This window comes from Podarcis pityusensis (assembly GCF_964106645.2).
Source record: "Podarcis pityusensis genome assembly, chromosome: 1".
Taxonomy (NCBI): domain Eukaryota; kingdom Metazoa; phylum Chordata; class Lepidosauria; order Squamata; family Lacertidae; genus Podarcis; species Podarcis pityusensis.
The window spans coordinates 112841981-112914069 of record NC_138028.1 but is presented as its reverse complement, the minus strand read 5'-3'; the positions used below and the strand labels follow the sequence as shown (position 1 = coordinate 112914069).

The window sequence follows — 72089 nt, the reverse complement described above, 5'->3', positions numbered from 1 at the left end:
CAACAACTTCATCACCACAGAAGTCTGAAAACTTTTTTGTTGATGTTTGTTAACAGCTGACTTGCTATCAGCTACAAGGCAAGGGGAAGGAAACTGAGGTGCCCAAATCTTTATGAGAAATTAACACACACACACAATTACAGCTTCTGTAATGCACACTTGCAGCTGGCCGTATACCTGGTGAAAATATAGTCACCACATCTATTAAATAGGAAGGCATTTGGACACCTATTCTCCCTTGCCAGGAACAACTAGGACTGGTTGCAAGAAAGACTCAACCAGACCTGTCCCTTCCTAATTTATCAGGTTGTCCAAGCACATGCCAGTTTCTTTCAATTTTCCTCCCCATTAGTCTTAGCAGCCTGTCTACTATTGCATTACTTTTAATTAAATGTCTGACTAGAGTCCCAGTTCTGTCACAGCCACATTCAGTAGAGCACCACCTATGCAACCATCCATTTTATTAATTTTAGAATTCAGCATTTCCTTTTTCAAGTTAAGGCTGTGCGTGCCCAAGAGCCCATCAGCCTCAGAAATGAAGGGTTGTATTAATTTCTGAAGCAGGTTTTCATATTTTAAAGGGGACTGATAAGGAACCCTCTTATTCCCCAAAAGGAATATTAGTGGTATTTAGGTTACCTATAACATATACTTGAAATCACTGGTGGATTTTATTAACTGACTCCCTATCAGCCCCCAAAACAGCAACTCTGTCTAATGGCACCGGCTGTATCTTCTGTGTACCTCCCTGTTGTGACTGATTCCTTTACATCAGGGGTAGCTAACATTTTGTGGGGCTGGGGGAGCCAACCCTTTGGGGCCCACATGTCAAACTGGCTTTGGCCAAAATGTCAAAGAGGGTGTGGCACATTTTTTCTTTAAAAAAAAGGACCAATGTTGGGAGAACTTGAAGGATCATAAAAAGCTTTTGGTATCACAAAACCCCACAGCAGGGGATCTGCAGTAGTGGTAAGTAGAAAAAGCATAAATTATAAATTTAATGTTTAGTAATTGATATATATCTACTTCATTCAATCTCAACAACAAAAAATCATACGAATTGTTTGGGGATGTTTCTAAAATCCCAGTGCAATTCTCAGTGTATGTTAAGAGAATATTTTGGACCCCAGAAATATTTTTGCATCTGTGGTGTCCAGTGAGATGTGTTTGACAAAACTAAAACACCCAGAGCCAGAAAACACTTATTGTTCCATGCAGTAAACAACTGCCCCCTGCATATTAAGTGAAAGCCCCAGTTTCTACTCCTTAAGATACCTGCAAGACCAAGATACCCTTGGTCCTCAAACAAAATTGGTGTGGTTTTCACCAATCTATTGACACCCCCCACAATCTATTGACACCCCCCACAGTTCCCTGACCTTTCCCTGATTATTTTTCAATATTCCTGCATTGCAGGGGTTTGAAGTAGATGATCCTTGTGGTCTCTTCCAAATCTACAATTTTATTATTTTATGAAACACCCACCAATGGCAAAATTCAGTGCTTTTCTGGGGTAGCTCATGCCTAGGTGTTTTGTTTTGTTTTGTTTCCAGAAGGAAAATGGTAAATGGCAAAAGGCTGAAATTTTGGGATGTTGTACAGGTGGCAATTTGTGACAATGTCCTTAAAGGACTACCGTGTAGGGCTACTTAGGTGTAAATTGCACAGCGAAAAGTGCAGCTAGGGTACGTTTCTTCACCCCAGGAAACTGGATGGTTAAAAATGTGAAAGTTGAGATATCAGCAACGACTGTAAGAATACTTCCTCAGGAAAATATTTAGAAGAAGAAAAAGATCAATGTGTTATCTGGATTAGGCCTGCGTAACCAGTGCTATTTTTCTAGAAAAAGAGGCGCCAGAATTCACCATGAACACCTCCCTTGTTCTCTTTATATTGACAATGGTGCTTACCTGAGAGGTGTTCAGCCTGAAAAAAAGCCCTGTGCATAACCCAGCCCAGCCCAACTATGAAGCCAAGAAATCATTGACTTGTCTTGTCTTTGGCATCACCTTTTTCTTTTCTTTTTTTGCAGTCCCAAGCAAGCAGTACAAGCAGGAGTTTTATTAAGCCCATTCTAAGAATTTGCCTTGCTGGGTCACAAGTTATGCAGTCTTGATACAGTATTTAGTTCTCGTATGAAACGTCTTAAATACTTACTCTGAGCAGCTTTCCTAAATTCAGTAGTACCTTGGTTTTCGAACGTCTCCGTTGACGAACATTTCGGTTTTCGAATGCCGTAAACCCAGAAGTAAATGCTTCGGTTTTCAAACACGCCTCAGAAGTCAAACATGCCACGTGACTTCCGCTGAGTGCAAGATCCTGAGGCCTAGCTGGCAGCTATTGAGTTTTTGGTTTTTGAACGTTTCAGAACTGAGTTTTCCGGAACGGATTACATTTGAAAACCAAGGTACCACTGTATGATGCTCTCTAGATGTTTTGGACTACAACTCCCATCAGCCCCAGCCAGCATGGTCAATGATAAGAGATGAAATACACAGCAGTCCAAAACATCTGGAGGACACCAGGTTGGGGAAGGCTGGCTTAGAGAACAGTGAGTAACACTTTAGCTTTGGGGGTAAGTGCGCTAGCTATTTTTCTGCTTATTCAAAGACAGCACAAGCTGCTATCTATGTTCCCTTTAGAGGGGTAAGTGTGTGTGTGTGTGTGTGTGTGTGTGTGTGTGTGTACGCGTGTGTGCGCATATGTGTTTAAATTGTCACTGCACTGTGCGTAAAGGAACAAATTACAAACTTTTTGTGTTTTGTTTTGTTTTAATAGCAATTTCAAGGACATGCTCTGAGGCAGAACGAATTACCTATTTTATATAGTGGTATCTTGCATACCTCAGATAGTTGTTCCTTGCATGAGCCTTGCCTCGCCCTTCCAGGATTAATAAATGCAACTATTGTATTTGATAATTATTTTTTAAAGAATCATCCTTGTGACCTTATGAGCTATTCTTCAAACACTGCATTTCTGAGCCGATTTGTCGGTAAAAGCCCCCCAATTATGGAAGATCAAACATATGATTCTTGCAACCTCTAAAACCTTTCTGCTATTCAACCTATTCCACTGTAAGGTGTATCTGATCTAAGCGGATTCTATAATAGTTTAGCTTTTTTCTTTCGTTTTTGGAAAATATCTCAAAGAGGTAGGAAGAATTCAGAGATGGTTAGATAAAGGCACTGACCAATCCTACTCCATGTTTCCTCAGAAATTACAGCAAGTCACTAGAACTCATCCCCCAAATAAATATGCAAAGGGTTGCAGTCTTCAGTATCTTCAGTTCCAGTGACACTTAAGCTCATCTACCTTTCTTTAGTTGGAAATACAAGCTGTCAATATTCTTGACTGCTTGACAAATATGATGGGTACATCCACACCACTAACTGAAAGAACTTGCCAAGCCACTTCCATTGTTTTGACTTTCACTGAAGAACCTTGAAAATTTTAGGTTCATTGATAACAGTTTCAATTTTTCTATTTACCACCTCTGCAGGACTACAGTCTTCACAGTTTAAGTTTGTGGCATGACCAGTTCGTTGTTGCCCTTTTAAGAAACTAAAATACATGTCTTTGGGGCATTGTGCTCATCCAAGCATCACTGGAAAATGCAAGATACAATCAATCAACGATCACAAGATGTTTCAAGCCAGATTTGGGTACTTCAGTTCCTCATGTGATAAAGGAGTGCTGCTGGGGACTGGGAAGAGGAAGAATGGTGGAGACCACCTCCCCATCCTGACCCTTCCAGGGAGGAGGAAGACAGTATAGATTACAACAGTGGTTTGAGGGAGGTTGCAGCTCAGAGGCAGATGAGGGGAAAAGCTGGGAAATCATGGGAGAGCCAGAGCAACACCTGGCTGACGTTGTCATTTGAAAGCATTCCAGACTCTCCATCTGCTGGAACCCGGTAAGCCTTAAAAGTAGGAGAGTAAAGAGCTCAAAGACAGGGCATGTAGCAGCACCTGAAAAGGAGGTGATGGGAATGACGAATGACGAAGTGGGAGAGATGGGGGTGGAGATTCCTCCGGACAATGCCATTATCCAAGAGGTTGGGTTCTATAGCCTTTCTGTGTGAAGATTGAAATAAAAAAGAACTGTAAGAAATTTTCCCTTGTCTTTATAATTTCCTGGACAACCAGCTGGGAGCCACTGACAGGGAATAAACATGCAATTCACTGACCATCCCATTGGCTACATACCATAGAGCAGGGGTCAGCAACCCGCGGCTCCGGAACCGCATGTGGCTCTTTTATACCTTTGCCGCGGCTCCGGGGCAGATACTAGCGAGGGGAGGAGGCGCATTGCGTGCCCCGACACTCCCCACTGTGGCGGGCGCTGTACTGGCTGTGATGTCGCATGGGGGCGGTGCGTGCATTAGTCATGCACCGTCCTGACGTTACCCTCCCACCCGCCCGCCCACTACATTGTAAGGGGCATGTACGCTGGTCACTGCATTGAAAGGGGGCATGTACGCTGGTCACTGTTTTGAAGGAGAGTGAAGAACACACACACACAAAAAGGTAACTTGTTAATTTAACGTTTATTTCTATGAGGAGGAGTAATTCTGAGGGGTCAAACAAAGAAATAATAAAAAAGTGACAAAAAAGTTATTTTTATAATGAGTTTTGTGGCTCCCAGTTTTTTTTTCTTCAGAAATGGGTCCAAGTGGCTCTTTTTGTCTTAAAGGTTGCAGACCCCTGCCATAGAGGAATAATGTCTTAAAGGAGGGACTTTTTTAACTGGTGTAGCTGAACATACAGGTTTCTAAACCATGCATTGACCCTGCACAAGTGGTACCAATTCTCCCACTACAGATATTTGATTCCAATTTGTGGGGAACACCAATGATAGTAATGAGTGCAGATCTGGTACAGTTGTCTCTAAGCTTCTGCACACAATTCTTTGCTGTTGCTTACAGGGGTGGGGAGGGGAGAGATGTGGTGGGGAGATTGGCATGGTACAAACACACTGGTGAAACCAATTTGGCACTCCTACTAGTGCATTTGCACCACACCTCCCTCATTTCCTGCCTCTCTTTGTTTACCTTCTATTCCAAGACAGATATTTATTGTTGATCTCCTATCTATCTTTACTGGTAAATGAATGTATATCTCCTATGAAATACATTTGTTACTGAGGCTGCAGACTCTGTGATCCGTGCTTCCATCCAATTATTTGCTTTTCTTTCCAATTAGAATTATCCCCCCTACCCCAAACAATATTTAACACAATCCTCCTGAGCAGCCCACGTTGCTTTTAAAATTGGCCTAATGATGGCATGAATTCTATGAACACTCACTCACAAACCTATTCATTAGCTCTTTTGCAAATAGTAAACTGTTGGAAAAAGAGAGAATATCTGAGTTATAAGTTAAACTTAGAAAGTGTAATTATATCACCCTGGTAACTAAAGATGCTTCTCCCCCTTAGCAACTCCTATATGAGATTGAGAACTAACCGTGTATTTCTTCTGTTTTGCAGTTGAGGAGAAATGGAGCAGTAACTTGGTCTATCATTAACAGGGCCAGCTCTACCATTGGGCAGCGTGAGGGGGCTGCCTCAGGCGGCAAGTCCTGGGGTGCAGAAAAGAGCAGCAGCAAGACGATGTCAGAAGAAAGCCACCTGCCCTAAGTCAGTCTATGGTTCACAGATGCAGTTGAAGACACTGTCCCATCATCAATGTTGAAGTAAGATTCAGTTGTCAGACTGCTCAGCTTTTGCACATGGCCTGGGAGTAGGTGGCACAATGTCTTGGGTCAGCCCTGATTGTGCGGAAGGGATTGCCTCTCAAAATCAGTCAAGGGTCTACATTCCCTCTAAGAAATCAGGGAGTGGCTTGGCTGTGTTCATGTATGGTACTTGAGACATAGAAATGGCTCACCAGGCAGCACAAAATGTCACTATGCTAGCTTCCTAGCATGTGGGTCACTGTTTCTTGCCCGGGCAAAGAGAGATAAAGATGAAGTGGTGAGGAGGTTGGTACAGTGCAAAGGCATGAGTGTGATGCTCCAGACAGTGCTGTACCACACTGACCTCCTCTCCTTCTTTTGCTCCTTGTAAACAGTAGCGATCCCTATTTGAGAAACCTGGCATAGCTGCTTCACCCCACCTGCCTGACTACTTCTGCTCAGACTTTAATCTCTCCTGCCTGTGTTCACCTTTTGAAAGCCTCAAGTTTAATGCCTATTGTTGGCTTCCCAATGCATAAGGAGACTGTGCCGTAGATATCAACAAAAGAAAGAAAAAACATTGAATGTACGTGCAACCCCATTTAAGGGGCTTTCTTTATATGATACATGCTTCCCTCCTCACTTCTAATCCAAGCATGTGAGATTAGGCAGAGGATTTTAATTAAACGATTTTATTCTGTGCACAGCCTCAGGAAATAGTTTTAGAAATTAATTTAACAAGAGAGGGAGGCGGGAAGACTTCAGGAAAATCTGGGGTGGTTTAGAATGAAGTGATGGGAGAATCCAGACTCCTGAGTGGCAAACACGGTGCCAAATTTAACTAGGGCAGGATAAAACATGAGATGTTAAGGACAATGACTTGCTAACAGATTGCTGATTACAATCAGAGGAGAGCTTGATACTTACATGGAGAACCTCTGGGGCAAATTCACTTGCCATGATAGAAATGAATCTTGCATCCCGCTCCTTGCTCAGAAAAAAAATAAATTGGTCAGATGATGTGGGGAGCAGCTAAAACCAACAATTAGCTCGCCACATGAAGCTATCCATGTGGTCCTGTCTGAAGAAGTCATCCACAAACAACACTATATATGAGGAATTCGGTCTTTGCAAATTGTCAGCACACCCAAGGAGAAGACTCAAGACACAGGAATGGTGAAATGGTTATATGCATGGAACATAACAATGTGGGGAGGTGGGCCTGAATTAACATCTAGAAGGGAAGTGTTCTTCCAATCCCTTGAGCAAATTGAAAGCTACATTCTGTGGCTCCCAAGCCTTTCTGCCGAAGTGAGCTGTAATTGAGCCCAACATGTACACCCAAGCCCCACTGTCTAGCATTCACCAAGGTACATGGGCAAGGCCTAAAGGGCACCCCCAAAGACACACTCACCCTGAGCCTATGGAAGGTGCCCTTCACCCAATAATGTCTCAGGGTATCTGGATAGGAAGTTCTTACATTCATTCTTGAGGATCAGAAGGTAACTAGCCATCAGATTTCTCACTGCTCTGCAGTAAGTTATCTGCAGTTTAAACATATACACATTTAATGATTGCTTAAATAAACATTGAAATGCCTACCTCAAGGGGGAAATTCACATTTTATTATGCTTTAGAACAACATTTAAATATACATTTTGATTTTTTTTAAAAAAAACCTTAGATCAATGCAGAAGTAGTATAGAACTATGGGTAATAATATGTGAAAGTCACACAGACCAGAAATAGTCAGATTCATCCACTCCTAATTATGAGATAATAAGGCACATCTCCTAGTCATTCTGTACTTCATAAGATGGATCTAGCTAGTATGACTCACTCTTTCTTTTTTGCTTTCCTTGAGACTGATGATTCACTCATGCAAGAACTTGCAAATGGAGAAAAGAAAGAAAGAGGGAGAGAGAGAGAGAGAGAGAAAGAAAGAAAGAAAGAAAGAAAGAAAGAAAGAAAGTGCTTTAGGTAAGACTCAATAGGAGAAGAATGTGAAAATGATGCACTAAGGACTCAGAACTACATTTTAAATGTGTAGTAAAGTGCAATATACAAATGTGACACTAGATGGCAACAGTGAGCTATGCCAAATTCAATGTATTTTTCAAAACTTGTTTTTAAAACATTTTCACAGCGTTTTTTTATATATATGTAGATTCCTCCTTGGTGTATCTAAGGTCTTTTGCTGGTTTGCCTTGAAATCCCCCAGATGTTTCACTTCAATCTTCACTTTAGACAAAATTCAGCGGCAACTCCAGATAGGATGAATGGAAAAGCATGGAATGGAAAAGCAGTGGCAACTCCAGCATGGATGAATGGAAGATGAGGTGCTTCAGGAATCTTTGTGATAGTCGTTTGCAGAACACCAGCAGCAACCCTTTAGCCCTCTTCAAGAAATCTGTGAGTGTGTATAGTAAACATCCGAGGGTGGGGACAAGAAGAATAAATGCGTTCCCTTTGCTCCTCTTCATTGTTGTTCTTGCTGCCCCCTATGAGATGGGAGGTTTGTGTACTTGTGGTGCACAAGTACATGAATTTTAGACCTCATTTCATACAGATGCCCTCCAGCTGAAGGAGGAGAAGCAGAACAACAAGGGGGGTGGCCTCAGCCAGCATGCTCATTTATGATGCCTCCTCTTTCAGTAGCAGCCTGTAGGGTGGGATGCAGCCATCCTCTTGTCACAAACTTCCCAGTGCCTTACTTGGACAGGGCTGGGGCATTGCAGGGTGGTGGCAAGCTCAGAATTCCACTGGCACTCTGATGGAGCCATTCCCAATGGTGTATTTGCACAGCCCTGACCTCACTACCACCCTGCTCCACCCAGATAAGCCGCAGCAATGCCAGTGTTTGGAAGGTGTTTCAGGAAGAGCTACTCTTACAGGCAAATTCAGAATAACAGGAACGAGTGGTTCAAAGCCAGGTGCGATGTACTGTTACATGGAAAGTCTACAAAATTTTGGATTCATTTCTGTAATGTTTCAAATGTATATGTAGAGGCCAAAATGTTGTGTCCTGCCATATATAATATATCTCAACATATTCTTTTTTTCCACTTAAACATAATGAATTTATGGTTGTGTTCCCGCACCAATTTCTAATCTGTGAAAGAGCAAGATCGCCATCTGTAAAACTGATCCTGTGGTTTTATTTCAATGTAGTGGATCATTATATGACTTAATTAAAGTCAGCACCTTCCAATAACCTCATCTTTCTAAGACATATATTCTAATGCTCACAGAGCAGTCTAATTGGCTTTCAAAACTGCCTCAAAGCAGCCATTCAACAAATGATTCATATATAACCTCTTAAAATATTTAAGCTGTATCGAGCCTTTGAAATATAATCACTTCTGTAAACAGAATAAATCTCAAGATACTTCCCAAATATATTATGTTTCATTATACAAAAAAGTAACTTTTGCTCTGTAAAATATACGCTGTAAAATATATGCAGATTTATATCTATGCTTGCTATTTAAATGAAATTTAAGGGTTGTTTCCCCCCCTCTCTTTTGACTTAGACCCACAAGACTTTAGTTTCTACACAATAACTCTACTAGGCTGTTGATTGTTGCAAATAGGCTCTCCCCCCCAAAAAAAGAAAATATAAAAATGCAAAAATATACACAAAACAAAAAGCAATTAGAATATGTAAATGATGTAAATCTGTTTACACTTGCAAGACAGCCCTTTTTGCTCTTTCTCTCCATGCAATCATTCTTAACCATGTCTGGCTACCACTTCATGTGGAGAAATGCAATGTGTATAAAGGCATATATTGAATCATAAATCACCTGTTGTTTAAATTACAGAGAACCAGTTTAAATTGTTTGCGGTGCAATCCTATACATTGTCTACTCAGAAGTAAGACCAGTTTAGTTCAATGGGGCTTTCTTTCTGGAAAGTGGGTATAATAGCATTGCATTTGGAAATTCAATTGTATGGGCATAGTTGCCTCTGTTGTAAGAACTGTCAGTTTCTTCTGGCCCTCTGTTTCCAGTTCTTCTACCTGATTACAGGAGCAGTCTTCTTATTACACGACGAATAGGCTCAGCAATGAACATTTGAGAAGAGGCTCAGTCAAAGGTGTTTTGGAAGTCCAAGTATATCATAGAATCATAGAGTTGGAGGGGACCCTGAGGATCATCAAGTCCAACCCACTGCAATGCAGGAATATGCAGCTGTCCCATACGGGAATCGAACTTGCAACCTTGGCATTATCAGCACCACGCTCATCATACAGGGATGGGAAACCTGTAGCCTTCCAGGAGTCATTGGACTCCACCTCCCAACAGCCCCAGTCAGCATGTCCCATGGCCAGGGATGATGGGAACTGTAGTTCTACCAACATTCTAGAGAGCCACAATTTCTCTATCCCTGGTATAATAGCTAGTGGATTAAATCCACATGCCAGTTACACTCTAAAAGACAATAAGGCCAGTAAAGCAAGACTGCTCACTGCACAATCTACATGGATTTGCCCTCAGTATGGCTTGTTCTTGTGTATTTAAACACTCCAGCTTAAATCAATCTTTCTACCAATTTACCATGGACAGAAGTTAGGCTGACTCGTCAGCATTTTGTCACACACCCTCTGTGCCTCAGATCCTTTCTTTCAGGAAAAAAAATGGTGTAGCACTGGCATCCTTCCAGTCCTCTGGCAAGGAGGCTGAATTTAATTACGCTGAATATTTTTGCTAAAACAGTCAGCAATTTCCCATTTGAACTCCTTAAGCACTCTTGGGTAGATGCCATCCAGGCCCAGTGACTTGTTCATTTTGAATTTTGAGCTCTAAAACTCCATCCTTGGTCACCCCTTTCCAGCTCCCCAGTCAATAGATTCAGGTGTGACTATCCAACGAGGGCTTAGCTGAAATTCAGTTTTTCCTCTTCTTTGAGCTCTTACTAAACTTTTGGAGAATTTCAGTTCTCCCCTGAAGGAAGCAATGGGCTTTCTCCCCTTTTCTTCCAGTTTATCTCTATCAATTCATGTCTTCCTCCATATACCAACATGAATTAACTATAAAGTTTCAATCAATCATGAGCGAGTTAACATATCACAGAATATCATTTTTAAGGGGGGAAACCAATGTTGAATCCAATGGACAAAGCAACCCCTGTTATGTCAGGTTCTGCATGTATGGATTGGGCAGAGACAACTCCGTTGGCGAAGTAAGCCTCCAACTGGCTGCCAACCATATAATTATGTAAGCATTACTCTGCCATTCTACAGCTTCTGTTTCCACCCGCTGAAAGTCAAACAGAAGTGTCACTGGCAAGATCCCTATCAGTGGAAGGCCCTGGAATGGGGGGGGGGTCTGGAGGCAGGGAGGAGTGGAGGCAGCCCAGAATTCCTTGGATCCCAAGCCCTACTGCCATCATGGGATAGCACTGGGCCCAATAACTATGCCAGATCCAAACTGGTACACTGATAATCTTGTATTCTGGCCACATCGGGGCCAAGGATGTAGCAGTGGTCTCACTGGTCTGTAAAGCCCCATTGGATATGACTAAGTCCACTGAGTTCAGTGGGTGTACTTACTTGGAGACAACCTTTGGAGATCCTTATATCCCCACACCACAGCGGCGCCAACCATAAGGGGCTCTGGGTGTCCGAGCACCCAAAAAAAATTGTTGTGGATGCTCAGCACCCACACTGCAGGGCCCCTGACGCAACTTTTGGTGCTTCATGAAGACACATCTGAGGCCTCACGAGACCTCGGAATCCAGATTCCGAGCCTGGGATGCACGTATGACATCATGATGACACATTGCAACATGACATCATGATGTCACACACACTGAGCACCCATAAACTGGGGTCCAGGTTGGCTCCTCTGCCACACCATGAATATTCAACAAAACGATCCCATCCCCAATTTGCTCTTCACTAATAAGAGAGCAATTCTACAATTTTTCATTCTTCTACAATGAAGATCAATGAAAAAGAAGAAGAATTCCGCTTCTCAGCAGTCTCCCTGACATCCTTCCTCACTCCTTTCATAGTACATGGCTGCAATCTTTTGCTTAGTAACCTGGTAGGAAACGCCCCTGATCTGCTTGCTGAGACTTATTTATGAGTAAACACATATACATAGAAGTGTTCTGTAGAAGTCCTACAATCGCCTTGGTTGTTCTTGTCCCCTAACCCCTGCTCTTTGTATTTTTAAAGAAATGTTTGCTTTCATGCTTCTTGTATAGTGGTTTTAAATCACCTCCAAGTTCAATCCTCCTGACTCTTCCCTACAACTTCTTCATAACTTACGTTTTTATTTCCGAAGCAGTCCCTCTCCTGAAATTAAATGTGACTGCACCGGACTTTCTAGACAGTTTCTCATTCACATAAACATTGGATTTCATAGTGTTGTGGGCACTCTGCCCAAGCCGTTTGGCAACTCTCTGCATATATAAGAACATAAAAAAGTCCTGCCGGATCAGACCGAAGATCTACTGAGTCACACTGGTCAACCAGATGCCTATGGGAAGCCAGAGAGCAGGATCTGAGCATGGTGCATAGGTTTGTACTGTTTGTCATGAGTCATCATGACAACTCTTTCCACTAATTAAGTTGTCTTTGTCAGCTAAGGCACCATCTGCACTGTACATTTAAAGCAATATCCCTTTAAATTGTCATGGTCCTTCCCTCCCCGCAGTATTATGTGAGCTGTAGTAGCTGAGGCTGGGGCAGTTCCAATCTTCATTTAATTGTTGAGCTCTGATTTTTAAAAGTCCAACAGCAAGCTGTTTGGGCACTAGGTAACATCACCAGAGACTGTTCTGAATGCCTTGATTATGTCCTCAACTGTGGATGTTGAAAGTTGTTAGGGGACTCCTACTCCCCGCAGAGATCCAGAGATCTAGAATTCCCAGAGTTCCTTGGGAAGAGGGACTGATTGATGCTGAGGATTATAGCTCATTGTCATAATCATTTTCAGTTTGATGTGCAGGTATGCACTAGCGGAGTAAGCTACAGTTTAGGGCCTCAGAATATGTGGCTCATCTAAACGCACATTTGCACTGAAACACACAAACATATCTTCCCTGAATTTCAAATTTAACATAATTGGATAAAAAGAAGAAAGAAAACAGGGAAAACAGACTCTATAATAGACATTATCGTTCTGAAAAGACAAAAATATACTTAATGGCTACAATTATCTGTCATATTAAATTCATAAATCTGTGCAGAAAAACTACAATATCGTTTTCGTGTATGCTAAATAAGAAACTGTGAGGTATTTTCATTTAAAGGTATTTCTTATGCAAATAGGCTAATTGCAAAAGATATGTTTTAGCTAGATGGTTAGGTTTTAGTTGCATCTTCACTGGTGCGCTGGCATGCATGCAAATCTAGAAGTTTATTATTTCTCTTTTCTTTGACCTTTCTGTAAGAATAATTAACTTTCCTTCTTTTTTTGGTACAACTATGGGCCCTCTTAAACTTGACATAGCCTAGGACCTCAGCATCTCTTAATCTGGCCCTGAGTGCAATCCTGTGTATATTTGCAAACAAGGATGTCCCACTGTGTTCTGTGAGGTTTAATGCCCCCTAGTGAGTGGAGGGGTGTTTCCAGCCCAACTAGGCACAATGATTTGTTTCATTGTATCTAAAAAGTTCATTTATTTGTGTGAATGTACATTTACACAGACAATAGGAGAGGACATGCTCTTTCTTGTAGCTTATTGCAACACTGCCATCTAGAGTAATCCTTTGATGGAAGAAGCACATGGCCACAGTGGATATTGGGGCTTTGGCCCCAAGACCAGCTCTGCTGCATCAAGGAATTACCTCATCAGCTTGCTTGTGTAGTTATTTATCAAGTTATTGCCAGAGAGGCATGGGAAGGATGAACAGGAGAGAGGCTTGGATTCTGCTGGGGGAATGTATGTACAGTGTTCATCCCTGCAAAGAAAGATGTGAGCACAACTATATTCATGGTGGCTTGGACATTAAGGGAAAACAGGCACAGTAAGCTGATGTTTCTCATGTTCTAAATGGTCAGGTTTTTATTTTACTTCTACACACTGCCAGCTTCATGGTTTTGATATGCTGATTTAAGACTTTTGGACTTTGGGAGTTAAAAACGTTAAAGACACTGAAAACCATTTAAAAACTAGCCACGTACCCTCAAGGAAGATGGTGTGGAAGCTAGTGCGCAATGCCAGGGTCTGAGTGAGTTTTGCTCTTTATTGGGCACAAGTCAAGCCAATGCAAAAGGATCTTCACTGGCTGTACCATATACATCTAAAGTCCTAAACAGCTCTGGAGCAGGTTGTCTGAAAGACAGTCTTCCCCCTCCAGAGTCTGGTAAGGGTGTTAAAATCATCAAATGGAAACCAGTCAGTTTTGCCTAAAGATTATGAACCTGCAAAGGTGGAATTTTTTACTAGTAGCACCAGGAATATGGGACACTTTCCCTGCTGAAATACAAGACATTCCACCTTCTCTTGTACAGATAGGCATTCCTCTAATCTCCTGACCCAAACTTCCTGATCTAATTGTTTTAATTGTTGCTTTAACTTTTATAATGCTATAATGGGCTTGTATTATTTTACATTTTAATTATGGATGTTTTTAAACTGCCAGTGATTTTTATTGTGCATTTTAATTATGTGTTGCTTGAAAACCACTTTAAAGACATTTTGGCAAGTCACTGGGATATAAATAAATAAATATAATAACAAAAAGATAAGGGGGAATCTTGGCCATCTCATCTAAATTAAGGTAAATCATCTCTCTCTCTCTCTCTCTCTCTCTCATACACACACACACACAATTATGAAAATGTTGCCTGCCTCCTATATAGTTGTCGTTGTTACATAAGTATATCCCACCTCTCTTTCAAGGAGCTCAAGGTAATGTTCAAGGTTCTCTCCCTCCTCATTTTATCCTCACAGAAACCCTGTGAAGTATATTAGTCTGTGAGATAGTGACAGGAGAAGGTGACAGGTGAAAGATAACAGGAAACCACACTGAGCAAGCTGGAACTAACTCTTCATTAGCAAAAACAGTATCTGCATAGGAGTGTCAGGCCTAATGAGCACAGCAACTCTTCTCTGGCAGGTCTGGCCCCCATGAAGCAGTTATGGGGACTGATGGTCCCTGCCTCCCCACAGATGCCTAAGTCCCCTCCTCTCCAGGGTTTCCCCCAGGCAATCTGAGATCATGCCTGCGTGAAGCTAACTTCTCCTCCACCCTTTTCACACCTCTCCTGGTTCTGGGAGACTAGGGAGGAGGGCAGCTCATTGCAGCAAGAGGGGGAGACACCCGTGCCTTTTCACTAGCTGGACTCATCTCTGCCCCTTGGCCTCCTTCCCTTCCTGCTTCAGCTTTTGCCTCGGAGTCTGGACTGCTTTTTGCCACAGACCCACCCACTGGCACACTAAGCCCTGTTAGCTCTTCAGCATCCGACACCCCCCCCCGTCTTCTCCCTCTGACCCCTCGTCATCATTCCACCACCAACCCCCCAATTCTGAGCCTTCTTCCCTTGTGGGTTCCCCAGGTGGTTCCTCCCACATTCCTCTGCATCCAACCAGCCCATGAAACAAGATCACCCGGTGAGCTTCGTAACTGAGTGGAGGATTGAACTCTAGTTTCCCTGGAGTTAATCCAACACTCCAGCCACTGGACCCCACTGGCTCTCTTTTCCATTTTCTGACTGGTAAATAGTCATGTGGGGACACGGGTGGGGCTGTGGGTTAAACCACAGAGTCTAGGACTTGCTGATCAGAAGATCAGCGGTTCAAATCCCCACAACGGGGTGAACTCCCATTGTTCAGTCCCTGCTCCTGCCAACCTAGCAGTTCGAAAGCACAAAGTGCAAGTAGATAAATAGGTACCGCTCTGGCGGGAAGGTAAACGGCGTTTCTGTGCGCTGCTCTGGTTCGCCAGACGTGGCTTAGTCATGCTGGCCACATGACCCGGAAACTGTACCTCGGCCAATAAAGTGAGATGAACGCCGCAACCCCAGAGTCGACCACGACTGGACCTAATGGTCAGGGGTCCCTTTACCTTTACCTTTAAATAGTCATGTGAGCGATTGGGAGCTAGTTGTCCCAGCATTAATGCTGGTCGCCTGGATTTCAAATGTGGATAGTAAATGTGCCTGAAAATCAAACACCCATATTTGGTGTGCATCCCTCCACTTCCAGATCATTACTCAAGAAATTTACTTGGAAGTAAGCACAACTCACTGGGACTTAAAGCCACTAAGTATGGCAGACTCCATTAAAATGCAACAACAGCATACCACACTTTGGACTATTATAGGCTTTTACACCCTTGCTCAATGAAGTGGGAGTGTAGATGAATGGTTTAGGCATTAAGGAACCAAATATAACAGTTATATTAAAACAAAACCACAGTTTTATTCAGCTGCCTATCACTTCATTTTACAACTAAAACGGAAATATGAAGCTGCCATCCCACTAATTAATTAGCAATTCATTTATTATAGTCTGAAATAAATTTTCTCCACTTTGCTTACTCTGTGGGTTTCGAAATGTGTTCTACATTATCCTGCAATCAAGTATGCTACAATGAAAGAAAGGCGGCGGTGGTGGGGAATCTTCACCTTAGCACAAAAGCAAGCTGTACTGGGAAGGGACCCGCCACCTCCAATGCTCCTGGAGGAATGTGACCATCTGTGCCACTAATGAGCTTGGGATGCCTGCAGTTCACAGGTCAGAGAGAGCTGCCAACTTGTTGAAAGCAAATGAGCCAGGCGGGGATTCTAAAGGTCCTGAGGAGAACCCTGGAGGGCTGCCTCCAAGCTGTCAGTTGACTTCAGAAGAGGTCCAGCAGGAACTACACAGAGTGATGGAATCAGGGCTGACTGGAACAATGTAGCGAATCTGTGTCGTGGATGACAGCTCCCATCAGTCTCAGTGAATGGGCCGTTTCAGCTGCGCACACTTTTTGGTCCAAAAATTATGAATGGAAAAGAGAGAGCAGCACCCTTGATACACAGCAATGCTGCTCCAGAGTCCTGTGGGGCATCAGTGCATATGTGGAAGCCCTGAATGAAGTAATGGTCCTTCACTTCCACGCTGAATAATGCTCCCCCTTTTTCCCTCGATCCCATATACTGCGGAGTATTCCCTGAGAATAAAGTGAATGGGCAACCATTGTTCACACATAACTTGTTGCTGGCAGACAATGAAAGTCAGGAACTTGTTCGCTGAAGCTCCTGTATAGGGGCTATTTTGCATAGCAATCTGTGTACATTGTTCTTCAAATGACAGAAAAGCACAAGGTTTGCTTGGGGTGTGATGCTTTATTGTTGGTTTTTGTTTTGCTCTTTAGAGTGTAAGAGATTGTGCTTTCTCTTTACATACACCCCACCCACTCTTTTGCCCTTTTCCAAGCATGGCAGAAGGTGATAAAAAAATGGCTCCCCAAAATGTGCTACTGTATTTAGGTGGAGGGGGCTGTTCACCAGCTCTACAGACAGGGGCAGAATTCAAGAGGGGTTTTGGGGGGGGGGTGAGGAGACAGTGGGCAGAAAATTCTCAGATTATTTCTTGAGAAATTCTCTTCAGATAAATTTGGACTCCATTAATAGTGAATGGAGGTCTTATTTCTTATCAGTAGATGAAGTCAGCAATGGACTAAGAGAGGAGGACGTCAAATGATTGCTTGCCTGCATTATGAGGCCACCCCAGATTCAGCACCATGGACAGAACTTTCAGAGCTCTTCCTGTATCCCTCTGTGTCATTTCAAACACAGTGTTATTTTCCCCTTTAATTGAGGCAGTTCACACATTCAATCACCAGCCATCAGGAAAAGACAGTTCAGCCAATTGCCTTGAGGGGCAATGGACCAACCCCTATCTCTGGAGGTCTTCTCAAGCTCCATGGCTTTCTCTGGCTAAAAGGCCTTCTCCAAATCTAAGAAATCAGTGTGATTATATGAAATAACCCATGGACTAACAGAGCAACATCCACCCACACAGCTTTGAAACCAAATGCTGAATTGTGGAAGTCAAATCCTCTTCTCCCTAAATCCAAGTTTGTTCCTACAATGTGGGTCCCCCCAAAAAAACATTAAGTAATCAACAGGAAGTTAGAGATGGTAGGTTTTTGTTTTCCCTCCAGCTGAGCAATAGCTAGAGTGAGTGAAAAGCAAGCTCATCTTGAAAGTTTTCAAATATAAAACTTTAACTCAGCAAAATTTCAGGCAAATAGCTAGCAAAATTCAGAACTATCACACATTCTACTACTGCCTCTCAGTAGGCCATTATTACTTCGGTACTAATGCTCATCCAATCTATGCTTGACATTTGATAGTGAAATGATTGCTCAACTCTGAGAGGGGAAACAAAAGCAATCAAAAGGCAAACAGGAATTTCCAAAAGCAGAGAAACACAGCGTTTAGATGATACATTGATGGATGAGTTCTAAATACACGGACAAATAGATAAATCATGGCAACATTCGAAAATGGAAGCTTTTATGAGTACTTTGGGAGACTTTAACAAGCAACCTACATATACATTCACAAGGTCTAATCACAGCAAACATCATTCACTTTTTTATATGTAAATAGCCCTAATTCTCATTCCATTTCCAACTGTTTTGTAACTCATAAAATCACAATAGCTCAACCTTAATTATCCAGATTTTCTCATTATCCAAAATAAGCATATATCCCCCAGAGGGGTCCACATCAATGAGAGCAGAACCTTTGATATCCAGCAATGCATTTATTTGAATATACAAGATGTCAAGAAACCATCCACTACTAAAAGACAATATGTTTTGCCATTTAGTATTTGCCATCCTGCAAAGGTATTCCGAGTGGATACGTAATTGACTTGCTACTCAAAAAACATGACCTACACCTGGCACATTCAAAAGCCAGGAGCTGCATTTTAAGTAAACCAAAGCAGTCAGAGCTGTGAAGGTTATCAGAAGCAAAACTTAAATCAGGAATTTGATCATGTTGGTGCCCCATTAGCTTCCTCATCTGGACTCTCCTACACTCAGGTTTTCCAAAGTATGACAGAAACCTTACTAAGCAGAAACAGGTGATTGGCAGGAGATGCACAAACCTCTCCTTAAGCCCTCTTCCTCTTCTGAAAATTCATGTAAAATTGATTAGGACTGTCACTAAATTAAAGAAATTTTAGCTGGCCAGGCATATGAGTTTTAGGCAATTTAACAAGAGTAGTATTCCATTCACCCATTCTGTTAGTGCAAGGAATTACATTTGTCCAAACAAATTATGCCCTCCTTCCCTGTGCACACCCCATGCCCTCCCCAAATGTGCTGTGGGGGTTTGAGGAAATACTTAGAACAGATTTATGGGGTGCATGGGGGAAATGGCAGAAGTATGTTCCATTTTGCAAGCAGAAATCCTTGTGCTGATGAAAGCACAAGCACTACTTTGGAGACAAGCCAAGTGTTTGCATAAATCTGCATATGCATAAAATCAATACTTCAGGAAAAAAGTGATTCACACAAACACTGGTCATTATTTTATAAAGGGTGTGTGTCAGTAGTCATTTTATTTATTCTCAATGGTTAGACTCCTCCATGCAATCAGGGATCCTGCTTGATCAGGATCTCTGATTGCCTGGAGAGTGACATTCAAGCAAACACAAATTGAAGCCCCTGAAGACCTTCCCTCCACAACACAGGAAAGGTGTTTGAGAAGGGTGAGACATGCACTTGGTCACTGCAGGCAGGGTGTCCATGTTTCTCCTCTTCCTTTTAACCATTGCGTGCTCAGGCAAAAGGCTAAATAAGTTCCCTTCACCATCACTATTAATCACTCCCTCATTATCACTGTGCTGCTCATCATGAAAGAATGCTTCTCTACATGGGGAGGCATTAAGGATGCATTCATTTTCTCTGACAGAGTAATTACAAAACTGAATTTTTGTGATTATAGAATATAGAAAGAATATAGAAAGTTGCCTTATCCAGAACTATTTATCCAAGTGGTCCAGTACTCTGAATAGCAGCAGATCTGAAGATTCTCAGGTGAATGGCTTTCGTAACTTCTGGTACCCAATATCTTTTTCACTGGAAATGCATTGGACCTGGGACTTTCATAAAGGAGGTTCCACCCACTGAGCTATAGAAAACACCTTCTCTGGGTAGCTAAGACTGAACTGGTGCAGTCACCACACCCCGAACATGCATGCCTTTAGTGGAGACTGGTCCATTAGGGACCGCCTCTCTCCATATGAACCTACCCAGACCCTGAGATCATCTTCTGAGGCCCTCCTGAGGTCTGGAGGGTGGCAACATGAAAATGGGCCTTTTCTGCAGTGGCTTCCCATTTTTGGAACGCTTTCCCCAGGGAGGTTTGGCTGGTGCCTTCATTGTATGCCTTTAGGTGCCAGGCAAATATGTTACTCTTTAACCCAGCCTTTGGTTGATTGACATCCAATGCCCTTTTAAAATATGTTGGGGGGATTATTGGGTTGTTCTTGTTCTTGTTTTTATTATGTATTTTGAGTTTTTATATTGTTATTTTAATCTTGTGAACCACCCTGTGAACCAGACCCGTATACGAATTTGTATAATAATAATAACAACAACAACCTCCATCGTTCTGCCCGGACACTGATGTTCAGCGCCGAGGGCCTTCCAGCAGTTCCCTCACTACGAGAAGACAAGTTACAGGGAACCAGGCAGAGGGCCTTCTCAGTAGTGGCACCCACCCTGTGGAACGCCCTCCCACCAGATGTCAAAGAAAACAGCAACTACCAGACTTTTAGAAGACATCTGAAGGCAACCCTGTTTAGGGAAGCTTTTAATGTTTAATAGGTATTTTAGTGTTCTGTTGGAAGCCACCCAGAATGGCTGGGGAAACCCAGCCAGATGGGCAGGGTATAAATTAAAAATTATTATTATTATTATTATTATTATTATTATTATTATTATTGCCTTTAGCCTTAGCCTTTATCTAGCCTCCCATGTACCTGCTATCTTACTTGCAACTAGTCAAGGGAGCAGCACTGCCTGTCGGCTTCCTCTTCTTTAGTTTCGGTGTTGCCCTTGAAGAACTTAGCAGGGAGGAGGATAAGGACAAAATAGCATTAGTTGGCTCTGCCTGCCATTGGCTCTGGCCCCACCTACTCTTGACCTCTCTGCCTTCTGCCCCATCAGTTTCAATAGGCACCAACCATAAATGCCAACTCCCTGGGGCCCTGGGTGCCTGAGCACTCACCAAATTCCCCATGAAGAGTCCGGGCACCCACAAATTTGGATGCCAGGGCCATGCATGCTGCATAGCACCCACAGTCCCAGGCACTTACAGTCGTGGGGCCATGTTGGCACTCCTGGCACCAACTGGTACTGTATGCCTTCCTATCTCAAAGTACAGGGGTCAGACGTGCTATTTTTCTAGAAAAAGAGGTAATGGCACTCACCATGAACACCTCCTTCTCTTATACAGTGGTACCTCAGGTTACATACGCTTCAGGTTACACACTCCACTAACCCAGAAATAGTGCTTCAGGTTAAGAACTTTGCTTCAGGATGAGAACAGAAATCGGGCTCCGGTGGCGCGGCAGCAGCAGGAGGCCCCATTAGCTAAAGTGATGCTTCAGGTTAAGAACAGTTTCAGGTTAAGTACGGACCTCCGGAATGAATTAAGTACTTAACCCGAGGTACCACTGTAATAGCAATGGTGCCCACCTGAGAGGTGCTGCAACTGAGTTCCAGTGAGTTCTGGCTGGAAAAAACAACAACCTGAAGAGGTAATGGAATCCCCCCCCCCCCAATGAAACTCCATTAACTTTCCCCAGGTAGTGCTGCCCTGCATGCAAATCTCCAAATTTGACTCAAATGTTATTTGAGGCAACAAGTGGTGGCAAATATGCCCAAAGGACCTGTTGGCCACTCCAGACATGTGCAACTTTGTAAGCAGCAAGGGGAAAACTATGGACCCTGATGCTTGGCAGTGCTTTTGAGGTGTTTGGGTGATTTTTGTTCTTACAGCTTAAAAAAAAAAAAAAGCCACAAGAACCACCTAAATATTCATGCCTATTATACAGAAATGCTCAGAGCACACTTTTAACAAGCAGCAGTGGAAAGAAGGGGAATACGGTATGCTTCTGAATGACGTTCGTGCAGGGGGATGATACACCTTCCTCATTAGGCTAATTGAGGACTAGACGAGGTAGCAATTGTGCAGATGTCACTAGGAATTCTGTACAGACATGCACAGCTGTCAGCATCAACTACAATGTCATTGTGCTTAATGCCTACATTATCTGCATATGACAGCCTCAATAATGAGATGTTAGTCTGAGATGGAGAAGAAATAATTTCTCTGCTTGTTCCCAATAAGCTAGATGGATTCTTATAGCCTCAGAAGATGCGGTCAGAAATCCGTCTTGAGTTTAACAGGGCTGCAGAATGGGGGATTTGCAGCAGAGGGGAACCTACAATCAGAAAAGAGGTGAGGCAAAATTATCAGGAAGTGGTAATCACAGCAATCAGAGACAGAAATGTGACCAAATTTTGTCTCCAGAGGGAAAAGGAAGCCAGAATATTTTAGCAAGTGCAAGGGGTAGGCATTTAGTGAGTCCGAGATAACAAGCTCCCCAAATCTCAATCTTATTTGACAGTGAAACTCCAAAAGTTCTGCTCTCGCACAACAATCATGATGAAAGAGGTTCCCAGGAGCACATGATGAGCTTAAAAGAGCTTGGAAGAGTGAAGCATTCTGAAGTTCTTATGAAGTTCAGCAATAATAATAATAAATGATAAATTACTATTGTGCTTTAATAAACTCCTGGCAAAAATATATCAGTTAATTCTTATGGACGGATAGGAAAGCTCAAATATAATTTAAAACAATATCTCAACAAAGAAGAAAAGAAGGCAAGGTTTGCTAAATTTAATCACATGTTACAAATGCAATGAAATTAGCAGTGGCTAGGGCATGGTTTAGAGACTTTAAAATGTTAACCTTTCAACATGTAGCTATTAAAACAAATTTGCATACTGCATAACGGCTTCAGGTGATAAACAGATTTTTAGAAATCCAAGAAACTCAACTATTGATGATGTTATATGAAGCTAGATGTTGTACGGATCAAATCTGAATGCCAACTTTCATTGTTAACGTCAATGTTGTGTAGCTAGGAAATAGCAGATCTGGGAGATATACACATACGGAAAGTACATCACCAATAGTGAAAACATAACATTTATTATCCTATTTCATCTATATTTTTAAAGAATATTTTTTAGACTGTCTGATTTTGAAATGTGGACAAGAAGGGACCAGATCAAATTTTGAGAAAGTTATGTAACAACCATATGTAAAAAGTGTTATCGTTACATAAAGTTTTATGGAACTGGATTCCATGGCAATTAATGAAAATAAAGAAATAGGAGGCATTTACAGTGGTCCCATCTAGATACGAACTTAATTCGTTCCAGAGGTCCATTCTTAACCTGAAACCGTTCTTAACCTGAGGTACCACTTTAGTTAATGGGGCCTCCTGGTGCTGCCGCACCACCAGCGCATGATTTCTGTTCTCATCCTGAGGTAAAGTTCTTAACCTGAGGTACTACTTCCGGGTTAGCAGAGTCTGTAACCTGAAGTGTTTGTAACCCGAGGTGTTTGTAATCCAAGGTATCACTGTATACACTAAATCCATTTATTTAGAAAGATGCATAAACTGCTAAATCAAAAACTCTCTAAGTGACATGCATGATAAGCTTATAGATAATCAGATAAAAACAGCCCAGCATTTAAAAAGCAAGGATACATGAAGTATCAATAAAATCAGTAAAACTTTTAAAAAGCAAATATGGATCACTAGACTACATGCACCTTAATGTAAATTATAACATATGTTAGTGAAATCCTATACATATCTACTCAGAAATAATTAAGGCTTACTCCAGGGTAGATAGGTATAGTCTTGCAACCTAACAGTGCAATCTATCTATGTTTACACAGTAGTAAGTCCTATTAGTTCAAGGTGTACAGAACTGCACACTAACTCAATCAAGCTAAATGAGAGTAAGATCTAAACCAAGAATGTCTGAATTGTGGTCTTTCAGATGTTGCTGAACTTCAACTCCCATCAAATCTAACAGGCCTGACAAATGGCCTGAGATCATTATAGTTGCAGTTCAGCAAGCATCTTGAAAGCTACAGGTTGGACATTATTGGCTGTCATTGCCTAAAATGAAAAACAGAACCAGCAGACTTCATACACATTTAGTCATCTCGTGGATAGCTCTAACCATATTGAGATGGGAATGCATAATTGGGCTCATTAGAGAAATGTAAATTACTGAAGGTCCCAATGATTTTATTTTTGAAATTCTTGAAGGATAAAATCAAAACATAAGATATTAAGTTTGTTACACATCTTTTAGACACTGCAAGATTTTTATTTTATTTTTTTGCAGCAAAATGTAAGGTTAAGGAGGCACCTACTAGAGATAAATGTTTAAATGAAAATTTGGCAGATAGCAGAAATGTTAAGACTGACTAATTATGTCAGAATAATAACATGGACAACAAGATTAATTAATCAAAAATGAGAAATGTTTCTTCAATATTGAAGCAACATGCATAATGATTTAGAGCAAATCTTTTCGGGGGCTTTTTGTACTGATTTTGTAATAATTACAGTAATCATCATTTTGCTTCTTAAACATAAAAAACACTAGCTTGGCCATTTAAACAAAAAAGAAACCTAGGCAGATAATTCCTAGTAGCGTGCTAAATTGGCTGGAAAATATGTCCACATATCATTAATGTGAAAACAATGAGGGACTGGGGAGCAGGAAGGAAAGAATAGTGAATGAATGTGGGTGATTATTATAATTTGTAACCCATACAAAAATACAGAGAGAAAGGGAAGGGCCATAGCTTAGTGACAGAACAACTGCTTTGTACTCAAGTTCAATCTCCAGATAGGAATAGGAAAGACTTCTGCATGATGCCTTGGGCGTTTGGTGCCAGTCAATATAGGCAATGCTAAACTAGATAGAAAAATGGACTGACTTCTAATAAAGCAGCTTTCTATATTCCTGTGAGTTTTAGTATGTGAACAGATGAACCACCTCCAATGTTTTATCAATTAATTTCAAGGAAGGCTACTGATCTGCTAAACCACATCCCGTTTTGTTGTGGCAGCAAGATAGCATGCAGCTTCCTTCTCCAGAGAGGTTTATCAAAGTTTTATTCCTTTAGGATAGCAGAGGTAGAAAGGACCCTAAATAAGACTCAGGGCAGGATACCTCCCTCCACATCAGTCTGCCTCTATGTAAAGATCATACACTCTCCAAAGTGTCCTTGTTGTCAGGAGAGATATTGCCTTCTTAGCTTTACCTGGCACCAGCAACAGTACTTCATAACACTCGCTGCACTGCAAGGATCTTGAACCAGAGCATTCCTGACAGACAGTTATCCAACCTCTGCTTTGAAACCTTCTGAGGGAGCCCGTTCCACTATCAAACAGCTCTTACCACCAGAAAGTTCATCCTGATGTTTAGTCGGAATCTCTTTAGTGATTTGAGGACCCGCCACCCACTTCAGGATAAGAAAAGACACATGGACGCAGAATATTAGGTTAATGGGCTAAAAAAGGCCACAACTTTATTGATTACAGCGTGTGAGAGGTTTTGGCTTAGGCATTGGATAAAACAATGGAGCGTGACTCCACCCCCTCAGGAAGGGGTGAGTCTAACAAGGGTTAACCACTAGTAGGAGGAGCCTGTTGATGCAAATACAACTGAAAGCTCCCCCTGATGTCACCGGGGGTCGTGCCATGGCCCTAGCCACCAGCAAGGGCGTCAGACAGGATCCACGACCGCCGGATTCCTTTAACGGAATACCCATAAAGCAATGAGATGAAAGCGTTGCTGCAGCCTCATTTTGAGCGGCTAAACCCCGCCCCCAAGCCTCCCTCCAATTGGATGTCTGCCAGGGGCCGCAGCGCGGCAACAGGAACAGCAAAGCAGGGGATGGCACGCCCCCTGCTAAAGGTGGGAAATGGCTCCCGCTCACAACTCCTCCCCTCTGGGAGGAGGAGAGGCTTTCTTATAACTTGAAGCCACTGGTTCAAGCCCTACTCTCCAGAGCAGGAGAAAACTAAGCTTGCTCCATCCTCCATGTGACAACCTTTTAGATATTTAGCCATGAAGATGGCTATCCTACCTCCTCTCACATACCCAACTCCCTCAACCGGTCTACATAAAGATTGGTTTCCAGACCCTTAGTCACCTTGGCTGCCCTCCTATGTACATGTTCCAGCTTGTCAATATCATTCTCAAATTGTGGCACTCAGAACAGGACACAGTATTCCAGGTGTGGTCTGACCAAGGCAGAATAGAGTGGTAATATTGTTTCCCTTAATCTGGACTCTATACTTCTGTTGATGCAGCCTAGAATAGCATTAACTTTGGAAGAGCGGCCCTACTGTTGGTCCACCTTACCAGTCCCAGTGAGCATTTTGTACTGTCTGTTGCATAAAGTATAACGTAATCACAAAGCAGTGTGTAGTTCCCTTTTCTTGGAGAGAGAAAGCAATATCTAAATCTCAGGGGCTCATGAAATTTCTCTGTAGAATCTGGGATAGCCAACGTTTTCATTTGCCTTGAACTCCTGTGCCTAAAAGAACAGCCTAGCTGTTCAACTTCCTTAATTTCCACATGGGCATACTAATAAGGCTAAAAAGATAATGGTCATATCATGGTGCTTCATACAGAAAGGAACTTTACAGTAAGAATTAAATGGTTACATCTAGATCTGGTTGTATGTGTTAATGCAAATGGCCAGCAGACTGAGCCTAAGCATATTTACACAGAAGTAAACCCTACAGATTTCAATAGGATTTTCTCCTTAGTAACCATACATAGGACTGCAGTCTCAGACAAGCTTTTAAAATGACTGCAGCGAATAAGCCCAGCAACTTCTTCACTTTTTAGCAAAGTTTTAGTAATAAGTATGCAGGCTCATTCCTTGCCCAGACAATAATATAGGCCTCAGTTTAGCAAACAGTTAGGCGAATGCTTGCAAGCCATACTAAACAGAGATGGACTTAAATGCATGCTTGAGTGCTTTTGCTGAGTGTGGGAGCTGCAAAATACAAGCTGGTTAAATGATCCTTACAATGGTGTGATTATACTTACTACTGTTATGAGTGTTTTACATGGGCAGCTCTAATGAAGCCTCCTGACCGTAGTGTGAACTAAAAGCCACAAGAGCATTCAATGAAACTAAGAGGATGCAGTAGCCAGTCTCTTTCAAATTAAAAAGGTTCTCTGTAATGAACTAGCTTTAAACTACTGCAGTAAGGAGGAGGAGGAAAAAAGTTTGCTTGTATTTTGTTCTCCAGTCCTTCAAAGTAGGGATCTTAAGAACACTGGAGGAGCGTTCTAGACCACACCAATGACTCATCTGGTCCAGCATCCTGTTCTCATAGTGGCCAACCAGTGGCCAGTGGAAAACCCCAAAGAAGGACCTGGACGCAACAGCACTCTCCCTTTTTGTGATTCCCAGCAACTGGGATTCAGAGGCATTCTAATGTGCTGAAGACCATTTAGTTTGTTGCTCTAGGACTTTCTTCTGCTAACTGTACTGGTAGCACTCACAAAACCATTGGTGGAACACCACCACTGCTTATACTTTTTCTGTTAGTGTAAAGTTTTATATAGCCCGTTGACATGGTTCACATAAAATGCTAAGCCATGGTTTGCTTAGTCCAAGGGTGCATTGTTTGAGCATTCAAACCCAGCCCAGCAGACTAACCACAACAAGCCACACTGTGAAGCCACACTTCTTTGCTGGCTTAGAAAACACAACTTATTTTAACTCCAGTTTGTCATTATAAGCCTTGCCTAACTACGGTTTGTTTGGGCACTGCGCTCCAGATCCTGACAAAGCTATGAGGGAAGAGCAGCAATAAAACATATCAAGTTGTGAGGAAATAAGCAGTGACCAGTTTGCTTATCTGTGACTTGGTTTGTTGAACAAACGATGGTTAAAACTAACCATTGCTTTGCACTATGTCCAGACACAGTCACTGTGTTTCAAATACATTTACTGGTTATGGGGAAGTAATATTAAAAGGGGCCCTTAGAAGAGTACTTAAAATGTAGTGGTGATCAGAAAATAAAATAAATCGCACTGGCCATAGACAACACCATAGGAATGTCTAATTCCTCTTCATTTCTTCGCCATCCCATATTTTATAGCTTCCTTATGAAAAATGACTTCTTTCAAGACCTGTCAGTTGTAAAGTGTCTCCTGGCAGAGTTTGGCACAGCAGGTTGTTAAAGGCGCTATTATCTTGACAGCTGCTGCAGGTTTTACAGCTCTCTAGAATGACAATAATTTGTTTGTTTCATATTTATATATTTAAAGAAAGAATAAAATGTTTTTCCTCAAAAAATATCATTAACCTACACCATTTATTATAAAAGAAATTGGACAGAGTACTGGCCTCCCTTGAATTTATAAAGAAAGTCATCCTCCTCCCCCATTCCAACTTCCCATAATTTTTAAGTAGCCAGTTTTTAATTTTGGGAATACTCACATCTTTCTACACTTGAGGTGCACTAACTTTGGCAGCCACTGATATAATTTGAATATGATTTTAGATTGAGGTCAGAACAGGGGCGTCATCTCCTAGGGGCCAAGCCCTTTCGGGCCAATATTTTTGGGGAGGGGCCACCCCCTAATGTTCAATGCAGGTGGAGGATTCCGAGTGCAGGAGCCACAGAGGGGAAGGAGTAGAGAGGAAGCCCCCAATCAGTGGCAGCAGCAGCTGGAGGAAGAGGAGTCACCAGCCACTGAAGCCACACTTTCGGTATATCCAGCTCCATCCACCGATGTCCTGACATCATGCATGCAACTTCACACATGCAACTTTGGGGGCCTCATTCTCCCTCAGAGTTGGCACTTCTGAGTAAATAAATCCTGCACAAAACTCAAGGATTAGAAGGTATGGAACATCACCAGAGATAATATGGGACATTTGTAGTACATTGATAATATAGGTTTCACAATACTTTTTCAACGACCCACCACGTGTACCATATATTTCCCCAATGAAACAATCTTTTTCTGGCACCAAAAAATAGCAAAAGAGGCACAGGCAAGTCTTGCTAGGGATTTTTATAAGCAGGGAGTTAAAAAACAAACAAAATAACCTCTGCCTAGTAACAACTCACATTGTCTCCAATGACAGGGGTGCCCTAAGAAAAGCTTCCATCGATGACTTTGGAAATTGAGCAGGATGGTGTGGGAATAGACCAACAGTGGGAAATTTCTACCACATGGGACACATGGGAGTCTTCTCTTCTCATGAGGTGGCCAAAGTATTGGAGCCTCAGCTTCAGGATCTGTCCTTCCAGTGAGCACTCAGGGCTGATTTCCTTAAAAATGGATAGGTTTGATCTTCTTGCGGTCCATGGGACTCTCAAGAGTCTCCTCCAACACCATAATACAAAAGCATCAATTCTTCGGCGATCAGCCTTCTTGATGGTCCAGCTCTCACTTCCATACATCACTACTGGGAAATCATTCCTTTGCACCTCTGTTTAAATCTGGCACTGAATGCAAGCTCCAGCGGTTTCAGGCAGGATTAGTTCAACTCAGAGCTCTGCCTTGCAATCAGCACTGTTTAAATTTGCTGCTGAATGGAAGCCCCCCTGACACCATATGATTGACAAGTCAAATATGGCCCATGTGAGGTGGCCACTTTTTGATCTGGCCTACCAAACAAACGTGGTTCTGCCTCCTTTGAAATGACACCTTTTGGTTTCCAAATCATGGCAGGGTTCAACCCTAAGCACTAATACTGATTCCCTGTACCCTGCTCCAGAAAGAAATTTGAGCACAGAACTACACTTTGGGGGCCCCCGAAGCTCGAACTGATATGGGGGCCCCTTCACAACCAGCAACAACGTCTGGGTAACCACTGTTATCTTCAGTGGGTTTCTTCCATAACGGATCACAACTTTTTAAATATTAATAATAATTGGCTGCTACATCTTAGATCTTGATTAGAATTGTTGTTCTGGATTATCTCACATGTCAAAGGCACTGGAGTGAATTAAAAAATCCTATGCCTTATTGTTTTTGAATTAGAGCTCAGTTGGCCACACAGATTCCAGTTCTTCAACGATTGCACAAGTTTATTTATTCTGATTGCGATTATATCCCTGTGGATTTTTGGTGGTGGTAATTTCTAATGGGGGATATCCCTTTAGTGTTCTTTTAAAATCAGTGCTGCTATCACAGTAGGACTCTTTGGGGCAGAGATATGAAACCCCACTACAGAAAATGAGCAAGAGCCCCCCCCCCATACTAGGCAGCCGATGCGACACAATTTGAAGCAAACGATGTAACATGCATTACCATCCAAAGAGGGATGGCGCTCTATATAAAACTATAAAGTGCAGCATCTAAAATTATCTAGTTGCATCACTGTTATATAGACGCATTATGGTCCAAGGAAAGAAGTAAACAGGCAGCACTTAGCAATGATTGACTTCCCTGGCACAGACATGGGAAGAGGATTTGCACTAAGTTTAACTAGAACCTAAGTCCAGACAGAGTACCTCAGCAGGGATTCTGTTTGCAAAAGCATTTATAGGCCATGATCTTTTAAGAAATATTATCAGTTTAGTTAAATAGATTTTAGTAAGTTTCAGCAACCTATGGATGTGTGTGTGTGTGTGTGTGCGCACGCGCACGCACGCACAAACACACACACACATGTAAATGAGCCAGCCATTGGTCCAGCTAGCTCCATACTGTCTACAGTGACTGGAGCTGGTATCGTTGACTAAAGTGGTATTAAGGACATAAAGCTAAGGTAAAACTAACCTTTAAGTACCCAGTTTTTCAGTCATGATTAATGGCCCTTCCTTAGATCCAATTTGTTTACAAATTCAGCTGAGACTGAATGCCCTTTCCTCCCTTACTCTGCACTTGCCTTGGAACTTCTTGCATGTGTCATGAGGGCAAGATTCTTCAGACTGGAGGTAGAAGAAATGGAGATCAAGAATTCAGGTTTATGCTAATGATGCATTTCAAATTCAGTTAGATCAATAGCCAAACTGCTTCAAGTGATAGACTTCTTTGGACTGCACTCCGGCTACAAAATTAATTGGACCCAAATGTCAATTGTGGGACTTCCGGGTCAGCGCCATCGGTGAATGGCGGAGTTCCTCCGACTGGAGGAACTAGCTCCGTGAAAACTGGGTCTTCCCGCCGCGGCGAAGGCGGGGACCCGCTAGAAATCCCAGGCAGAGGAAGCCTGGGAACGTGGGGTTAGGCAGGGCACAAGAAGCGCCCCCCCTACTCACTGGGAACCCCTTTTTGGGGCGCCGGAGCGAAGTGGGGTGAGCGGCGCGGTGTTGCGAACTGATTGCTACTTTCACGGAGTGAAGCCACACAGCCATTGCCGGAGAGCGCTGACTTTTTCCTGTGGACAATTGGATTTAAAACAAGTACCCGTGAGTAGAAACGGAAAATTGGAACAAGAAATATCTTAATTTGACATTGAAGCGGGAAGGTGCAAAACAGGAAGTCCGCCTTCCGCTTTTTGTATATAGACTAAAGCAAAAACTTCGTAAGCTAAAGCCTGGAAAGCTGTCAAAAAAGTCTAAATTTCCTTCATTCAGAACTACTGAAACCCCCTTGGAAACAGGAGAAAAGGGGGGGGGATTTTGTTTAACCCCTGCAGGAGAGGGAGTGGGAAGGATGAGTTTCCACCGTCTCTAACCTGGGAACGGGGTGTCAGAGACAGAAATTGTAGGTTCATTGACTGTGAATGGAATATTTTGACAGATAGTTAAAGAAGAGAAACAAGCGGATTCCAGTGTTGCCTTTTGCATCTTAAAGAAACAAAATATCCGGAAAATATCTGAAAAACGAAAGTAATTTTCCTTTGTTGGACTTGCCTTAAAAAAAAAAAAAATGGATACAAATAGAAATTGCCTCCTCTAGAGGGAGCTTGTTAAATTGTTGCAGCAGTATACTTGAGGACTCAACAGCTGTGAGATTAAGACCATGGGAACAGTCTTTTCTGACCTTGCCTAAAGATGAGCTGGGAGGAAGATTGGGTGCTTGCCTTATGCAAGACAAGTGCCCTGTTGGAACAGATGCATGAGAAGATGGACTTGATGAATGAAAAAATGGATTTGACTGTTGTGGTTAATAACTGTGGACAAACAGGGAACATTGACACAGAAATTATTCAGGGACCAACTCATGAATCTGTACTGACTGGGCAAGATCAGAAGATAATGGAGGAGGATGCGGTTGCACCTCAAATAATACAAATGGAGAGACCCGAGGCCCTACAGGAGCATAAGCCGCTGTCATTGAAGATTGAAGTTGGAATGGGCCAGGGGGAGTCTGGTGCTGAGGAGGTTCCTAACTTTGGAGAGACCTTGAAATATGATTTTAAATACCTTTTGGATTTTATCGAGGACTGTGGGGAGTAGGACTTTGGGGAATGGGTGGGTTTGATGAAGGGAGATGGAGACAATTCTGGGTTGGAACCCCCCAGAGAACTACTCCTCAATGAGAAAGGAAAGGAATTAAGAAAGAGACCAACAAAAGACAAGGAAAAGGGCAAGTACAAACAAGAAGAAGAAGAAATGCAGAAGGGACATGGAAGAGACTTAAGGGCCTCGGGCATAAGGCTTCCAGGTTGATGGACCAGATGGATTGGACAGTAAGGACTGACACGATCCGAGACCAGGAAGATGAGATGTTGGATGAAGATTGGAAGAAAATTTATGAAGGAAACTTTTTATTTAGGGAATTTGCTAAAAATTAATGAATATTAGGGAAAATGTTGGAATGAAACTATATGACTCTAGCAGAAATGATATCAGGAGTTATGTATATTTGAAAACTAAGATTTAAGCTTTAAGGTATTTTAGGGTAAGATAAGGTTAAATAAATTAAGGTAATTTGAATAACAGAATATGGGGAAAGATGGTAAGGATTTGCTGAGCTAATTATTAAGTTAAACTGTCAAGATAAATTTTTTAACAAAAATTGAGAAAGATGGAAAGAATTTGCTGAAATAACTAATTAAACTAGAATACAAAAAGGGAGGTGTGAGGAGGTCAATGAAACAAGCAAATGGAAGTTATAGATATGTAATTTGGGATCTATGTTGTTTTCTTTTTTCTTTTGTTTTCCATTTCTCTTTTTCTTTTTTTTTCTTTTTTTCTTTTTTTGTTGTATTGTTTTTCACTTTTTCTCTATGTATTATAGTGTTGTTTTTAATTTTTCTTTTTTCTTTATAACTTTAAAACTACTAATAAATATTATTTTTAAAAAAACAACAAATGTCAATTGTGAAGCCTGGATATGTTTACTCATAGGCAACCCTCCAATAAGTGGCTGTCAAAATGGCAGCATTGGTGATTAAAATATTTAGTGCTTAAGATCCTGCAGTGTGAGTCAGGGACAGCCACTACACAAAGAGGTGGTAGCTGGTTCCTTCCACATCGGGAGTCTTCCAAAAGCCAATCCAATTCTCTGGATTCGGTTTTCAAGAGCATGGGTGTCTGCAGGCGGGGGGCACAAGGAGAACCACTCCCTACATAAGCATATTTTACTTCTGCTCACAGAGAAGGATAATAGAATCCAAGCAATTATTAGCACCAACTTGGCCTCTGTCTACAGTGTAATGTTTCCAACCATCAGAACAGACAGAGGAAAATGGCAAGGACTCTCTATGTTTGTGTACTGGAAACAAATGGAATATATGTTGTTAGGACAAGGGGAGAGTGGCTTTCAACAGGTTGTCTCTTTGATGCTTTATTTAGGGGCTGTATAGAAGCTGAACCTGTTTAGTACCTAATATTTGAATTCTTCTAGGCTTTAAGGAGTTCATTGTGTTGAGAAATTACATATCATGTCATGAGAAAGGGCTGTGGGCTTCTGAAAAGACCACTGCACAAGAGAGCCCCTTGGCTATTAGGCAATCCTCTGAAGTCACACACTGAGTAAGAGTCAAATTGGAATGTTGGTGACTTCATCTTAAGGCACCAAAAACAGTATGTAAAGCCCAGTAGTTGCCCAGCTTAGTGGAGATCCCAACACAGAGACCATAAGAGAGTGCGAGGAGTTTGGTACCATTATTTGAAGGAAGGGATTTCCCACAACTGATAAAGGACCCATAAGATATACCTGCTTTTCTATGCTTTGTGTTTTATATTATCTTCTAAGAAATAAAACCCGTTAAAGTGCAACATGTTGTTTCTTTTCTTGCTGAATCTAAAAGAACCCCTTGCCCCTTGACAAATCAATGTGGTTGGTTAACAGAGCATCTTTACCCCAGAAATACTGCATTTGCAATGGATACAGCCATTAACTAATCTTTATAGCCCTTACACATGTTCTGTTGCCCCTCCCATATATAATTCCTTCAGAAAGCAAGCACTTTGAATAAAGGTACTGTATACTATTTGTTTACAAAGCTCTTAAAAGTTGCCTCTGTTGTGCAGCTGTACCTATTTCACTGTTGTTTGTTCAAATCTATGGAAAACCACACGTGTCACTAGATATCTCTTTGCTTCGGATCCAGCTGAAGGTATACCTCAAAGCTTACTGGTTTCCAGACTAAGGGAAACCAGCAAAAGGAAAACCCTTGGTGTGGGTTTTTGTTGGGGAAGCAAAATAAATCACACTTTCTCACACAAATTATAGAACTGCTTAGCCATTGATCCTTTTTCAATTACGAGCGAGCAATTCCACCTTTAAATACAAGCAATCTTGAATTATGTCCCAGCAATTTGGGCTTTGGCTGTATCAGAAGAAGCCTGGCTTTGGAGAACATGCATAGTTGCCAAATGAATCATGTGCTACCATTGGAAATCCTCTGTGATACCAGTGGCCTACTCACTGCTGGCACAATTATGTCTCTGAGTACCAATTACAGGGAATCCCAGGTGGGCAGAGAGCACTGTTGCACTCAGGTCCTGCTAGCAGGATTCCTACAAGCATCTAGTTGGCCCCTGAAAATTGGAAAGGATTTTAGCACAGTGGCAGGGAAGTGGCCTTGCAAGTTCAATCCCTGGCATCTCCAGGGAGGGCTGGGAAATACTTTTTCCTGAAACCTTGGAGAGTCACTGACAGTTAGTGTAGTCAGTAGTGACCTGGATGAACCAGGGCAGCTTCCTGTTTTCCAGAAAAATGTTGGTCTAGATGGACCAAGTCTCTGCTTAATTTCTGTGTGCAGTAGGGGAAAATAATAATAATAATAATAATAATAATAATAATAATAATAATAAGTTTAGTGTGTTGTTTTAAGGGATAGAATTGAAACAATATGGAAACCATTTTGGTATCTGATATCTTCTTTATTTTTAATGCTTTTATTGAGTTTTTGATTTGTTTTAGATACTACAAAACAGAGATATATTATTGCCTATCTTGAATGAGCAAAAACACTTGCAAAAGCACTGTTCTGTAATGGGAAGGAAGATTTAGCAGGTAGAAAACAGAAATGAGGGCTGTATAAAATATACTTCAAATCTGCCATCTTCCTTAATGTTCCAGTGATCTGTTAAGTATGTTGACTATATGTAGTGTATTGAGGTATGTTCCTAAAGTCTGAGTGAATACTGAAAATAATTCAAAAAGAGAGGAAGTATTGAGCTAAGAAGATCACTGGACAACCAAACAATGTAAAAACCAAATAAATCTAGAATTACCATAACAACAGCTTCATGATGATAGTTCAAGTAACCAGTATTACAGATCATATTTCTGAGTATTTAACCCCAAGGTTGCCATTTGAAAGCTTATCAATTAATGGTCTAATAGGAACTGTTTTACAGTATCCCTCAATATCTGGAACTATAAGTCTTCCCATTTCCAGTAGACAATTTTGTCTAGCTTAATACATGGGTTTTGATATGGCAATATGACTCCCTGTAATTGACTTTTTCTTGAAAGAAATCTTCAGGGGGAGTGAAGGGAATAATTGTAAAGGAATATACTATCTTGACAGAATGTTAATTCTTAAACCTATCCCACAGTGAGTTGGCACTAAGAGGAATCCAACATTACACACACACACACACACACACACACACACACACACAAGTCCTTGAACCAGTTGTATGAATGACACATTCTGACAAAAATATTCTCACATTTGCACCCATGGAATTGATTTCAGCAGCCACCCAATGCAAAAGACTCTTAAGGATTTGTGCTCAGGTAACTGCCTGCAACTCCACATGAATATTTGTAATGCTGCTCTGCTGTGTCAGTCAGTAAATCCCAGACAAAGCATTTAATTACTGAAACAGCCAATCATCTTTTCCATTGTCAAAAATAATTGATTACTATGCCTTGTGTCTTTATATATTTTCAAATTTCTCCTAAGTTTAAAGCGTTGTTTTTTTAAGGTATGGAAAAAGCCTATAGGTGTTTTTTCTCGCAAAATTTAAGATTAGTCATGCTGCGTCTACATGCATCTTAAAAGTGAAGTTGGCTAGAGATGTTGCAAGCAAGCTTAGCATCAAGCATTGGTCACACATGTACACATCCTGGAAAGGACTTCTCCTGCTGAACAGATGGTTGGCACTATTACTGGTCACCGGTTTGGGGCAAAGATGAGGAGGGATGCCTAGAAGAAAGTCCTCTGCCTCCTGAACAGGTGAGTGGCACTGCCAGGCTGAAGTTGCTGACCATATGGTAACTGGTGTGCATAAATGGAAGTGGGAAGCTCCGTGTGTGCTATGAAAGAACTGCTGCCACAATGTCACAGCCAGTGTGGTGTAGTGGTTAAGAACGGTAGTCTCGTAATCTGGGGAACCGGGTTCGCATCTCCGCTCCTTCACATGCAGCTGCTGGGTGGCCTTGGGCTAGTCACACTTCTTTGAAGCCTCTCAGCCTCACTCACCTCACAGAGTGTTTGTTGTGAGGGAGGAAGGGAAAAGAGAATGTTAGCAGCTTTGAGACTCCTTAGGGAAGTGATAAAAGCGGGATATCAAATCCAAACTCTTCTTCTTCTTCTTCTTCACATATACATAAGGGGGCACAGGTAAGCCTCACTCCACATCATCAATCACAAGATGCGGCACATGCACACCATTTGAATGGTGATGCCCATCAATTTTAGGGAGGCCTGGCCCCCTCAAATATTTTATTGTGGGGATAAGGGATCTCGGTCCCTAGGAGTTGGCTCTTGTGCCAGAGGAGATGTATATATGGGACATGTATATATCGTCTATATATGCATATCTCATCTGACTCTTTTGGTAGCATGTGTAACACTACATTGGCATAGTGAAGCTATATGGGACATGTGTAGCTGTATTTCAGGAAGCATGAAGAATGATAGGAAAAATTCTATAGGTTCAAAATGTTTTTTTTGGGGGAAGAATCACTCAGGAGGACAATATGGGGCTTGAGCGAGTTACACCACTATATCAAGGCTGGTTCAATACATTTTGTTGCCTGAGGCAAAGGACAAAGTGGCATCCCTCCCTATTCTATGCATATATGCTTATGGGACTGGCTGTTGTCCACTGTGCCAACAGACCATGATTCATTCATGGCTCTGTCCTCCAACATATGGGAGTACTTAGGAGGAACAGCCAGTAGGTTGTTGCTGTTGTTGCCTTGCAGCGTCTGCAACCTGAAGCAGTTGTCACACTTTGCCCAGAAGGGTCGGCCTCCCGGACCTCTTCAGCTTATCCCCTACACTGTATGCAGTTTAGGAAACTCCACCCCCAAACACACCCCCAAACACAGACAGACACACACACACACACACACACACACACACACAGACACACACACGTCACATCCGATTACATGATTGGCATGACATCCATAAAGGGGATCGGCACAATCTCCACTTGGCTGCATGTGTGCGCGATTCTTGTGGGATAGAGGCGACTGACATTAATTAATCTGCAATAAAATTGAGATTTGTTTTTTAAAAAATCAGAAGAAAATGGCAGAGTTCTTCCAACCAATTTCAGTAAACATCTCTAATTAGTCTGCTGGCCCTGTGAGTTTGGGTAAATGCTAGCCTTAAATTTTATTGACAGCATACTACTGGCTGCGGGTTAATTTCCTTCAGTATATTAACAGAGCTCATAAATGAACCTGAAATATTAAGGAAGCTGAGAAATCCAAGATATGAGGCATTAACCAATTCTTTGCCAGGCCATAATTTGAACATCACAAAATAAAATGAATTATTCCCTGGCATGTTTTATCATTCTACTACATGCATGCAGTGTTGTCCTTGCTTATTCCTCTAAGCTAGCAAAGTAATATTGTTATTTATTGGTCATTCCTAATTTAACTCAAAAGAAACAAGATGATATTGGTGTTTTCAAAGGTAAACGTGTCCATTGCAACCATGTCCACGGTACACAAATGTCTCCAGTCAAGACCCCCAAAGTGATACTTCCATGAACATGTGTGTAAGATATGGATTCAGATATATTACAGTATGTGTCTAGACACACAAGCAAATCTAGTAACAGTTGGGAGTGGCTTAAAAAAAAGAATGCTATGACAGGATATTGAATTTTTCTTCTTCCATAACTAGAAGTGTGATATACTGCTGTCTCTTGTGTTTCCTTCACCTTTTGTATAATAACAAGCTTCCCAAGTTTGGATACCCTGAGCCAAGCAGAAGGTAAACCAAGTTCCTCCCCAAAGTTTACCTTTGTTTGTAATTAACTCATCTCAGTTCCTTCAACTGTTTCTTTTCCTCCTTTTCAAGTGGTAGGCAAGGAAGATTTGGAACAGTTGAAGGCCGGTCTTTAAGATTCCAGTCTTTTGTCCTTTTGGAAGGGAGGGGGAGGTTCCTGCAGGTTCATTTTTAATTGCCACATGTTTATATGATTTGGCTAAACTGGAGCACTTTTAATTCCCTTCGATTTCACTGCAGGATTGACTTGTGCCTGTACTTAACTCTTCCTTTGAAAACAGAAGGATTTATTGGGCTTAGCTTCGATTGGATTGTGTTCTAGTACAGAGTGTTCTGTTCTTTGGTGTTGCTGAAAAACACTTTCGCAACAACACTAGGAAACATCAGGCGTCTCTCCATAGTTTCAGATCAAAGTCTCTTGTCTTTGCTAGGTACTTGTATCTCTGTCAAAGAAAACAAGAAAGAGATCTTAAAACCCATGTTCTAAAACAGTATTGGAAAGTTTGTGGCCTCCAGATGTGGTTGGGTTGCAACTCTCGGCATCCATGACCAATTACCCTTGGCCATTTTGGCTTTGGATGAAGGGGCTTGGTCTAACAATGTCTAGGTCATGGCCAGAGTAAGGATGCTTCTGAATACCAGTTGCTGGAAACCACAGGAGAAGAGAGTACTATTGTGTTCCGGTTCTGCTCGCTGGTTTTCCACAAGCATCTGGTTGGCCACTGTGGGAGCAGGATGCTGGGCTCATCCAGCAGTCTTCTTATGTTTTTATGCCACTGGTTCCTCATCCCTCTTCTAAAACCATGAAACGGAGCAGCATGTACACACAATCTCTGTTGGCTGTTTTGTTGAAATGGACCCCAAAGTGAAGAGTGAACTTGGGCTAAATTTTGCCATCAACACGCATGTATACTCCCAGCTGCTTCTGTTACCCTCACCATTAGGGTTGTGATTCTATGAAATGAATCTGAGATACTTAGTCATGAATGAGAGATTTCAGTGGGGTGGGAGGAACACCCACGTTAAAAAAAATGATGCTGCAATTATGTCTCTAGTGTTTGCAATTATGGAGTTTTGCAAAGTTTGAGCAATAACTTGTACTCATTAATTCATGCAGCAATAACAGTTTTGGCATGAGGGTAGCTCTGCAGGCCAATAAAACAGATGAGCAGGCAAAAATGTCTCTGGCTAAAAAGACAATGGGCCTCTGAGGACTTCATCGCAAAGCCCATAACTAATAAGTATTTACACAGAGTGATTTTGATTAGGAAGCCTTTCACAAATCCTTTTGGGATAGAGGGAGAGAAAGGTTTGTGTGTGGATAAATGTGTGTGGCAAGATTCCAGGGAAAGGGAGGGAAGAGAGATTTACAAGTTACAAATGCAGCTTCTAATTTGGCTCCATGTAGGGTTTAACTGAAAGACAATAAACACTACTGCCAAACAAAGAGAAAAGAACCTCATACAGACAGAAAACCAAAGGAAAGGAGGGAAAGGGAAATGGTCAGTATCTTAGTCATATAGACTCCCAGATTCCCATGAGAGGTTGGGATTTAAAATGAATGGAAAGAATCAGAACCTCTAGATGTGGCAGTCATAGTGACTGTGGCAGCTAAATGAGCACAAATTGGAAATGAATTGGCACATTCTAGAATGATTTAGACATAATGATAAGCAATAGTCTTAGACTCCTGCACTCTTTCCTTACCTCTCCCCCTCCAGTGCAGCCACAGGGAGGAAACTGGAAGCTTTCACTTCACTTTTCAATTAATCACACTTTAGTGTTACAACCATACCCTAAACCATGGTTAATCTTAACAATGGTTAGTTGAAACAAACCAGCTTCACAACCTATCGCTTGAAATTAGCTTGTTTCAGGTACTGAGATAAGGGAACGTGGGGAAAATGAATTGTTTAAACTTTAGAGTGAAGGAGAAGGCTGTGGCAAAAGATCCTATGGTAAAAGAGGTTGCCTCTGTGTTTCAGATTCCTGGTTTGAGAGCAAATTCCTTCCCCTGAAGACCTAACACTTCAGGGTAAACCCTGAAATGTGGCAGCCACAGGACTGCCACACTGGCAAACCTGTCAATTTCAGTTTATCATTTTTCTAATGTTAAGTATAGTTCTCCATTATTTCCAGATCAGTTTTTGATTTACGTAATTATTTTTAAAGGCCTCGTGAAAATTCAATTTGCAACCTGAAATAGTACATTCAATGTATATGTTTACCTTTTTGTCTGTTTACCCCAAATGTCTTTGTTATTATATAACAAAGACCCAACTCATTCTGGTCACTATTGGCCATGCACCCTTCAAGTTGGCCCTACATATGAAAGCCTCCAGTTCTAGGTTAATGCAGACAACTGGTGGGGAATATGTGGCAACCTATGCGTTGTTGGACTCCAATTCAGAGTGAATAAGAATTGTAGTCCAATGACATCTGGTGGCCCATCCTTGGCATAGACCTTTTGTCTACAGCCCTCTGGATTTTCTGTTGAACAATATGTTTGTTTGTTGGGGGGTAGGTAACATACCGAATGAATGGCCAATTGAGTTGTCTTTTGGTGAAGCAACCCTGATTTAAAGCAGAGAAAAGTATCATGCGATTGAGTCTCTGCTGGTGCACTTGGAGCTGCTTATCTTCCACCAGAAGCAAAAACATATTTTACCCCAGCTACGAAATGTTTTAAATTGATCTTAGCTAACAGGCAATCTGAGGTGTCTTTCATTTGATGACAATATATTAAATGGGTATTTTTTAAAAAAACTGAGAGTTTGGAAAATCATTCGCAACACAAAAATGGACTGTTTTCTAGAACCATAGCAGAGTTGGGCCAATTAATGCAATAAACACATTTTAATTGGGAAAACATCTCAGATTTCTGTAAAACGTAAAAGATATACAATCTCTAGAGAAGAAGCAAGATTTGAAACTAAATGATTCATACTCATAATCCAAGAGCTCGTTTTCTGCTAGTCACATAATTGGCATCGCTGTAATTGTTTACTCTTTAGGAGGTAGTGCAAACCAGAACATGCAAAAATGATTAATTCTCTTTCTCTGCTAAAGGATACAGGCAAACAGCACAATTCAACTAAGGAAGACTCATGCGCATAACCAGATTTAGGCACACATGTCACTAGCTGGATCAGAACCACTGGTGTAAATAAGAGGCATAGAATACACTGCCAAGTGTAGATAAAGCTCCTGTAACCCCCAGAGGTGATTGGACACCAACTCCCATCAGCCCCAATCAGCATGAACAAGGGTAGGTAAGAGATTATGGGAGTTGTAGTCCAGCATCTGAAGGACCACAGTTTTCCCAACCCTGATATATTCTGTTGGCAATGCATTGCTTAAAAGAGGAAGTGCAGTCACTCACATTCTACCTGGCATGCCTTATCAGCTTGCTTATGCATTGACTACAGGTGGATCAGAGCCCAAGTGCCATCATATATACATAGAAAGAAGGGGGTAGGCAGCAGTGAATCTTATTTTACAGCTCAATATTTAGACTAGCAATCTTAAATTTCTGAGTGCCACTCCTTATGTAGCCAAAATGGCACCACTTGCACAGAAGAGGGAGGTAGCAGGCTGACAAGAACCCCAAGGTATACATACAGAAATACAAAAAGCTCTGTAGGGAGGAGGAATAAACTCAATCTGGATGAAACATCTTCAGTGTACACTTCCTGTCTGTTGGAAAGAAAACAATGGGAAGAAAGTGGGGAGGATGGAATGGAGCATCCTGGAAGAAGAATGAAACACTGAACAGGAGTACTCCAACATGATAGTCACTCTTCCCTATGGATTGCGAGTATGCATGAGTGGTACTTTACAGTTCCTTACTCTTTAATATGAAAACTTGTCTAATGCTTGTTAAGGGGATCCTGAACCTCTTTAAGAAAGAGAAGCAAGGAATGCTGCAGGCATTCATTTTCAATTTATTTAGTCCCTCCTTTTGTCTTCGTTTGAAAAGACAAGGAGTATCACTTCAGGTGTCCAAAGCACATTATCTTACTGGCTTCATTCCTGAGTGAGGGACTGAATGCCTACATTTGTCAATGAATAATCTGTAGCGGCATACAGGTGTGTGAATAGCACTTGAATGAAAGAAGAGAACAGGGGCAGGCCATTGGTCAGATGAGAAGCAGAGTGAGTAAGTTATTGTCTTAGCACTGCAGATTCCATTTTTTACCAGAAACAATCCTCTGAAGGCCAAGCTACATGTGGTGTTCTGTCAAGGGGGCAGTTTTTCACCTGCCACATGAAGAAAAGAAGGAGGAGGAGGAGGAGGAGGAGGAGGAGGAGGAGGAGGAGGAAGAAGAAGAAGAAGAAGAGGAAGACGAGGAAGAGGAAGAAGAAACCATATACAGGCTTTCAATCACTAATATGGCTAGTTAGTGGATTGTGATGGCCATGTCATAAGATGAATCTGATCAGAATACATACCACTGATGTATGATGATCTTCAGAGTTGGTAGGGCTGCATTTTTTAAATCCCTTTCCTAACACAGGGGCTTGTGCAGCACCAATAAGGAAACAGTACCATGTGTAGAGTTTCATGAGAAATGTAAACAATTTACTATAGGCAAGCATATACTATAGGCAAGTATAGGGAGTGGCTTGCAGACTAGGCTAAGCCCTGTCACCTCTCGTGGCTGTTGCTGTTGCTGTTGTTGTTGTTTTAGCATTACTGGCTTTTTTTAAAGATGCAGATGTGCAATCATTGCCTATATCAAAGTAGTTTTTGATTTTGGGGGGAATTCCTGTTCCTTGTCGCAGTCAAGCCACCCCCATGCACAAAAGAACACCACTCATCTTCTTGAAGTCAAAAGATTGCTTTTCCTAAAATTAAACAGCTAATTACTTCAATCATTTAGAATAGGTAAAAATAAGTGTTTCAACTGAGCTAAGATATACAGTGACACATGACCCAGAGAGCAGTGAAGGAGAGTCGGAGTTCTGCTTCCAGATCAGGGCTCTCATGGGGTCCCATGAAAGGATCCTACTACAGGATCTCATGAGAGATAGAAGGTGAACAGAAGCTACAAAAGACCTCACTTGCCTGGGTATGGGGCCATTTTATTCCACAAACTTCCCATGTGCCCACCCTCACATTAAAGCCTTCACCAAGCTACTTGGGTTGCTGGTTAATGAGTCCAGAAAGGAATTTAATTGATTCTTGGTTGGGAGGTGTGGTGTTTGCCCATTTGTTTAGAGCCTGTCTGTACAGGGGGGAGAGATAGGGTTAAAAATATAGACCCATAGGAAAGCCGGAGGCGGAGCCTACCTGTGTATAAAAGGGCTTAGCCCAAGGTTTGAGTTGGTTGTTGTTGGGAGTTGTTGGTGGGTAGTTGGTTGGTTTTAGTGGGTTGGCTGGTTGGGAAAGGTAGTTGGAGAAGCAGTTGGTAGGCAGTTGGTAATAGACAGTTAGGGCAGTGGATTCTTGAGTGAGGGGAGGTAGAAGATATAGAGAGAGGAAAATAAGACTAAGAAAGTAAAGAGCAACAATGTTTGGAATGCCGATAAAAGTTTGTTTGTGTCTGAAATAAAATACACTCTTCTTTATTAATTGAGAACCTGACTGAGGCTGAAGTGATTTTACCGGGGAGGACCAGGTTGGTGGCAGCGGATTAGTGGTGTACGGGTCAATAGTCCATGAGACGACCAGGGGCTCCATACAAACGCCACAGGAGGGTTTCACCTTTCCTTCCATGAAATGAAGGCATTAATAATGTCTGTTATGTAGAAGGCAGAAATGGCATTGGGCAGGATCAACATAGTGAAGGGGGGCCCATAAGGGGTCTGTGGGGAAGATTAACCATGTCATGTCCTAAGCTCAGGTTGGGATCTCTGCTTGGCTGAAATCCTCACCCCGGTTATGAGATCCTAGAATCTTGGCTTGCTCCACAATAGGGTTCAGACAGGTGGCTGAGTAGAATGACAAACTGATCTTTGCTTTTGAATTGATCATATGATTCAACTGGGCTTGCATGAGGGACTGTTTTTTAGCAAATGTCTAAAACAAAGGTAAGGAACCTTTTTCAACTTGAACACCATTTGCTTCCGCTACCCAGCCTTCCTTTGGCTCACTGCCTTTCCAAATCAGACTGTGGATGACGTCAGAGCAGTTCAGCCAATGGCGGCAAGGCAAGAGGCTTTGGCTCTGCGCAATGCTGAAATTGCTGACAAGCAAACCAGGAGGGAAGCTGATGCTTTTCAGCTGCAATTAATCTTTATATATACCCTTTCCAAAAAAAATCTGCCCGGTGACATCCTTCAGTAACTGTCACAACAAGGTGTTTGCTTTTACCTTTAGCACAGATGCCAGATGCCTTTCTCAGGGTTAATTAATCAAAGCGACTTGTTAATTAGGTGACTTTCTACTGTATAGGTAAGCTATATGGAGTTGGCAGCGTCCCCTTGTCCTGTCAGGGCATATAATTGCTTTAAAGAGGTATAGCCTTTGCCAGGCAGCCGAGCGTGTGATGGAAACTGCAGGGGGGCTGGCTTTGGTGCAGCTTATTAGCCCATCTGCTTCGTAAAGTACATTGTGATGCACTTGCAGAAATGATTTCTAACAGGAGATGAAAAAATGTACTTTGCAAAACTGTTCACAGGTGGAGGACGCCGCCGTTGTTGCCCTGGATCAAGAGGCAAGTTTGGTTCAGAGTATTATTGTTGTTGACAATGGTGTGCCTATTCTTCCTCTTCACTTGCATTGATGTTTGTTTTAATATTGGGAATAGGATGCAGGTGGCACTGTGGTCTAAGCCACAGAGCCTTCTGGGCTTGCTGATCAGAAGGTCGGCGGTTCGAATCCCTGCGACGGAGTGAGCTCCCATTGCTCTGTCCCAGCTCCTGCCAACCTAGCCTTTCAAAAGCACACCAGTGCAAGTAGATAAATAGGTACCACTGTGGTGGGAAGGTAAACAGCGTTTCTGTGTGCTCTGCTTTCCATCATGGTGTCCCATTGCGCCATAAGCGGTTCAGTCATGCTGGCCACATGACCCGGAAAGCTGTCTGGGGGCAAATGCTGGCTCCTTCGGTGAGATGAGCGCCACAACCCCATAGTCGCCTTTGACTGGACTTAACCTTTACCTTTTCCTTTTTTTATCCTTTATTGGGATGAGAGAAAGGAATGGTATGGGATTGGGCTGTGTAATGATTTATCAGCATGCAGGCAAATTCATACTAAATAATTTAGTTCCACAGCTTCTTCAGGCTAAGTCCCCTGTCAATTTATATGGGAGAGAGATCCCTCTGTCTTCTTAGGAGATGGGGTTTTGACCCACTAAACATTTCATTTGATACATGCCAAGGATGAAACATCTTATAGGAATGGGGAAATCCACATGCAAATCTTCACTCACCAGTGGAGCTCACTGGGTGACCTTGGGCCAGTCACTACCTCAGCCTTGCCTTCCTCACAGAATTGTTGCATAGACAAAATGGAGGAAACTGTGTTCACCACCGTGAATTGCTTTAAGGAAAGGTGAGGTGTCAGAAACAGTAGCATATGTTATGGTGGAGCTTCAATATTCACTGGATCTTCAGGTAGTCACTGCAGCTTACTGGGAGCGAGGAAAGGAGGGGTGAGGCTGTGGTAAGCTTGGTGCAAGCCACACCAACAGAACCAATGCCACCCTCACTGCCTTGGGTGTTAGGTGAGTGCCACCCCCATACCCAACACCAATCACAGCTGATTTTTTTTTTAAAGTACTGTATTTTTCCGTTTATAAGACTAGATTTTTTCCTAAAAATAATGTCAAAAATTAGGGGGCGTCTTATACACGGATACATCTCCTCCCATTTTCTTAACTCTGAGTCCCCCAAAATAGGGAGCATCTTATACATGGGGGCATCTTAGAGATGGGAAAATATGGCAATTTTATTATAAATGCATAAACTGGGGAAGCCTTGGCCCATGACACAACAGGATAGTAAATGATTAATTTGATCTGTGTCGGAGCAATTTCAAGACCAGCTTACCAGATCACCCATGCTTTTTTTTAAAAAAAGAAAAAAATAGCCTTCACAATCTCCCTCCTTAGGTATCCTTCTTTTTCCTGTGTGAAAGAGTGACGGTTCTACACCAATTTCATTTGGAGATGATGGTTTAATTTGCATGAGCCCTCATGTGGCAAGAGATGCTAGGAGTTACTATGTGAGGGACAACCATTGGCTGTGTGGGAATAATTTAAGATGGTAAATAATACCTGATGTCTAGGCTTCCCTTCCAGGTGTTTTGATGAATTTATACATCTTTGTAGCAGCCAGGAGCTCCTATGCTGAGTCAGTTCAGGGCATTTTTTTATGATGTGTGAAAGCATAAGCTGTCTTTTGTTAACTGCTTTCTCTAAAAAGCTTGCAACTTCATTTATCTTTATGTGGCATCTTATTGTTTAATTGAATTTCTGCACTAGCTTAATAGTTTCCATGTGTGTGTGTTTAATGTGCTAAACTAAAATGTTGCTAATGTTTATTTCTACCTTGAGAAAGAAATTATCTCTGAAACCAATGCCATCAAAAATAGATTTCAGCATTGGTCTCAGTAAACTGCATATCAAAGTAATTAAATTCAGCACCTTAATGAACTTCAGATTCAAAACTTGCACTCCAGAAGCCCTATGGGGATTATGCTGATTTGAAAAGATATAAAGTCTGTCTAAAAGAGATAGGAATAGACAGAGAAATCAGATAAACACAGACTGGCAAATGAAATGTGATATGTGCCGCTGATATTTTCATTAATGTTTTTCCTCCTGACAAGTTTTCCCATCATCTGGGAAGATCACATTTTGCTATCTCTGATATTTATATGTCATGTCTCCCAAAACTGCTTTTCATGATCTGAGGAGAAGCCAGAGTATTAAAAAGCTTGTTATATTACATGTGCTGGTATACAATGTGTAGTTTGATCAGTAATAATAGCAATAATAATAATTTATTATTTATACCCCGCCCATCTGGCTAGGCTTCCCCAGCCACTCTGGGCGGCTTCCAACAAAATATTAAAATACAGTAATGCATCAAACATTAAAAGCTTCCCTAAACAGGGCTGCCTTCAGATGTCTTCTAAAAGTCTGGTAGTTGTTGTTCTCTTTGACATCTGGTGACATCTGGTGGGAGGGCGTTCCACAGGGTGGGTGCCACTACCGAGAAGGCCCTCTGCCTGGTTCCCTGTAACTTGGCTTCTCGTAGTGAGGGAACCGCCAGAAGGCCCTCGGCACTGGACCTCAGCGTCCGGGCTGAACGATGGAGGTGGTGACACTTCTTCAGGTATACTGGACCAAGGCCAGTTTGCAGAACCAAGGAATTGGCCAGGACTGAAGATGTCCTTAGAAAGAATCATTTCTGGCTTGAAACAGTGGGGTAAGCTCTCTTTCCTATGCTACACCACCTGGTGCCCTCCAGCAGGTGTTGGCTGGGGCTGATGGGAGTTGTAGATCAAAACATCTGGAGAACATGAGGTAGGCAAAGGCTGGCCACTCTCCAGAACTTTACCTGTTTAGTTCCCACCATGGAATAGAAACAAAAGTAAAAATGTGCTCCTCTGATTTGCAAGGCATTTCTGCTAGAGATTTTCTGTGGCACACTCCATCCAGCAAAGCAAATCTTTAAAATACCTCCTTCTTAAGAAGATGCTGAAAGGGGCGGGGTGAAGAGAGAGAGAAATCTTCCTTGTGAAAAGCCTAGCACTTAAATTCTTTAGACTGTCATGACCGTCACTTTGCTATTAATCCAAACCTCTACTGTGCCGCATTAGGATTTCACACACCTTTGGAGCTTAAAAGAGGATGGCATTCATTTTTCAGGCAAAGTCAGGATCAAAGAATATCTTTCTCCTTCTCTCAGTCGCATAAATATGGCTCACATGCCGCCCGCCTACCAGCAGTGTTTACCCTAGACGCTCCATGGGCCCCAAAGCATATGCATACAGGGGATTGTCAGGACTTTGATTCGTGATAAATTTCACACAAAGAAAGAAATAGCCGACAAAATCAGAAATGCGGGTCAATTGATGCTAAATCAGTGGCATTAATAATGCTTATTTCAGAAGTGGCCTGGATTCAAGAGAAAGAGGATTTGAAAAACAACAACAGCAGCAGCCCTGGAAAATTACAGAAAACACTGCAATGCTCATACTAAGGAAACAGGTAAGCATTTTATTATTGGAAATTCCTTAAGTACCTTTTATGATATTGTGGTCATATTTTCCCAATGTATATCTTATCAATGCACCTTTCCATCCTCCCTATCATTTTGCCCCATGCTCTACAGTGCATAAAAGGCTGAGAAACTGTTGTCTGTTGTTCGGGTGAATGTGCCAGAGGCAAGGTAGACCCAGGAGTGGAGCATTATGATGTGAACCCGTTGTTCAAATAACAAGGCAACCCTACCATTAGGCGGTGACACAATCACTTCTCGAGGAAGCCATGATGCCCCCTATGCCATTTCCCATGAGCCTCTTGGGCCATTTCATTCTGTTGGAGATAAGTTCTATGTGTGGCCCATGCCCGTTATGTTACCACATTGCCACTGTTGAAGTAAGGCTCAACTGTGTTATATGCTGGGATGTGTGTATGTTAGATGCTGGGATGCCATTGAAGGCAGTTTGGAAACAGCAGCTGCTGCAGGATTCAGCAGCCAGGTTGCTCACTGCAGCAAGGTGATTTGAACACATACCACCAACCCCCTGTGTGTTTTTTTGCAAATCTTTTTTATTGATTTTCATTTTTTCCCAAATTGATCACTAATTAAAACATATTAAATTAAATTAAATTAAAACAAAATAACATTTTCCCAAATCTGAACAAATTCAACATTTTACCAAATCTGACTTCCTGCACGCCCTCCTGAATGTGTCAATAGTTCTCCTTGATGTTGCATCATATTCCCCAGTTAACTCTAGTTTAACTTCGAACATTACAAATAACCTTACATTACAATATACAGTGGTATCTCTGGATGCGAACGGGATCCGTTCCGGAGCCCCGTTCGCATCCTGAATAGAACATAACACGCAACTGTGCATCTGCACGTGCGTGGGTCACGTTTCGCTGCTTCCACGCATGCGCGTGAAGTCATTTTGAGCGTCTGCGCATGCGCAAGCTGTGAAACCCGGAAGTAATGCGTTCTGTTACTTCCGGGTCGCCGCGGAGCGTAACCTGAAAATGCTCAACCTGAAGCATATTTAACCCGAGGTATGACTGTCCTTGCTTTTTTAAAACTTAACTCCTTTTCAGACAACTATCCACCAACCAATTGCTGCACATTTATTAAATGAACATTTTCAGTTTCAACAAGTGAGGTTACTTTTCCAATTGTCAATCCCTTGATTAACATTAATTAGCATAGAAAAGAAGAAGAACTTCCTCTCTTTGCATCTGTGATACACTGGCTACCCATTAGTGGCTCAACCCAAGTCAAAGTGCTGGTTTTTTATTTATAAAGCCATATGTTCCTTGGGACCCCAATACTACATGGACCAAATTACAAACACCAAGAAATTTAAGTGGAAGCTATACTTATTTTAAAAGATAATTTGAGAATGCCCAAGTTGGAATGTTTGGTTGCAATGGTCCATGAAACCATTTGTGTCCATATGCATTCTACTGTGGGGAAACCACGCATTTCAAGAAAGATCTAGGGGTGAGGAGCCTGTGACTCTCCAGATGTTGTTGGACTAACATTCCTGAAATATACTCAGAGTCGAGTGTGGATTTCATGCTCTTTATTCAGCTCACAGTAGCAAGGAATGGAAGTTCCCCCACAATATCCGCTTTATATACATTATTTACACAATGGGCCAGATGTGATTGGCTAATTTCAGGATTCTCCTGTAGGCCAATCAGGTTGCGGATTCACTTCCACCTGGAGCTGGATTGGGTGGCTCCTGTGGACCAATCATACTGCTGCATTGTTCTAGGACCAATCAGAGTGCTGCATTCTGAATCCTACTGTTCTAGGACCAATCAGACTGCTGCATTTTGGATCCTATTGTTCTAGGACCAATCAGACTGCTGCATTTTGGATCCTATTCAGCTCAGTACATAACAGTTCCCATGCTGTCTACTAGGTCTAATAGGAGTTGGAGTCCAACAAGTCCCCCCATTCCTGCTATAGGCCATCTTTGTCATTTTCTCTTTGTTTATCATTCCTACCCCTTTCTCTCTGTGTGTGTGTTTTTGGGGTTTTTTTTACATCTCTCACTTCTGTCTGTATTTCAGGTGAATTCTGAAAGATTGAAAGTCCGGCACAAGGAGCAATTGAAGGGAGTGCGAGAATCCCTACACAGGTCTTTCAGATCTGTTGTGTGGTTACAGAGATGTTGATATTGATAGCATACATCTATTTCAGAGATGTCACAATAGAAGTACCTATGTGCAAACATGTACTTTATTTTCCCTTCCCTCCCTCCTCTTTGTGAAAGCAAAATCAATACCAAAACTATATTGTAGCTGTATTTTTACATCGGAGACATAACGCTTTTGAGAGTCAGTACAAAGGCTTTCAACAAAAAATAAAGCCTTTCAGTTTGCTCACTGGACATAACCACAATGCACTGTGTTAAGCTGGTTACCCAGAGACATGTTTCTAACGGAATCATATAGTTAATAAGCTCGGTGTGAAAAGCTGTAGGTGACATCTTTTATCCACGGCTTGTTTATGGTAAACAAAATACAACCTCTTCTGTCTGCTGCAGTGTATTCTAAAATTATTATTTTTTTAATGTGGGGGCTAATAATATAATTTGCCTGTCGTTTCCTAATAGCTGTCACATCTATGTGGACTTTTAGGTTGGAAACAGATGCACTATAAGGAGGCTCACAGCAAGGAGGCTAAGCACCATGAACCACCTTCACAGCTCAGCTGATGGAACAGCAGCAAGCCAGCAAATTGTGCCTTGCATCTTTTCCTTCTGACATCTCCTCCTCCTTCAGCTCTGTCTTGGGAAAGTTCTGGGCTTTTAAAAAAGTTTCCTGTAGCTGAAGTGATGTGACCTTTTCCATCCTTAGGCACCTGGCGGTGTGGTGCTTTATTAACATTCCCCAGCTGGAATGTGGAAAAAGAGGAAGAGCATTAATGACCCTCTAGTCAAGTGTCAATGAAGACACAGAATTGGAGACGGCAGAGTCACCAGCTAAGGAGTCAGGCTGGTTAATACCAGTCTCCACCCCCACTGTTCAGCCCAGACACTGAGGTCCAGCTTTGAGAGCCTACTGGTAGTTCCCTCACTGCAAGGAGTGAAGCTACAGGGAACCAGGCAGACGGCCTTCTTGGTAGTGGCGCCCGTCCTGTGGAACGCCCTGCCATCAGATGTCAAGGAGATGAGTAACTATATAACCTTTAGAAAACATCTAAAGGCAGCCCTGTATAGGGAAGCTTTTTAATGTTTAATGTTTTATTATGTTTTTATATATGTTGGAAGCCACCCAGAGCCACATGGGTGGGGTACAATTATTATTATTATTATTATTATTATTATTAAAGTAGCAAGAGTAGAATCAGTCAAACATGCCTGCTCCCTCCTTGCAGCACCAGTGGTGCTCTGTTGTTGGCAAGTTTGGATCCAACCCAAGTACTGCAAAAGAAAAGAGATTTCATTCAGTGTTAACTCCGAAGGACAGCTTATATCCCCCTCCTCCAGCTTTATGGTGCTTTTTTCTAAACAATTCTAATTTCTTAAAAGAGGGCTATTAGGATAATGAAAATATTTTCATTTTCCATTGGTTCTGCAGAAGAAGAATTTATTTGATGTTTTGGCATGATCTCAATTTACAATAAGTTTTTCTTTCCTCTTGCAAAATGCAATTTGCAGTTTGACACCGGTATGTATATTTACAATGGACTTGTTGGACAGAGATCAAACTTCAGAACTTGCGCTTCCCAATAAAATTTATATCTCCAGCTAGCTAAAAGAGTGTGTGGATGGCACCCCTGTTGAGTTTGTTGACAGCTGCAAAACTGCAGTTTCTTTTGGAGTTGGTCTCCTCAAATTTTAGACTCTGCGAAGATGACACTCAGCACTAAATTTTGCTCTTGTCATGAATAATATCATGCTTGTTAACAAGAGGGAACAAACTGACTTTTTAGCGGAGTCCTCCCTTCCCCCTCCCCCACCAAATCCTTTGTTGTCAGTTCTTCAGAATAAAATCAGCAAGTTAACAAAACCGCAGGCGTGTTTAAAACTGGTGTGTGTGTGTGTGTGTGTGTGTGTGTAGAATGTTGGGGTGAACAATAGGCCGTCGGTAGCAATGTCTGCATCACTTCTAAAGCAATCATTATTGCAGTCTGCCATCTTTGCCAATCCAGCACTCTCTGCGGAAGCATAAACTTTATTCTTAACGTGACATGTGGCTTCTAAATTTGCTTTCAAGTGTGTATGCTTGGAAACAGAGGCTTGAATTCAACTTTTGAACACTGAAAAACGTCACTTGGCTAGTTCCTCACATAGCATTATGTTGTAGCAAAGCCTCGTTAGATCTAGAAATTCACTGTTCTCCTTCTGTCTCTGTTGGTGACGTCTGAATTCCTGCATAATAAGGTTTTTGTGTTCACCTAATATTGCCATTAAGAACCAAAATCTCTATTGTGTGTTTTACTGTGTCAGTAGAAATCCTCCAGTAAGCTGTTGGATAGCTTACGCTTGCATTTCATAGTGTGTTTAATAGGCAGTAAGTCCCAGTGCGCAAAGCAAGGCCTATTATTGTGTCAGGTTAACTGAGGCACAGAATATATTTCAACAAAGGTGTAGCCCTACAAAAGTATACATTGCATAGAGAAATGTGGTGTAGATCACAACCAGCTCCTCGTCTTCTGGCTTGCCTCTGTTTTTATCCTCTCAAGTTATATACCACAGCACACATTACAATCTGTCACTGCAAGAATGGCGCTGAAAACTACCTCCGTGTGACGAGCCATCCCTGTCCTGCTTGGAATATTCTAAAGCACCGACTTGCTTCCATCTTGTCATAAGTCCCCAGACTCCCCTCTGGGGCCACCAGCAAGATTGCATGATGCCGTGGAGACTTCGCAACAGCAATGAGGACAAGTCATGCGGTGATGTTTTGTCCTAATGGTATGTCTGCCATGAGAATTGCTTGCCCCGGGGAGTTCCCTGGTTTCTTTGGTATCACCCCCACGTTGACCATAAAGCATGCTCCGGCTCTTCATCTCTTCCCAAGGAGTTGTACGTGCTCAGTTGATTACAGCGATCAGGATTTCTCGCTCTGCAGGTTTCATGGAGTAGGGTGCAAAAGGAAGATATTTTGTGACAGGCAGATAGCAGATCTTGAGGATTTTCTTGTGGTTTAGGCAAAAGCACTTCGTGGGGGTGGGTGGGAAGGGAAATTGCCGTATCTCAGTGGTAGAGCATGCTCTTCTCATGAAGATGGTCCCAGGTTCAGCCTCTGGAATCTCGCAAGAAGGCTGCAAGAGACGCCTGCCAGTAATTCAGGAGAGCTGCTGCCAGTCCGTGCAAACAATACTAGGCTAGATGGACCAGTTGTGTGATTCTGTAAAAGATGGCCTCCCACGATCCCTTGAGCTCTCAAGTGGAGGCCAGTCAGTCAAAGTAATTGAAGCTTTTTGATCACTTGTGCTTCTGGGGTTTTGATAAAGCAAATCAACTTTTAATGTTTAAACATTAGCTAGGGATTCATAACATTTCCTGTGTTTCTTCCTCTATGCCCTCTTATTCCACCACTTACCCCATACTCCTGGACCAGATCAGGTGCATCCAGAGCAATCTGAGGCTACCCAATTTTTTTCGGGGGGCAGGTCTGGCAGCAAAGGGGGGGAGGAGATGCAAGCCGGCTGGGTGTCTCCTCCTCTCTCCCTCTCCCGCACATTTCTTCAGAGGCTTTAAGGCTAAGCCTTATTCAACACTGTGCAAGGCCTCTGAATAAGTTTGGAGCCCAGACCTGGGTCAGCCTTGTGTCAACCTGGGTTGGATTGGGATCCCACCAAATCACTGGATTTTGGACGGGGTGTGTGTTTGCCCGCACAGCCATCTGTATGGTGAATGCAAGAGCTTTCTACCAACTCCCAGAGGACTTGGAAGGAAAATGTCCCTCATGAACAAAATTCTGAAATATCTATGAAATATACTCAGAGTTGAGTGTGGATTTCATGCTCTTTATTCAGCTCATAGTAGTGAGGAATGAAATTTCCCCCAAAATATCTGCTTTATATACATTATTTACACAATGGGTCACACGTGATTGGCTAATTCTGGGATTCTCCTGTAGGCCAATCAGGTTGCGGATTCACTTCCACCTGGAGCTGGATTGGGTGGCTCCTGCGGACCAATCATACTGCTGCATTGTTCTAGGACCAATCAGACTGCTGTATTCTGGACCCTATTGTTCTAGGACCAATCAGACTGCTGCTTTTTGGATCCTATTCAACTCAGTACATATCAATCTATTTTTTTTATAAAAAAAAAGCATGAAGAGTTCTCAGTCTGCACACATGTTTCTGCAGCTGAATTTCACTAGTGAGAAAGAAAAATGGAAAGGAGAGAGGGGTGTCATGTAAGCAGCCTCATTACGAACACATCCTATCATAGGATGAAGAAAGGAAGAGCTCGATCACACACTCCTTTAAAAAATGAAATTATCATGGCAGTGCGGGTGGTCTAGTTTCACACCCAACACATCAGGAAAAGCAGAACAGATGGCACTATAAGAGGTACAATCTGGAAGAACCCTTAGTTACAAGTTTTTCCAATGACCAGCTAAGGTGGAAAAAATTAAGAACAGGAGGACCTCAAAGCTGCTGGTTTCTCAGCTGTGGGTCTCTCAGCTGCACTTCTTTTCCCTCCTCTGCTACAGTCTGATGTAGGCTTGCCATACATCAGGAAAATTTCTGAGATGTCCTGGTTTTTGGGTGTAAAAATGGCGTCGGAGGGAATTTTCCCAAATTGGCAAAATGTCAGGGAAAACCCGGACGTATGGCAATGTGATGGAAAAAGCAGCGGAAAAAAATTCAAAAAAGCTCATTGATTTCGGGGTCTTCCTAAGAAAAGCTCAACAACTTCCTTTGTGGGCGCCAGGAATTTTACTTTTTGAAATAATCTGATGCAATGGTCGCTGCCAGGTGACAGGTGATGGGAGGAGCTGCCTGTCTTCTCAGCAGAGTTGATGATGGGCCTGCTTCTCTCTTCCTCCCTCCTCCATTAGAGTCTAATGGAATGGATGCTGCCTAGTGACAGATATATCACAATACTATTGGAAACAAGCGATGCCATGTCTGCATTTGCAGAGAGACAGCTTGTATTCTGGACAACTCTGGCACTATAACAAATACTTCTGCCTAGATGATGGGTTGTTAAGCCCACTAGAGTGCTTTATATGTGGAAGAATTTTTTAAAAAAATAAGTTTTGCAGCTGGTTATTTTTTCATTTTATACTCATTAAATATACTGAGGCAAGCAGCTGAATGCTAGACAAGAATAATATTATTATGACTGGCGGGCTACAGCTACTTTCTAATGAGTTTGAAGTAGGTTGTTCAATGAGAGCTACAGAACGGCCACCTCTCTGGAGGGTCTAGTGTACCAAGTTACACAAATTTTATCAGCTGTAAAGGCACAGCCGGTTTACTTTCGCTATGTGCATTCCAGACCCTCCAAGTGTCCCTATTTTCCAGGGACAGTCCCAGATTTACAGAAGCCATCCTGGTTTCTGATTTGATCCCGGAATGTCCTGCTGTTCCTTAGGACGTCCCTATTTTCATTGTAAAAATGTTGGAGGGCAGTGCTACTATAATAATATAATAATAATTTATTATTTATACCCCACCCATCTGGCTGGGCTTCCCCAGCCACTCTGGGAGGCTTCCAACAAAATATTAAAATACAGTAATGCACCAAACATTAAAAGCTTCCCTAAACAGGGCTGCCTTCAGATGTCTTCTAAAAGTCAGATAGTTGTTTATTTCCTAGACATCTGGTGGGAGGGCGTTCCACAGGGCGGGCGCCACTACCGAGAAGGCCCTCTGCCTGGTTCCCTGTAACTTGGCTTCTTGCAGTGAGGGAACCGCCAGAAGACCCTTGGCACTGGACCTCAGCATCCAGGTAGAACGATGCGGGTGGTATATTTTGGAACTTACCATGTTCTCTTATATTGGCAATGGCACTCACCTGAGACATGCTGGAACTGAGTTCCAGTGAGTTTTGGCTGGGAAAAAGCCCTGTTGGTGGATATGGTAGGAAGTTTCTATTTTCATCAGATAGATGTTGGAGGATATGGAGTTATCCAACCCACAAGCTGTACTGAAGGCAACCCTGTATAGGTTTATAGGTTTTTTAATGCATTTCTATATGTTAGGAGCCACCTAGAGTGGCAGGGGCAACCCAGTCATATGGGCAGGTTGCACCTGATCTATTCTACCTTTAACAATGAGTAGAATAAAGGTGGAAGTTACAACCTTAAAAAGTATAGAAGAATATTAACAATTTGGGAATATTGTCACATGGTCACAGTGAAATAATGAGGCTAATCAGAGCCCGCCCGCCCCCACAAAAAATAATACAGCCTGGGAGGCTGGATGTTCTTTCTAATGCTGTCTAGTTAGCTTGTAAACACACTTGATGTTTATGAACTGTAAGAACAGTTGTGAATCATCAGCGGAAACTTTTATACTCGTTATCATTCCTTCCACAGAAGCTATTTTCTTTCATTTCGTCCTAAGTAATTACCTAATAATGTCTTAGTAAAACATATGAACAATTATGAACATAACAGCACTTCCTTCAACAGTTACAAGCAAGTACTTGGAAGAAAAGAAAATGAAGAGCTATGGGGTTTTTTTGTAAGGAGGATACAGCACAACTAATGACAGGGGCAATTCATCTAGTCAGGGCTAGACCAGAGGAGCAGTTTTCTAAGGCTAAATCAGTGATGCTACTGGCAGGGATGAGTCAATTTGTTGATTTCAGCTTCTCCTGGTTTATCTTTTTCCATTGTAAAGTTCAGCTCTCCACATTTTCACAGCAGTTCGCAATTTTAACAAATTTGCATCTTTTCTCAGCTCCTAGCTCCAGACCAGGTTTAGACAGACAGGCTAGCTCCTGGTGTATTGTCCTTCTATCCCTAGGATGATGTGACATTCAAGGGAAGCATCACTACTTTGTTGTTTCTATGAGAACACATCTGTTCTTGACCAACACTTTAGACATGTAAATGGGGTTTTTACAGGACCACTAACTTAACAAACAAAAGACAGATTTGAACACTTCAGCAGTACCTTCTATTAAAAACTACAATATTACAGATATAAAATCACAGGCTTGATTATGATCCAAATATATATAAGTCAAACCAACCTCCCCCCCACCCCAATCCTATAAAAATATTTGTTTCCCAAGGTATTTGGTTCCTTTTGGATTCCCTTTCCTCCATCATATTTCTGCAATGGTGGCAGAATGAGTTACAGAGATGAGCTAGTGAATGAAAAGAGAAGAGAAAGGATTCCTCACCCATGAAAAGTGCGTTCTTTTGATGCACCCTATAAAGAAGTTTGGGGAATGTGCAGTAGCTTTGTTAAATATCTCCTGTAGAGGAGAACAGAAAGAAAACATGAGGGTGCTAATTACAGCATTCCCCCACCCTCCCACCAAAAAAAGCACAGTGTGATCCAAAATCATATTTCCTAAAGCATCCATATTAGAGCTAGAGTACATTTTTTTGAGCTTCATGGGAAACAGGGAACATTCAAAAATCAGTAAAAGAATTCAAATCAGAAAAACAATGCTCCAACATTCAGTTAACTCAGAAAGCAGTATTAGTCATATTGCTAAGTATGTTGAATAAATAAATATATATGTATATCTCCCATCCACTAGAAGAAGGGCATCCTCATTATCTCCCAGCATAGAGACCTTTGTTGAGTAGAAATATGTCCACAATGTAAGACCATGTGAGTGCCTTTGGGTCCATGAGTTCATGTATTAGAAAGTGTCTGTTTCACAAGCACTGTTGATGCACTGAAACGTTCACACCAGACAACAGCTTGGGAAGAAAGTCATGACTTTTTTTTTGGCAAACAACAGCAGGAAGCTGTATCAAAGCAAACTAAGCTCAAACATTTATGTGTAGGGACCTTGTAACATCTGGAGATGTCAGTGCTACCATCACCTTGACTGGCAGCTAAGTGGAACAACCCTGGCCCAAGAGGCAGGTCTGCTAGATGCTGCTCCAACGTTTATATTGCCTACTCACCACAAAAGCATACCGAGGGATCTGTCCCTGCTCCAGCCCAAGCCAGTGTTGAATTAACAGATGCCTCCATGGACCAGGGGGACTCCCATAATGGCCAACTGGAATCAGAATCCATGCTATTTCACAGGGAGGGAGGGAAGGAAGCTACACCAGAAGGAAAGACACTGGGGAGAAGGTGGGGTTGGGTCAAATAGGCATCTTGCCCTCTCCCACCCAGCCAATCATCCAGCGTTAAGACATCAGATGTCTGCAGGTCTCACTATTATATCTTGAAAAAAGGAAGGAGTGAACCCACCTTGTTGATTTCAGTGGGAGAATGATGCTCCTTTAGCATCATTCTCCCACTGAAATCAACAAGACAAAAGTGTGTAATTTTCATGTGCAGATTACTCCAAATGAATTTTTCCACTTCTCTGCATTTTGATAATAGCATTTCTATTCCTATGTGTGCTTTTCAGCCACAACCTCTGAATTCTGAACTAATGTATGCTGCCCTTCAGCTAGTTAAATCTTTCTAATTATGGCAATTATTATGAGTGAGCTGATCCTCCAGCGTGAGAGACTTTAGGCCTGATCTTCAAAGCATTCCACAGGTGCAACCTGCATACATTTCACGGTCTCCTTTTGCCAACACAAAGTGCTTTCAAGATTAGGCTGTCCATGGGATCATAATATCTGGGAGGTAAAAGTAGGAAGCTTTCATGGGAAGCCTTATTTGGAGAAGTTATATCACTGTAATTATTTTTAAAGATCTGCCCCGAAGCTAAAGATTCATCCTTATTACAATAGTGCTGTATCTGCCTTATAAAATTAAATGTAATGATTTCAAAAGACTGAGTCTGCAGTAATGCTGTGTGCATTCATATTTACAACCGTTAATGTTGTAGCAAAGCAATTAATTTTAAATCCTTCAAAATGAGCCCAAAATGTGAAACAAATGACGGTACACTAGAGGAGACACAGGTTCTGCACAGAAAATGAGGCACAAAACGTCCTTATAACTTAAACACTAAGACTGACTCCTCCTGTTTGCATATGGACCATATGTGCTTACTACAGATTACCGTTTATATTAGGCAAAAATTGAGAAGGTAGTACTCAAAAAAGTTTTTAGTCAGAGTAGACCCATGGAAATCAATGGACCTAGCTCAGTCATGTTCACTAATTGCAACAGATTTACTCTGAGTAAAACTGAACACCACACCAGTGATCTGTGGTAAATGGCGAAACCTAAGACCTAACTTGATTTTTCAGAAATAGCATGTGGTATAGTCCTTCCTGGAATGCTCCACTTCAGATTGAAGGTGGGAGGGGTTCAGCACATATGAATGGCCATTCACATGAAAAAAAGCTGGCATAACTGGGCTAAATCCCAGTCTTTGCCACTCTAACTGCAGTTGATACTTTATTTACAGGACTGCTAGGGCTAGGTTTGCAAGGGGCAGGATAATGGCCCTTTCTGTTTATGTCACAGCTCTGCTTAGACTAGATAGATAGGGCCTGGTATTTTTATCAGCCCCTTTATAGATGCTGCTATAGGCTGGCTGAGGTTACTGCCTGCCTCCCCTCTCTCTGCCTGAAATTCTGGATGCTTGAACTGGTATAGTTGCCTCCTTGTTGGTTCCTTTTAAGTGCAGTTTCCTTTGGAAGCTTGATTGATTCTAACAGAATCAGCAGTAAGCGTTCTAATTGGTATTTTCTCCTTTCAGTACCAAGGAGAAGAAGAAATGAAGAAGCAGCATTTAATGACTGCTGTTCGGCTTTAAAGTTGTCACATCATCAGATTTGAATAATCCTAATGGGATTAATGTTTTCCTGTTGTGCTCCATCCATTATATTTATGGTCAATTCTTTTTCTGTGTGCTTGCAGCTCTTCCAGGAGGAAAATCTCCTACCCAGGGGGTGCATCATTGCTAATCTTGTCTTTGGGAAATGAGAGAGTAGAATATGGCCCCAAACACTCATACATTTGTGAGGCATGGAACGTGTTAGTAGAATAACAGGCCAGGAGGCAAGGTGGAGTGGCCCAGGCCACCTCATAGGTTCAGAGAGGAATGGGCTCCTTCCAGCTTTTGAACATCCTAGCCATAATAAAAATGCAAAAATCACAACACATATAAAAGGATCCCACAGAGAGAGAGAGGGAGGGAGAGGGAGGAAGAGAATTTTGTTGATATAATCAGCTAATCTGAGAGGACATACTCATCAAGGTCTAATTTTGTGCCATCAGAACAAATATATCTTCACTCTTTAATATGACAAAGCAATATTCTTTAATATGACATAGCAAGAGGGGGCGGGGCCAAATCAGAGCTCTTATTTACTTAAATCTGCAACTCTCAGCTGAAAGAGCGTGGCACATTTTAGTCCGTTGTGCATAAATGAAAGTTGCGGAACTTAGCAAACTGAACAATTGTCTAAATGTGAGGAGGGCACACTTTGAACTTGAGGCCCAGACCAAATCCTCACTCCCCCGCTTCTGTTTTGCCCTAGGATGGCCTTTGGGATTTGCAGGTTTCCCCAAGGCCAGCAATGTGGCTGTAGTATAAATATTACTGTGTTAAAGTACAGCAGGAGTGGGGAACCGTATATTGCTGAACTGCAACTACGATCAGTATGCCCATTGACCAGGGATGATGGAAGCTGTCATTTAGCAACCTCTGGAGGACCAAAGGTTCCCTACTCATGTGTGGCCTTAGCACTGGCAGAGGAAAAGGGTGCGGGGGGTGCGGTTCACCCTGGGTGTCATCCCTGGGGGGGGTGACATCACCATCCCGCCCCCCCGGGACGCTTGCTGCGCCCCCACAGGCGGCTATCCCCCCCCCGGTGCACAGCATGTGCGCCGCTCCGGGTGCGGGAGCAGCTAACTCTACCTCTGGGGCTTAGTAAGGAATCTACGAAGCAGTAGAGGAATTCCTTGGATCATGTGTCGTAATTTGCCTTCATATTATAGTCATACCTCAGGTTACAGACACTTTAGGTTGCGTTTTTTTCAGGTTACAGACTGCCAGAACAGGTTACTTCTGGGTTTTGGTGGTTGTGCATGCGCAGAAGCGCTAAATCGCTCTTTGCGCATGTGCAGAAGTGCCGAATTGCGACCCACACATGCGCAGACGTGCTGCTGCGGGTTGCGGATGCTGTGTCGCAACCTGAGTGTCCACTGTACTGCTAAGCAGCAACAATTGGGTATTCGTATCAGGGATGAGGAAAAAGGTACTTCCAGGTCAGAGGTGTCAAGAAAGTTATGAGAAACTGAACATCTCTCTTTTTCAGAAATTGATCTCTGATTGCTCAGTGGTGGGAGAAAACTGTCACATGAAATAACACCATCTGATCAACATTCCTGAGTATCCAGCAATGTGTATCTTCTTGTCAGTTTATCAGAAAACCTCAAGACACCAGGCAAATGAGATTTCTGAAATGAAGCCCATTTTCCCGAAAGCCCCGTGGACTCTGGATCCAGCTCTGAAAGCCCCCAGCTCTTGTGTACCTGTATTCCACTTAACACAAACAACAAATGTTTATTAATCCCCAGAACCTCACTATTTGACACATAACAGGAGATTTAACGAAACCTGTGGAGGAGCAATGTGTCACATTTTGTGTAGGAAATAAGGGCAGGAGGCGATTTGCTCTGTTCTCTCTTCAGAGATTTAATCTCCTCAGAATGTTACACGTCACCTGCTGTGTCTGCACATGTATTTGGGATTCAGTGAAGAATGAAGCTAAGAAAATTCATCTCAGAGGATGCATCATTTGTGCCCTGCACTGAGACAATTAATGTCATCTGAAGATGCAGAATTAATAGCCCTCATTAAAAGCACCTGGAGAGCATTTCACTGTCACATAGTAACAGGAAACAACCTATAATGGCCAAATGGATACCAATGTTACACCTTTTACTTCCAATTTTTACAGGATTTTTAAAACACACACACACACACACACACACACACACACTCCATTTCTCTCTGCCACATAACACGTTAAATACTTGGCAGCAGCCTATGCCAGAGCATCTCTGACAGCCTCCCTCCCTGCTCTCCCTTGGAGTTGGTGACCCGTGCCTATTCCAGGTCAAGCGAGAGAAGACAGACACGTCCTTGAGTGGTCCCCCGATGTCGTCCTTGTGTTACATACACCAAAGGGCAAAGGCAGAGAGGAAGAGTACAGCAGCAGCAACTTGACACCTGAGGATGCTTTGCTTTGTTTGTTGAATGCTGCCTGAAGGAACACACACCTCTCGCTCCTGTGCCAGGTCTGAAATTGGAACTGTTTCAGACGGGGGGGGGGGGGGGCAATGTCAAAATAAGTTTCAGCATGGGGCACAAAGCTTACAGCAAAAGAGAATAGTAGTAGTACTAGTAGTAATGATGCATTTCTTGGACTTCTTTTCCTTCATTCAGCATTTTAGTGGGGTTCACCTGAGTAAGACATGCTCAGAGTAGACCCATTGATATAAATGGACTTGACTAACTAATATATCCACAGGAAATGGACTGCCCAAATATTAGTTTCTCCCACACAGGCCCTTCTCTAGATACAGTCCTTTTAATAACTTTTATTCCCCCCCCCCCCAGTCCTTTAATTCTGTTTTAATTCTGATATTTCTGGCTGCTCTAGTAGTTAACTTTTATTGTATCATTTTATTGATTACTTTATATATTTTTTAATCTATTGTTAACTGCTCTGGGAGTCTCTTCGGACTGATTAGTGGAATACCAGCGAATAGTAATAAACACATAAGCAAACAAAAGAATGCACCCCTAATTATTATTGCTAACAATTATTCTTCTAAATGTCTTTTTTTTTTTTGCTACATAGAAAACAAAATGCAGGGTCTCTCCAAACATCCTTTTAATTGCGCATACATGAAAATACACATCCATGGTTATAGACAATCCAACTTTTAATACTGTTTGCTCCTGTCAGCATTTTTTGGGTGGACATACCACATCATTTCCTGCTGAAATCATGCAACTGTATATACCTGAAATGACCCAGGCTATTTTTTGTCCTGCTTTTGCCGTGCTATAGCACAAAAGCCTGGACACTGAGCTCCAGCTCCGAGGGCCTTCTGGCAGTTCCCTCCCTGCGAGAAATGAGGTTACAGGGAAGGAGGCAGAGGGCCTTCTTGGTAGTGGCGCCTGCCCTCCCATCAGATGTCAAGGAAATAAACAACTATCTGACTTTTAGAAGACATCTGAAGGCAGCCCTGTTTAGGGAAGTTTTTAATGTCTGATGCTTTATCATATTTTTAATATTCTGTTTGGAGCTGCCCAGAGTGGCAGGGGCAACCTAGTCAGATGGGCAGCACACAAATGAAATAATAATAATAATAATAATAATAATAATAATAATAATAAAAGAACAACAACAACAACCCCTACAGACAGTAAAAATGTGGCACTTTTAGGGAGGCATTGCAGAACAATAAAGCAGAATGATGTGTGGAAGATTCAGTATAAACAGAGACATATCTAGAGGTTGGTAAAACCATCCTCTGCCAGGTGCCCAGGCCTAGTGGGGGAACAAAAATCACCTCAGAAACTTGTTTCTAGTTATATGTTCATGAGTTTAGACAAGAGCTGGGAGCTGAGCAGTTGGAGAAATGGCAAGGCAGTTTGAAGGTTATGGAAGACTATGGAGTGTATGTAGTGGTTTTCTTTTCTTTCCAGGGGGTACTCAGAGGTATGCAGTACTGGCATCTCTTTTTTGTTGCTAAAAAGTGTGGAACTTACTGTAGCAACTTCATGGTGAGTACCGGCACCTGTTTTTCTAGAAAAAAAGCACTGAGTGTCTGGGGTATATGTGTGTGGCGCTGCACCGCTGCTGTTGTGGTGAGATTATAAGCAGGAGAAACTTCCTGTCTTTCTTGCACTGTGGTACAAAAGCATGTGAATTTGTTTACCCTTCCCTCCTCACCTTGCTTCCACTCTGGATGCTTTGAGTACCTGGGCTGCATAAAATGTAGTAGAGTGGTACCTCGGGTTAAGTACTTAATTCGTTCCGGAGGTCTGTTCTTAACCTTAAACTGTTCTTAACCTGAAGCACCACTTTAGCCACCAGTTTGAAGGGGCCCTCAGGTTCTTGTGGACCGCATATTCTCAAGGGTCTTCCATTTCAAATTTTGTGGATATTATTGGACATTTAATACAATACAGGGGGCTTGTCTCCAGAATTTAGATGTAGATGCAAGTATCTGATGGGTCTAACTTTATCAGATTTTAAAAGCCTTTGATGGTTTTATATCCATTTTCTACTCCTCCCCACCCCCTCCATCCTATATTTGGTTCCTAATTGTTTTGTCCTGATACTAACAATCTGTTGTTATTCACTGAGCCTCTAGTCAAACTTTGGCATTCACTTACACAAGAGCTATTTTGAGAAAAATGTTGAAATGCGGTCCCATCTTTTGTTCTTTAGCAACACTCCTTGTTTTATTCTTAACTGAATTGTTCTCTGCAACGCAACGACTTTATGTGTACCTGCCGTGCATTAATACAGGGAAGGTTGTAAACAGAAAAGAGAAAACAAGGAAGGAACTTCAAAAAAGCACCAAAATACAATCTTCATGCACCCTTTGTAGGTAAAGCACCATAAAATAGGGAGACATTTGGTAATGTTGGATACAGGAACTAGTTTTAAAGAAAATACACTTTAGAAATTGCCAGTAGAGACTGAATCACATCTGCTGAAAAGGTTTAACTCTCAGTCTCTGAAAACAGGATCAGAAAAATATAAACAATATCCACAGAACCACAGAGAAACATCTCACTCAGAAAAGTTACTCATTCATTACCTAAGATAAGTTAATGGAAGCAAAGTTTTCCATTATTTCCTCTCCTTGAAGTCTCCTGAGCCATCCACCCAAAAAGTCTCTTTGGATGGCAGGGTTAGGTGAATGTCTCAGTTTCTCATTTTCCTGGTCAGTTATAAGTATTTCCATTTCTGTTTGCATTTAAAAAAAGAAAAAGAGTAGTCCTCATGAAAATTCATCGGCATTTTAGTGTGATTTTTTTTCTCAGTGCAACATGTTTCTATCTAATATACGCATATCTGCAAACTAATTCTCACTCATATTTCTGTATGTTGTGATTCATTTATTTGCAGCTAACAATTTACCCTAGAGTATATGCATTCTTGTACACCTTACTTGGCTCCGGAACTACACTGCAAAATGGGTGCCACTGTCAAAGGACTGGTGTGTTTCGGTTCCCATATCATTTCAGGAAGTGTGAATTAGGTAAGGTTGCCTTTAAATGGGGGGGGGGGACCCATGCCTGCTGGAGGATCAGGGGGCCTCCTGAAGAATGTGGAAGGCCATGAGGACAGGGATTCAAGCAAATTATTCTTTTATGAATTTCCATACCTTAGGATCCAAGCCATTATGCACAGATGTCTAGTTCCTCTTCTTATTTGCTTGATCAGCCTCACACTCTTAGTCTGCTATTTCGCTTCTTTGGTTAGCACTCCCTTCCAGCCAGAGTTGCTTGTTCTTTTTAGCTTGACAAAAATCCTTTGGTCTTGCAGCCTCTCATATTGGAGTCTTTCTTACAATTCCTAAAAGAGTTGCCACTAACAACTTATCACCTAAGCACTTACAGTTTTGCACCTGTTTCATACCTGCAGACTTCTGGGGGCGGGAGTGGAGCACTTCAAGGATCTCAGCTCCGCAAAAGTGGATTCTGGAAAGATCATTGTCTTTGCTTCAGTGGCCCTTTAACCTCTGCCTACAATTCATTTCTGCTGTGATCTTAACACCGGGAGCTTCCTCCCATCTTATGAAGCTCCTTGCAGCCTAGTACTTATTGCATTCTTCTGTTATAGGTATTTTGAACTTTCCCCATCACCTTTCCCCAAAGCATTTCATTATGTTTTGTTCTAATAAGGCCAGCAATTTATTAATGCTGCTTCTTTAGGCACTGGGTTTAAACTAAACCATACCCCAGTTAAAGTATTGTATTTTTTTTTATATATATATATTTATTGGGGTTTACAATAAGAATAAATATAACAAGCAGTATAACAAATATCTTAACATACTTTCACATATTTTTTTTGGACTTCCTCACATCTCCCGCTCCCACTTTCATCGTTATAACTTTTTACCAGCAGTTTATTATCTTATTTACATTCTTGTATCCCATCTGTATATTTATAATCTTATAATTCTCAAAAAGGGTTATATTTTCTCAATCTCACTTATTATCTTAAATCATCTAAGTTAGTGGTGCTCAATTATTTATGATCTAGCATCCTGCTTAGCATTCACTCAAATTGCAATGTTTTTGTAAATAATTCTTAAATTTCTTCCAATCCTCCTCCATCTTCTCTTCTCCCAGGTCGCGAATTCTGCCGGTCATCTCGGCCAGTTCCATGTAGTCTATCAGTTGCATCTGCCATTCTTCCAGTGTGGGTAGATCTTGAGCTTTCCAGTGCTTTGCAAGTAGTATCCTTGCTGCTGTTGTTGCATACATAAAAAATGTCCGGTCCTTCTTTACCACCCCTTGGCCAACAATACCCAAAAGAAAGGCCTCTGGTTTCTTTGTGAAGGTATACTTAAATACCTTTTTCAGTTCATTATAAATCATTTCCCAGAACGCCTTCACTTTAGGGCAGGTCCACCAGAGGTGGAAGAATGTTCCTTCACTCTCTTTACATTTCCAACACTTATTATCAGACAGGTGGTAAATTTTTGCAAGTTTGACTGGGGTCATATACCATCTATATATCATTTTCATTACATTTTCTTTCAAAACATTACATGCAGTAAAGTTCAACCCAGTACTCCACAACCTTTCCCAGTCCTCAAACATGATATTATACCCAATGTCCTGTGCCCACCTTATCATAGCCGATTTAACCGTTTCATCTTGTGTATTCCATTTTAACAGCAAGTTATACATCCTTGAAAGTACCTTAGTCTTTGGTTCTAACAATTCTGTTTCTAGTTTCGATTTCTCCACCTGGAACCCTAGTTTCTTGTCATTTTTAAAAACTTCTTTTTTTTTTTTAAAGCAATTTATTGGGTTTTACAATAGAAGTAAACATAATAAACAATATAACATTTGTCTTAACATAGTTTCACATTTTCTTTGGACTTCCTCACATCTCCCGCTCCCACTTTCATCGTTATAACATTTTGTCAGCAATTTATCATCTTATTTAAATTCTTATATCCCTTCTATATTTCATAATCTTATAATTCTCAAAAGGAGTTAAATTTTCACAGTCTTACTTATTTTCTTAAAAACTTCTAAATTTAGTGGTGCTCAGTTATTTTAGTCTAGCATCTTATTTAGCATTCACTCAAATTACAATACTTTTGTAAATAATTCTTAAATTTCTTCCAATCCTCCTCAGTCTTCTCTTCTCCCAGGTCACGAATTCTGCCGGTCATTTCAGCCAGTTCCATGTAGTCTATCAGTTGCATCTGCCATTCTTCCAGTGTGGGTAGATCTTGAGTTTTCCAGTGTTTTGCGAGAAGTATCCTTGCTGCTGTTGTTGCATACATAAAAAATGTCTGGTCCTTCTTTGCCACCCCTTGGCCGACAATACCCAAAAGGAAAGCCTCTGGTTTCTTAGTAAAGGTATATTTAAATACCTTTTTCAATTCATTATAAATCATTTCCCAGAACGCCTTCACTTTAGGGCAAGTCCACCAGAGGTGGAAGAACGTTCCCTCACACTCTTTACATTTCCAACACTTATTATCAGACAGGTGGTAAATTTTTGCAAGTTTGACTGGGGTCATATACCATCTATAAATCATTTTCATTACATTTTCTTTCAGAGCGTTACATGCAGTAAATTTCAATCCATTACTCCACAACCTCTCCCAGTCCTCAAACATGATATTATACCCAATGTCCTGTGCCCACCTTATCATAGCCGATTTAACCGTTTCATCTTGTGTATTCCATTTCAACAGCAAGTTATACATCCTTGAAAGTACCTTAATCTTTGGTTCTAACAATTCTGTTTCTAGTTTCGATTTCTCCACCTGGAAACCTAGTTTCTTATCATTTTTAAAAACTTCTTTAATCTGAGCGTAATGTAACCAATCTCGCACTTTGTCTTTCATTTTCTCCAAACTCTGCAATTTCCAATTGTCTCCATCCTTTTCTAGTATTTCCCAATATTTTGGCCATTTAGCCTCCATATTGGGTCTTTTTCGGGCCTTAGCTTCCAGAGGTGAAAGCCACCTTGGTGTTTTATTTTCCAGCAAGTCTTTATATTTTGTCCAGACATTAAACAGTGATTTTCTGACAATATGGTTCTTAAAGGCCTTATTTGCTTTAACCTTGTCATACCATAAATATGCATGCCATCCAAAAGCATTGTTAAACCCTTCCAGATCTAACACATCAGTGTCTTCAAGAAGTAGCCAGTCTTTTAGCCAGCAGAACGCTGCGGCTTCATAATACAACTTTAAGTCTGGCAGGGCAAAGCCCCCTCTTTGTTTTGCATCAGTTAATATCTTAAACTTAATTCTGGGCTTTTTGCCCTGCCAGACAAACTTAGAAATGTCTCTCTGCCACTTCTGAAAGCACTCCGTTTTGTCCAGAACCTGAAGTGTTTGAAATAAAAACAACATCCTTGGCAATACATTCATCTTAATAGCAGCAATTCGGCCTAACAAAGAAAGTTTCAATTTTGACCAACTATCTAAGTCTCTCTTAATTTCTGTCCAGCATTTTTCATAGTTGTCCTTAAATAGACTTAGATTTTTTGCTGTTATGTTTACCCCTAGGTATTTTACTTTTTTAACCACATTAAGTTCCGTCTCATTCTGAAACCGTTCTGACTCTGTATCAGTCAAATTTTTCCCCAAAACCTTAGTTTTCTGTTTATTTAATTTAAATCCAGCCACCCGACCAAAGTCATTAATCAGTTGTAATACTCTTTTCGTACTGGGCTCTGGCTTCTGCAGGGTCAAAACCAGGTCATCTGCGAAAGCTTTTAATTTATATTGTTTCTGACCGACCTGAATTCCTTCCACCAACCGATCCCCTCTAATCATGTTCAATAGCACTTCCAGAACCGAAATGAATAACAAAGGGGAGATAGGGCAACCTTGTCGTGTCCCTTTTTCAATTTTGAACTCTTCTGTAACCACATTATTAACTATCAATTTAGCTTTCTGTTCTGAATATATCGCCTCAATCCCATTCTCAAAACCCCGTCCCACTCCCATCTCTTTTAAATTTCCCATCATAAATTTCCAGGAGATATTGTCAAAGGCCTTCTCCGCGTCTATAAAAATTAAAACTGCTTTTGTATTTATATCTGTTTGCAAAAGTTCCAAAATGTCAATAATGTTCCTTGTATTAGCAAACAGATGTCTACCTGGGAGAAAGCCGGCCTGGTCCTTATGAATTACTTCATTTAAAACTTTTTTAAATCTACTTGCCAAAATGTCTGCAAATATTTTGTAATCCACATTTAAAAGGGAGATGGGACGGTAGTTCTTAAGTTGTGTCTTTTCAGCTTCCGACTTTGGTATTAATGTGATGAACGCTTCCTTCCACGACTCCGGTGCCCTCTTCCCCTCCATAATTTCATTGCTGACCTCCATCAAAGGTTGTATCAAATAGTCTTTTAGTGTCTTATAGTACTTGGAGGTCAGCCCATCTGGCCCTGGAGATTTGCCGAGTTGCATGTTCTGGATGGCTTGTTCAATCTCCTGTCGTGTTATTTTAGAATTCAGGATTGTCCTATTTTCTTGTGACAATTTAGATAGTCCATTTTTTGCCAAAAATTGTTTAATCTCAACATCGTCTTGCGGCCCTTGGGTGTATAGTTTTTTGAAATATCTCTGGAAACACTTTCTAATGTCCACTGGATTCTGAATGTTTTTTCCATCAACCTCTAAGTTTGTAACCGTATTTAATCTTTGTCTTCTCTTCAACTGCCAAGCTAGCAGTTTTCCACATTTATTCGCCGACTCAAACGTTTTTTGTTTCATTAATTTAACCTTCCATTCAATTTCCTGATTTATCAATTTAGAATATTGTGTTTGATAAAGTTTAATTTCTCTCAGAGTTGGCTGTGACTTCGGATTCACTCTTAATTTCTTCTCTAAATCTTTTATTTTATCCAAAATCTTATCTTTTTTCTCATTTTGTGTTCTTTTCTTTACTGCATTCTGTTGTATCAAGAATCCCCTCATTACAGCTTTACTTGCGTCCCAGACGATTCTTTTTTCCACCGTAGTATTCATATTTATCTCAAAGTAATCCTTCAAAACTTTTTGGGCCTTCTTGGTAATTTCCTGATCTCTGAACAAATTGTCATTCATCTTCCATCTAAAGGATCCAGTTGGTAGTAGTGTCATATCCATCTTTACTGCATTATGGTCGGAACAGGTCTTTGGGCAGATTTCCACTTTTCTGACCTTAGGTGCCATGCCTCTAGAAATCCATATTTGGTCGATTCTTGTCCAGGTCAGTTGGGCTTCAGAAAAGAATGTTCCCTCTCTTCCTAGTGGGTTCTTTGTCCTCCAAATATCAATCAAATCCATATTGTCAGTCATTTCAAAAAAGGTTTTAGGTAGTCTGCCGTCTTTTGTAACATTTTGACTTTGTGACTTGTCCATGTTAGTTGATACGACCCCATTCATATCTCCCATCATTATGATGTTGTTGTAATCCAGATAGTCCAGCATTGTCTCCTGCAGCTTCTTGTAAAATTCCGATTTCCCTTCATTAGGTGCATAGATTCCTAATATCAACAGTTTCTCTCCTTGATATTGTATCTCAATAGCCAAAATTCTTCCATGTTCATCTTTAAATAAGAATTTAGGTGACAGGCTCTCTTTTGCATATATCACCACGCCTCTCTTCTTAACTTTGTCCGACGATACAAATTCCTGGCCCAATCTTTTATTTACTAACACTTTTCTGTGGAGCCTCGTCACATGTGTTTCTTGTAAACAGATAATGTCCAATTGTTCTTTTTTTAATATGTGAAATATTTTCTTCCTTTTTTCCGGAATGTTACAACCATTAATATTCCAACTCAGCAATTGCAGAGACATCCTGGATCAATCTGGTTATTTCTCCAGGGGTGGTATCTTCTCTGAATCTTCAGGTTCCCTAGGTGCTGGTGTTAATGCTGGCGTTGCCCCAGGCCCAGAGGGTAATTCAATTCCTTTTTGAAGGTCCTCTCCGTATGTAGCCAAAAATTTGTCTCTCTCTTCCAATGTTCTAACTTTGACCTTTCTCCCTCTAAAGGTAAAAGATATTCCTTGGGGAAATTCCCACCTGAATGGAATTGCGTTGCTCCTTAGTAGTTTAGCAAGTTCAGAATAGGCGGCTCTAAGATCCAGCAGTTGTCTTGGAATATCTTTATAAATTTCAATTCTTCTATCCAAAACCTCCAGTGACTTTCCGTAATGTAGGCCCAAAATCTTATCCCTTTCCTCCTTTGATCTCAATGTTATCAAACAGTCTCTGGGCCTCTCCTTCTTTATGAATCTTCCAAGTCTGAAAGCTGACACAATTTTAAAATCCTT

General features: G+C 41.7%; 1 long non-coding RNA gene across 1 annotated transcript; it reads left to right on the top strand.

Moving 5' to 3' along the window:
- Window positions 1-43269: 43269 nt before the first annotated feature.
- On the top strand, window positions 43270-50792 carry LOC308458689. The gene is made up of 3 exons (XR_013977621.1): window positions 43270-43408; window positions 48400-48499; window positions 50573-50792. It is a non-coding gene; the product is annotated as an uncharacterized lncRNA (long non-coding RNA).
- The last annotated feature ends 21297 nt before the right edge of the window (window positions 50793-72089 follow it).